We start from the raw sequence: 72,089 nt of genomic DNA, 5'->3' as shown, positions 1-72,089 counted from the left end.
GCGGTGATTGGCTCTCCGAGTGTTGTGCGAGAAAGTAGACGCACGGTTTTTTTTTTGAAGTGTTGGGGGATGGAAAATGTGCCCATGCGGGGCACCTACATGAAATTTATTCTGTAATATCAAATGACCGTCAATGCACTCTACGCAAAAAAAAAAAAAAAAAAAAAAAACGATATTGTTTTAGTTTGTGTCGAGCAGTAGGCTCGAAGCAGTAGGCTTTCTATTCTCGAAGCTAGCATGTCGATATTGAAAGTTTTTGCTTCATGGAATATAACAACATAGGTGGTAAATTTCGGTGCCAGGCTCTCATCAACGTGAGCATGCAGGATGCTATCAAGTGCCGACGAACTGATTGCGACTAACAGTGTTGCATAATATATAGTTTCTTTAAGCTTAACATATTTGTTTAAGAAGAGCCCTGAAATCTACACTTACGCGATTTGCGCAGGTGAGTTACATGGCCAGGGGGACATTGTATAGGGAAATCGTAACGATCAGTCGGCTAATCAAGTAAAATTTGTTAATTAACTTTTTAATAAGTGAAAATCGACATATGGTTTCGATTAAATACTTGCCGAGCGCCATTGAAAGCCATTATATCAGTAATTTTTCAGAAAGACTTTGAACGCGTGAGAAGCGTAGTAGCGCGCACAAGTTACCCCTCGCGCAGCAGGAGCAAAGCTACCGGAGCGATAACGTACCCGCGCGATTTTTCCGTCTCTTAGCGTAGCCCCCAGCCTTGCTAGGCTTCCCACGCGCTTAAAGTATTTTTTTTAATTATTGTTTTAGTGGTTTTCAATAACGCTCACCAAGTTTCTAATTGGAACCATATGTCTATTTTAACTATAGTTAAAAAGTTAATAAACACATTTTAGCTAATCGTTGGACTTATCGTGACGATTAGCCCGCTAGATCGTGTCCCCCTTGGCCATAGAACTCACCTTCACAAACCGCATTAGGGTATCTTTCATGGCTTCGTTTTATATTTTTTAAACAAATATGTTAAGCTTAAAGAGAAACACCATGTACAATACCCAAGCCTTTTTTTCCAGGGTACTGTAAACATTTTTACCGGTTAAACTTATTTTAGAATAGTTGCTCAGAAGTATTTCGTCATTTTGCGCTTTGCAACGGGACGCCTCAATTTTCGCGCAAACCGTCGTCTGAATGATGTCGATTCTTTCTTGTCACGGCGTTGCCGCTTGCTCACCCGACGAGCGTTATCGGCGAGAGCCGCCTGGCAGGTGCACTCCGAGTTGGCGACGTTTGTCAACTCGCATTTATAAAGTCCCACACGTGCGCAAACGGAGACGAAGCGTTCGTACTTTTCGAAAGACTTTAACGACTCAACCGCGGCGCGCATGTGTGTGGGCTTGGGCGCCTTTCGGCGGCGCGTGACAGGCTACGTGCTAGTGGATTAATCACGAGCGAGGAGCTTCGAGCAGGAAAACAGACCTGCCTGGCCAAAGGGCGCCTTCAGACAGCACTAGGAACAGGCGTAGAGGAAAGGAGGCAGTGGCCAAGAAGAACAAAATCAAGTCCTCCCGCGATAATCTTGGATGCAAGAAAACACCTGAAGCTGTCAGGGACGATCCATCACTTCGTTGGCGCGACCTTGGCTGCTGGCTTTCCCTTTCTGTTCCGACCCACTCGTGCTCGCCGCGCGTGTCTCGCATTTTCTTCGCAAGAGCTTGTCTTCGCGCGAACTCGAATCTCGAGATGTTATGTTGGCTGTTCGAAAAGTATACGACTCAAGTTATGTAAGATCCTGAGTTCGGGTAGAGTTCAAGAGCGAGACGTTTCTTTTTTAAGTCGGTGACCATTGTATGTGCATCGTCTTTTCATTTGTCATTTAAGTATAGGTGACCGAGGCGGGGAGCTCCACGCGCTGTAATCATCGACGGCAAGGTTGCGAAAAAGACTAAGCGAATTTGTTGGCGGTCACTTCAAGAAACGATTGTCCCAGGAAATGCAATGGATAGCTTTTCCCGGTCCCTTGGATGAAAGGTGTGACCAAAGCTAACGAAAGTTTGCTTTGGTCACATCTCTCTGAGGTATGGAAAGTGTTTCATTTTCGCACAAACTAGTCTCTCTGAGGTATAAAAAGTGTTTCATTTTCGCACAAACTAGTTTCCAGATTAAAACATAACCTACCCTCATTGTTCAATAAATATTTCATAGATGACGCGAGCATTTACTCTGTAAATCCTAAATCATTGTATCCTCCTTCTCTGTAGTATGATGTGATGTAAACCTGTGAAACCTTTATTCCTATTCTGTATGTATTTATTTTGCTGCTGAAATCTCTGCACTTATTTTTGTATAACCGTCTGCAAAGCGCGCCTCGCACGGACCCCGTCAAGTCAACATTCGTTGACTTTTTGTCCGTAGCTCCGGCGTCTCTGAGCCTTACAGATGCAAAAATGTAATAACTAAATATTATAATCTGGTTGTATAACCAAAAAGCGCGCACACGCACCCACGCACAAACACACACATATATATATAGCTACGTCGAATATGAAATGGAGGAATCTGTATTATAAATAAGTTATAGGGAACAGTAATTGGACTTGAATATCAACACACACACACACAAACCTCAATTTCCGTACGCAATGGTTTAACAAGACTCCCCCCCCCCCCGCAAAGAAGGTGCACTGCGATGAGAGGAACGAGATGCCGTGCGTGGAAGCCCGACTCCAGAAGCACCCCATCGCTCTCAGATGCAACCACTGAAGAGTGAGGGTGAATGGCACGTTCGGAAACGATTTTGAAACGAGGGAGGGTGTCTATGTTCAACTGTAAACTTCACCGTTTACAAACGAGTATAAGTACTGGGTACGAGAAGCCAAATCTACTGCGTGTGCTCTCTTCTCACACTCGTGCTGCTTGGGTGTAAATCGTACTCCAGGGACGATTCAGCGATTATTGTTTTCGCAACTCGACGTGTATCTCTTGTGCTGATGTATTAATTTCATAGATTCATATGAGCTCAGCCCCGCACATGCACCGTGCCCGTGTGGGGCTCGAGGGGAAAACGAAGACTCCTCTCTCTGGATTTCGTTAAAAAAATCCTCAAGATAAAATCCTCTAGATTCCGTCAAAACTTCTTGGCATTATTAGCAGGTTCTTAGATGCATTACTCTGCCCATTCTGTCGGCAAGGCAACTTTGTCTCTGTTGACAAGAGCAAGTTCGATAATGTTGGATATGTGTAACAGAAACTTTATAGCATCTAGTAAAATAAATTCTGTACTGTGGTGACGAGCGTAAATAGCCTCAATAAATTCCCCGAAGACACCCACGCAGAACTTCCTACAAAACCCGGTATAATTCCGCAGCTTCCTTACATTTTATTACAGGGCGCTAGCTCGCCTTGTGAGCATCGAAACGCATCTCCGAGGCGTCCATCGGCGTCCTTTCCTCTCGTCATCGAGAAAAGCCGTCAATCAGGACGCCCCGTGGAAGGTCAAGCATATACGGGATTTATAAATATACGCCAGCTTTTCGGCATTTTTCTCGCTCCGAAGTGGTCCGAACGCATTGAGTCACCCCTAACTTTGGAGACAGGGCGAAGCCTCGGGCCGGGCGTCCATCATGTCCATTTTCGAGACCGGGGCGGCCTGATTTGTGTCCGGCAGGTCCCTTTCCCAGCCTGGATATTTCCACTGCAGAGCCCGAGCGCCGCACCGGTGGGGTGGCCGCCGCACGCAGCATCAAGAAGACGAAAAAGGAAGCCTGATGCGAACGGCGATGCGAGCGAGCGTCATGCGGTAATTTAAAGGCGGGCTACAAATTATACATACGCATGAAATATGTAGGCTTCTCTCTGGACAGCCCGGAGACCGTTAGTCTCTTTTGATGACGGCCATATTTCAGAGAGGCTGGGCCTTGCCCGACGCGGCCTGGGCCCATAATAAAGCGCTCTTCGGGCTCTCGCACTGTATAGGGCCCACGAAGAAGCAATGGGCCCGATCTCGATGTCGAGAAGGCTCCATAAGCATTCTTCATGTCGTGATGGAAGTCTGGAACGCACATATGACGCGACGGACCTGAGTCCCTTTTTTCTTCTTTTCTCCTGTGCGCGTGTGTGTGCGTACTTGCTCCTCTTGCCACTCTCCTTTCTTTTAATGCTCTTTTTTTTGTCGACCCTTTTTATGTCTTGCTTCTTTTTTGGGGAGTTCTCTCTTTTCCTTTCTCTTGTCTTTTCATGTGTTTTGGTTCAGATCTATATCCTTTTAGTGTTTAGAGGGGCTAGGGCTGGGTGAGGAGCCGAGCGGAGGACACCGAAGGGGAGCCGGTGAACGCGGATCTGGGGATTTATACGCGGCCACGGATCGTTCCGCGGTGAACTTTGTATTTATTTACTTTCTTTTTGTTCTTCTTTCGCAGCAAATGTGCTATGAAGAGATTCAAGAAAATGTGTCGCGAACTTTCGTTCGCGTTTGACATATGGTTTTATTGTTAGTAATATGCGCATCGAGAAGAAAGAAAAACAAATCCGACGAAACTGTGATTCCCTCGAAAAGGTGCGATGGAATATCATCTTTTCCTGGCTAGGTCAACTCCGGAAGTAAAGGATACGCTGCTCGCGGTACCCCGTGCAGCGTATCCTTTACTTAGCTTATAAGCATACTGCGTTTAAACAAGTATAAAAGCGAAGCGTACAAAACCTAGCAGAAGTAGATGTACACTCCGAGGCACGGTAAGCGCGATTGGCGCAAAGACGCTATCGGCACTTCCGCAATTTACTCCAACAGATCATTGTTTAAAACTGAATTTCAGCACTTACGTTGATGTCCCACAGGAGCAGATTCCGTCACTGCACTACTTTTCATTACAGCATTTCAGCTCTAAGTGCAGGCCCAAAAAACCCCGAGGATGACGTATTATACATGCTTATCGTGTTGCAGGCTCAAGGGGTGTAAAGGCACTATCGCGGCCAATATGAGCTGAAGCGCCGCTCCGCGTGGCGCGCGTCACTATCAGAGCAGAGCCGCCTGCCGCATTTTCGAGCAAATTGTGATGCACGCTGAGGCCAAGACAACTCCCCTCCGGCGACGTTGCGCCACTGGATTGAGTGCATCAGACCATGCCGTGGTCGTCCGTCATTTTCCCGGAGTTCCTCGTGTAATGGCTCGACAAGAAACTAAGCCATACAGACATTACAACAGAGCAAACGACACCTACATCTTAGATTATCAGGAATTCGCGTTCGACAATTTCTCGACAGTATAACACGAAAACGGCGCATGTTTTGATACCTTATGGTCCTCCTTTAAAAATTTTGTCCGCGAATGCGATAGACTGTTTGTTCCACCGCGTTCAAGGAAAGTAACAAAGTATAACCCTTGAATAACGCGCGAAATCCTTCGCTTGAAACGTAAGATTACCCTAACGAGAAGGAAACACGAAAAGAACGGCGGTACTGGGAGCGCTTTGTAATCATTTGCATACCTTGATAACAAGTACGCGGTTTTACGTTTTCAACGGAATGATGCTCTCTTTTCTGAAAGATAACCCACAAAACGTTTTTAAACGCATCTATACAACAAAAAAAAGTCGGTAAGAACAATTACGCATGACAACTTAGTAGTTGAAGATAGCAAGGATAGAACTAACGTTTTTAATGATTTTTTTCGTCCGTGCACACAAACGATATCCCTCGGTTGCCACTGTATAGCGTGGAACCTATCAAAATGATATCCTAGATATTGTTGTGTCTATAAAGTGGGTTTCTTCAATGTCTTGCTTCGTCTCGCTACCAGGAACTCATGAGGGCCCGACGAGATATCAAACGGCTTCCTCCGTTGAGACGCTGAGTTGTGATCCGAATTTGTATGTGTCGCTTATGGCCAATTTTTTGCTACTGGAATAATTCCCAGTGACTTGAAGAATGCCAAAGCTGTTTCGATTAAAAAATCCGGTATAGCGCTAGGGATGTACAGAATTACAGGCCAGTATTATTGTCACATGCTCAAGGGGAAAGGCACTCGAGCACTCCTCATATAAGCGCACGATGGTCTTTCTAAAAAAGGAACAACAAAAACACAGTTTATTATGCAGAAAGAAACATGGGTTTAGGAGTGTCTTACGAACAGTCTTACTGCTTCTACGCATTGTTCACGAGCTGGCGAAAGTAGTTTTTAATTCTGGTCATGCTCACGTGGCATTTCTAGATTTCACAGAAGCGTCTGACCATGTGTCCCACTCCAAGCTCTTGCACAAGACCAAATTAACCTACACTAACGCCTATCAGCAGTATTATCATGCTGTAGTAATTGGCAAATGGTTCTTAACGCTTCCAAGTGTGCTAAGATGACAGTTGTCAACAAGAAACCACCACTCTCATTTCCTTACGCTATAAACAATGTGCCTTTGAAAACAACCAGTGAATGCAAGTACGTAACTTGTCGTCACACTTATCTCTAACCTTACCTGGACTTTACATATTATTAAAGTAGTCAAAAAAGCATCAAGGAAACTATGGTTTCTTTGCAGGAACCTGCGTCACTGCACCCCACTGACTAAATTAGTGGCATACAAAAGTCTAATTCGTCCCATCCTAGAGTATGCAGACACAGTATGTGATCCATGGTCCCAAAAATGTATTAATGTATATAATATCTAAAAAATAAAGCACTGTAATTCATATATAAACGATACCAAAAGTGGTATTTTAAAACAGAGCTCTATCGGATACCTAATCTGCTACACCACATTAAAAAAAAAAAAAAAAAACGCAAACAACGTTTGGCAATGCGAAGGACAATCAACACACTAAAGTTGTTCTACTTAACCCACGGTAGTAGTGAAATACCTATCAGCGATTACGTTGCACCCGACACTAACCGACCGAGCCGAAAACAAACAAACAATAAAAGCTGGTTCACAGTTGCGTCGACTGCGTTGCGCTGCGTTGCGTCGTGAAGCACAACGCCTCCCCATTCGCTCGTCGTAAGTGTCGCCATGACGACAGCTGGACGCAAGCAGTCTTAACGAGGCGTAAGTGGCTGCAGCCGCACTGGAACGCAACTGTGTGAACGAGCCTTTTAGCAATGATCGAGTTTTTCCACTGCAAAGATGTTCACAAGAACAGCTACTTTCCACGCACTTTCATGCATTGAAACAAACTTCCCGAAGAGCTTGTAAACATAGACTCCCTCGACATGTTTACTTCCTCCGTACAGTCACTTTTCACTGAGGATATGAGTTAAAGGAAATTTTATCTGCATCAACAACACTCTACAAACTCGACGATTAACCCCGGACATTGTTTCCTACTAAACGGCACTCAAGTGTTTTTTTTTTTTTTTTTTGCATTGTCCATATAGAGAGTGTTGTGCTATTAGCCCCGTGCGCGACCGAAAGCGTCGCTGTGGTCGGCCTTCCACGATTGGCCCAAAAGCTGACTGTGACGTCGGAATGGGTATACCATCGACGGAAATAAGATGAATGAAAGAACTTTAATTTCGACGGTGTTGGCAGTGTTGCTCTGAGAGCGCAATGATATCAGGCTTCCACCATGCTATTTACAAACACCATCGAACTTGTTGTTCGCAAGGTAATGACGTCACAAGGGGGAACCAAAGGAGGGCGCCACCAAAACATCTCGCCGCTAATACTCCGTTCCACACTCTGTCCCAGCGCAGTGGACGCCATGAGCTATCCCAGCCGATCCAGCGCCGGGAGAAAATCGCGTGACCTGCCGGTTGGGCACAGCGACACAGGGAGCTCTCTCAACACTGGATTGGCTCGGATGGCTCCTAGCGCCCTCTGCGTTCGGACTGAAGGTGAAACGAAGTATAGTTTGATTTACTGGTATTTTTTCGGGTTAGTATGTTTTGGTTATTGCCATATTTGTTATATTTTATGTTACGCCACTCTGCGTGGTTGTAGTTACCTTATCCTCTGTACAGGCGGCCGGACTCAATAAATAAATAAATATACATAAAAATGCACCCTGTTTTATTCCCTTGTTTCATAATTATTTCCCGTAGCAGAATCATAATTATTTCCCGTGGAAAAATAAGTGTAGCTCATGCAAGCTTTTCATAAGGAGTCGTCACGGTTTCTGTGGTCAATGTTTTCGGCCGTCGAATACTAACGACGTCGAACGTCGTTGTAGTACCCCCCCAAAAAAAATCGTTAATACGACATTCTAATAATGGCGCCTCTTATCACCATCGTTTTATACTAAGCACGTCCTAAATCCATCAGGGGATGGTGCTTCCCGAACCTTTCAAGTTCACCAAATTGAATTCTGGTCGACGTTTGCGACACTGCCAGTCAACCAGCTATTAGTAAAAATGGACAGTTGACCAGTCTGCCGCTCATCTGAGCTTCAACATATTGGCAGGAAAACAGAAGCGAAGTAAGTTTGCCCAGTCTCATCCTGACGTGGACTGCAGCAAAGGCTACGGTAATGAATTGAGGTAACTTTGGTAGTGGCCGCTTATAACACGGGTGGTCGTTCAGTCAGGGCGCATTCTCGAGCAAGAAGTTTGTGCCTCTATACGTTTCGCAGCAATGCGGGAGAGCATCACAATATCTCGCAAAGGACATAATATTAAGTCACTTCTCCGTCAAATGTCAGTCGATCGCGTTCCAGTCACCTACCTGTGTTTGGAGATTTGTGTTTGTTCTTTGTCCCCCTTTTTCCCCTTCTCGAGGGACTATTTTCGTCATTTTTGTCCAGCTCGCTTGCACCTTTCCATTAATTTCATTATCATCATATGTCAAGAGAATGCTTTTCGGTCCCACCCCAAGCCATCCTCGGGACGAATAAAGCAAGACAACTGGAATTTAATTATCAAAATTAGTGCTAAATATTTAAATGTCCACATAAAAACCCTCGAGATTACGCCAGTCGAGAACTAGTCGAGAAAACGCAGAATAGGGACCAATTCTTGAAGGGGTCCCATTTTGTTTTGTACTTTCCCCATTATAGCTACTAGTATAAGGGACAGCAAAAAACAATGCTTCTCTGGGCCATTTTATTGTATCATTTGTTTCCTTATTCACACCAGGAAAGAACATGCACACAAAAAAGCAGGGGACAGAAATATGAAAGTTCTCTGGGCCTCTTTTGACTCCAGGCAACTCTCTGTCCTCGCGTGTCTTCTTCTGTTGTCGCCTATCAGTTAAATTTGTGCGATAGACACTTTGGGAGGGAAAAAAATCAAAACAAAGTAGGATATACAGAAGACGAAAACAAACTCAAATGTCCTCGCCGAAACAAAATTTTGTAAGGCAAGTTTTCTTGACAGAATAATTGCGTCAAGTTACTGCTAATCAACATCGCCGCATTACGTGGCCTTTGATTAGTGGATCTCACTCGACGTCGGCAATCGGGGATATCCGTGTCTTAAAAGCACCTAAGTCGCAAAAACTGGGTTGAAGAAGACTTCTAGAGTTATAGACGCTTTGTAGCAACTGTGCATGGGCGCCGCCATCTCATAACCGACCTTCAGTTTTTGTCAGTCTTGTACGCGTTACTGAAAAAAAGGAAACAAAAACCAACCAATTACAATTACAATTCTTTATTAAAAATGTAACGATTACAATAATCAATTACTACTACACAAAAGTAATTGAAAAATTACCAGAAAGCAATTGATTACTTTTCGCCTACTTTTTAACTATTTATTAGGAAATCAAAATGCATACGTATGTTCAAAGCGGTTACATTTCGTTTATTTTTGCCACGCACGCCAATATCTGACAGAATTCGTCACTTCCTTCAGTAGCAGAGAGACATGTAAAGAGAGAGAGAGAGAGAGAGCGAAAGAAAAGCACAAATGAACAGTCACACGCTGGACTATAACTCCGCTCATCCCTAAGCTGAGACTCCAGTGAGAGCTACGGGTCCGCCGGATTATTCTAAAGCCCCTGTATACGGAGAAGTAGTGACATCCTTTGAAGAATGCCGCCTGCTATCTTGGAGCGATCCAGTCGGCGCTACCGTCGACACGCGAGCCAGAAAGAGCAAAATATAACAATAAAGGGTCTGCATGAGGCACAAGGAGGGAAAAGGAATGTCTATGCTGGGTCGGAGTGCAGTGCATGCTATGAGCTTATTTCGCCTATCAAATAACGCCAACTGTGTAACGTCACGGCTTTCATGGTCTTTCTTCGAGCACGTTCTTCGAGGCTGGTAGACCGTGACAGTGCGTTTTTGAGGCTGTGTGTATGTATTTTGCGTGTCTTTCAGCCTTTGAATGTGCTCTGACTCAAGTATAGCAAGGCCGTCTGATATCTTGGAGCGATCCAGGCGGCGCTACAATCGACGCGTGGGTGTAAAAGAGCAAAACACAAAGATAAAAGGTGTGCGCGTCAGAGGAGGAGGGAGAAGATGTCGCTACCTTTCTTATTCAGGGACATTGGGACTAATCAGCCGCCTCCCTCTTATCAACTGACCCGTCTCTCTGGGCGTGGGTATGGGCGGCAGCGTGATGACGCGGCGATGGAGAGGCGTATGACTGGTCCGACGAGAACGTAGCTTCCACAGCAGTCCTAGGTTAGGGGTGAACGGAGTATGCAATGCAATGCAACGGTGAAATGATACATTGCAAATTGAAAAAAAAAAAAAAAAATCAGAAGAGGTTTATTCGAATCATTTATGATCGTTATTTTAAACGAAGGTGTTTTTATGAATTGCAACAAAATGGTGAGTTGGGCCAGTTGGTTCATAATGGAAAAAGACAAGCGCCGAAAGACCAGGACAAGGTAAGAAGACGACAACACAAGGCGCACTCGCAACTGAAGATTTATTTATGGAAAAACATAGCATTATATACACTTTTAAAAAACACCCACGTCACTTTCCACGTGCCCACTCTTTATCTAAGAATATACACTCTTTTTCTGACAGAGTCACTGAAGGCTCGCTTATGCACTTATCTGCACCCTTCCTTATTGCATACGCCTCATGAATTTCTCTTGTAATCTTATTGCTGTATCGCCCCAGGATTGCCACGTCATTGAAAACTGGTATGCACTCACATCGGTTGCAATGCACAGCCAGGTGCCCCGAAGGTGACTGTTTTAAGGAAGCAGCATGCTCTCTTGCGCGATCATTCACACAACGCCCAGTTTGGCCTACGTAAGACCTACCGCAAGAAAGCGGAATGTCATACACAACACCAGTTTTTATGTGTGTCATACACAACAGTGTTTTTATGACTCCGCGTACGTAGTCGAGACTCTGATTACAAATGCTATCAAGTCGAAGAGTTGGGCGCCACTGACTGCTGTTACACAGAATGATTCATGGCCAGATTGACAGATTGTCTCAACTTTCACGTGCCCCTACGTTCGAGTAGACACGCCTGTTTGGTTTATCCTGGCTCTCAGGAGAAACTTTGTCCGATCTAACGTATTCGAAGGTCCTTTAATGTCATATCATCAAATACTTCTTTGGATGCTTTTACAGACTGTGTCTTTTAAACGTAAACTAGAAACCTTGCTTTTCACCTCATAATCGTATTGTTTTCCTATATATGTGTTCACATTGTACGGACGTATGTGCCCCACATTAAGACTTCCGTCGTTCTGGGGCACGGAATAATAAAGTATGTATGTATGTATCCATGCACGTATGTATGTATGTATGTATGTATGTATGTATGCAGGTATGTATGTATGTATGTGTGCATGTATGTATGTATGTATGTATGTATAGAAACCCCAATCCAGTAACAAAAAAAAAATCCTAGAGGTGATAACCATTTGTTCCTTAGTAGGTTCCATACAAGCACGCGCTGGTGAACTCTTTCGAGCTGGAAAGGGGGGATCTTTGTCATGGCTGTAGATTAGGTCAGTGCAGATCACAGTCGTCTATGTGGCGGTAACCCGGATTGTGACAACCCGCACACAGGAACAAAGCACACAGGAAACAAAAAAAAAAACTAAAAAACTGTCCGACGTTGTTGCAACGCAGACGAGTGACGCACGGGCGGACAGAGTGATTTTTTACGTAAAAAAACTCAACTCAATTAATTTTAGTTCTTTCGGAAACATATTTGATTACAGAAAAATAGTAATTGAATTACGCGAATGTTACCGCAGAAAAAAGTAATTGAAGCGTTAAAAAGTTACAATAAAATGTAGTTGATTACAAGTAATCAGTTACTTACTTATAACTCGTTACGTACAGGCCTCACAAGAGAAGGTCAGAAATGGCGGCTGTAATATGGCGCGTGTGTAAAGTGTCTATACTCCATGTCACTAGCGTGAACATACGTTCCATTTTGGCCGGGACAGTCCCGTTCTAAAGTTTCATACCGGCCGTCCCGTCATTTTGTCTGAATAAAGTAAAATGTCCCGTTTTTGTTGGAACTCGCGAAATCACTACCACGCGAGTGAAAGAAAAACAAAAATGCTTCCTCGTGACAATATATTAGAAGAAATATAGTAGAAAAATGTTAGCTCTAGAAGCGTACTATTTTTAGCTTTTTCTGGGGCTCCACTTGACAAAAAGTTTTGTTCCCACACAAACACGTGCGCACGAGACACTTTATTATTATTATTAAATTTTGCATGCTTAGGTTTTTGCAGAATGGGTAAGAACGATGCTTGTGTACTCAACTACTAAAAGGAAAGCCCCTCAAAAGCGTGCGCTTTCACGGTGAACTGAATAGTAGCGGAGCTTTTTCTTCCCATTCCCATGATGTCGGGTTTTCTGCTCTGAGGAATATGGTCACCCCACATGTCACAGATGTTTACCGTGTGGACAGCCGCGTGAGCCTAGCTGACCGAAATGTTTTGTTTGTACGAGAACTCGCACATTGAAAGTACTTTCCAAGGTCAACGTTTTGGAAAGTGCAATTCAATGCACCAAAGCTCGTTCCTCCATAGATGGTTGTGAGAGCTTGATATGTGCGCGCGCTCGTGATATGCAAGCGCTCGGAGCATCATTCTCGCGCTTGTAGCATCAACTTTACTCGCACATACATAACTTCGACTTCACTCGCACTAATGGGCGAACGGAACTCAGGCAAGTGCGTCTTTACATGACTGCTTTTTCACGGGCCCTTAAAAAAGGCGCTGAAAACGACCTCCCTTCAAACATCGGCGAACCATGCAGCGCACGCCGATGGGCACGCGCAGAGTCGAGGTCTCGAGCTGACTCGCCGATTCTTTAAAGGCGTTCATTCTGAAGGCCCTTGAGGTGCCCCGTGAAACAGGGGTGTAACAAGAAGACATTCATGGTTAGGCTATTCGTTTCATAACAGAGAATTCGCCGTTCTCGGCACATAATGCCACATTTGCTCCGAGCATGATGAAATTTCATTCCGAGAATGCTTTTCAACGCGTGGCGTTCACCACGCGACATAAAAGTGACGTCGTTTCTGGTGCGCTCCACATTCTGTGTCGTCTGTGCAATTAGTAAAGAAAAAAAAAAAAAAAAAGAAGAATCCGTCGTCGCCTTCGACGTGTTTCCGGGCAGATCGCTGCCGAGTCGGCGAGAAAGGAATGACTCGTCCTGGCTCGCCAGGGGAACGCGGGTTTTCGCCAGAATTCAAAGGGAGCCGCCGGTTCGCCACGTAGAACATGAGTAACGGCGACCGCTCCCTTGCGGTCGGTCGAGATCTCGGGCATTTGTGGAAGAGACTTTCTTTGACGCCTTTGACTCGTACCGACGCCCCGCACGTGTTCGAGCACTGTGAAGGGGCCCTTGTGTCGCGCTGAGCCAAGTCAGTCACTCGGTGCCAAGCCCTGCCGGCTTGGCGAGGCGCTGCCGTTTTGGTGGCTGGCTGAAGCCGAAGGGGGAGGGAAGGTGCCCCGGATGGAGACGAGGCCAGGACCGAACGGTGGTCGGACGGCGGCGCGCATTCTCCGCAGCTCGGGTCCTTTTCCGAGGGTCGAAGAGAGCAGTCGAGAGCCACGGAAGGCTTGCCCTGACTGATGACTCTGTCAGCGTGACAGAAGACTCCCGTTGACGGAACAGGAAAAGCAAGTCGCAAATCAGACGCCGGAGGGACGGCTCGCAGACGCACCCGCCAGAAAGCTGCGCTCACTTCCTCTCTAGTTCTTTTTTTAATTCCTCTCGATTGTTTTCCTTTTCTTTTTTTCTTACAGTTCCTTTGGGCGGTTGGTACTTTCCGCGCTTTGCACGATCTCGATCGAAGGTCATCGTCTGTTTTCTTGGCTTCGCCACTGACACGTGCGTTCGTCTTGCACGTTTAGTTTTTATGGGAGTGAGCAGGAAGGATAACTCCTTTCTTTACGTACCGATCCAGGCTTCATTTTCAGAGCTCCGCCATTTTTGGGCAGATAATCGAACGTACCTATCCTTTTCGCTTTTTTTTTTTTTTTTTTTGCTTTTTTTTAATTATATTCTCACCCTTTTTACCTTTTTCTATATCACCACTTACTAATTTCTGCAGTTCTCGACCGCGATTTTCCGGTATTTTATTTGCCAAGAAAACAGAGAAAGAGAAACACACAGAAAAAGTGTCGTAATTTGCCTTGAATTTGTGTTGCTACATGAAACGTTCTTGGTTTAGCGCCAGTGGTTCTAAATTCCTCGCGCTAAACTAAGTGTTTCGTGGAATCAGTAGAGTTGGTGGTGAGTTAGTGTTAGAGTTTGAGTTGATGATGCTAACTCCGATTTTCACGTGTAAATTTTTCCGCTAAATGTAGCGGGTAAATTGAATTTATGTGTAGGTCACGTGACGTCGATTTCCCCGTTAAATCTAGCGGGGAAGCTAAATTTGCACATAGGTCACGTGAGATCATTGCACGTGGCGTCAATTTTCCAGCTAAACCTAGCGGGGAAACTGAATTTCTCTATAGGCCACGTGACCATGCCACGCGACGTCAATTCGTTTGCGAAATTTAGCAAGGAAACTAAATTGGCATATGGGTTACGTGACATGATGCCATGTGACGTCATTTTTCCCGCTAAATTTAGCGGGGGAATTCGCGGTTGCGCTTCTTGAGGCTTGACTTCATATGGAAATCTAGCCTACATTCTTTAAAAAAAGAAAAAGGTATACACCGGGTGTTCCATCTTAATTCGATCCGGTTTATTAGAAAAAAATCCTTAAAAGATGCACTGATACAGTTTAGGCAGGTGAGTTATACGGCCAGGGGGACATGACAATGGTATCTAATCTTTGCGATAAGACGGATAAGGAACTAAACTTCCTTATTTAACTTTTTAATTAGTAAAACTAATTATATGGTTTCAATTAGAAACATGCTGAGCATAATCGAAAACCGCTTTATTAGTGAACTTTAGAACGACGCGCCCCACTTTGAAGGCAGTTTCTTCAAGAACCGTAACATATTTAAACAACAAAATATAGAATAGCTATTTTTGTCAAGTTTACAACCACCCCCCGCTAAATTCGAAACTGTAAATATACGTACTTTCCGTCATATTTCAAAACTGTTCAGTCTTTCCCCCAGAGCGCAGTCGCTCTCGGGGAGGGTACAAGACATCGCCGACGACTGACACATCACTCTACAAGAAGCCCGTGCGTCTACTTTCCCGCACAACACTCGGAGAGCCAATCACCGCAACCTACGGAGGGATCTCAGCGAATGACGATGCCAGAACATGTTTAGACCAAAAAACGCAGTCTGAGTTGCGACATTAAGCAATGCAAGCCTGACGTTTTGCATTGCTTCATGTCACAACTCAGTCTGCATGTTTTGGTCTAAACATATGTTCCGGCATCGTCATTTGCTGAGCCGCTTCCGTAAGTTGCGATGAGTGGCTCTCCGAGTGTTGTGCGGGAAAGTAGACGCACGGGCTTTTTTTTTAGAGTGATGGCACTCGGCATCAGGAAGCAGAGCCGAACGCAGCACAGAGGATGCGCAGGCACACGGCAGCGAAACCTGCCTTGGACGTAGTTTCCGCAATTTCCATGACGTCGTCAACGTCGCCACGTCGTTCCGGATGGTTCCGCAAACCGGAGACGGCTATCTTAGCCCAGTGTACGTAGCGCAGCCGGCATTGCTCCGGAACTTCGCCGTTTGTAACCGCTGCGTTTGCTCGTTAGACAAAATTAGCGTTAAAAACGTCAATGCAACCGAGTTGTTCTGCATGTTTCAATTTGGAGACGGAATTACAGGTGGCCTTCGCTGTTGCTGAAGCTCAATCAATTCAACAACATTTATTAAACAACGTGCGCGACGTGCTCAAAAAATGAAACCGAAAAAAGATGAGGCGGGAGGGCAGAACCTTTCTCCCGTCTGCCTGAAGAAGGAGAAAAACGTCTCGTTCCTGCCTTCGTCTCGTGTTCGCTCGGGGCCACCTCAATAGAAGGAAGGAAAACGCACCGTTTCTACCTTTTTCCTCTTTTTTTTTTTTTTTTTAGAGTGTATAAACGTTTTACGTTAAAATGAGAACATCTGAAGCAGAGGCCTTATTGAGCAAACTGACCTTGTCAGGTTTTTTTCTGCGCCAGCTCAACCACACGTTGCACATAGACTAACCGTGGAAAGAGTTCACTCACCGAGATCAGAACACGCCAAAGAGAACCGGAAGAAAAACAAAAAATGTGAAGCGAAAAAAAAAAAAAAAGAACGAAGAAAAAGAGCGCGGGACGGATAAACGGCGGAGACGCGGCATTGGCATTCAGAGGATGGAGGGCCATTTTGCGAAATAAACATTCGGATACAAACCTCTTTCCCGAGAAGGTATCAGGCTACAAAGTGATTCCGGTCCCGGCTTGAGTTCCTACCCGGTAGACGTATACACAGTAATATATTGTCGTGTAGTCCCCTGTATAAACTTGTTGCGTATCGCTGGGCGGCAGCTTAGAAGCGCCGGACCTATCTCCAAGCCGCGTTGTCGGCCATGACGGTTCCAAGGGCCCTCGGACGGAGCACTTCCGAATATGCCGCTCGTAAAAAGATACATCACCGCGCGATGATAAACTTGGAAACATTAAATGCAACTCTCGAGCCCGGCCCCAGCCCTACCGGACGGCCGACACTTTGAATGCACAATTTGACTGCGCGGCGCACGTCACGTGGTATGGGGCCCATTCCCAGCTTCAGTGTTGATAGGCCGGAATTTGATAGGGGATGACGAGGTTGCCATACCAATGCCAGACCCTAATGGAAAGCCACGACGTCAGATACCACAGTTCGCAGAAACCTCGGGCGCAGCATATCCAACGCCGAACCGGAGATGATGGGATTTGCTATTTATTCACCATTTCTTTCTGCTTGCTCTAAGTTTCCCTTTGTTTCATTAGTTTCGTACAAAAAAAAAAAAAAACTTCCTTCGCGCATCACCTTAAAGTTATGACGACGATAACTGGAGTCGTAAAGTAACATTTGTGTTTAAATAAAATAGTAACCGGTGAATAAACTTGGCATTCACTTTACAGTCGAACAATCGCGAAAGAGGGAGGGAGAGCGCCCAGGGAAGCGGAATGCAATAATACATTCAGAACCGAGTTAACATAAGCCCAACAATTAATTTATAATAATTCGGACTGCAAGGGGTGGTCTAAGAAGAATTCGACAATGAGCCCTCAACACAAGCCCCGAGACAAGAGTCTGGTTGTGCCACTAATATTGTTTTGCTAATTTTCGCAGTCTTTCTGGCTTGGAGACTTATAAAAAATGTATTACGTCGTTGAAAGAAAAAAAAAAGAAAGAAAACAAAAGGTGCTAAGCTAATAAGTATAAAAAAATAAAGAAGGAAGTGCTAAATGTTCAGAACGCAAAGATGCAGTCACTCTGCAAAGGGCGTAGGTTGCTTACCAACCAGTTTTGAGGGGTTTCAAAACGAACCAACTAAAGAAACAATCATAATATTGGTTAAGCTGCCTCTGCCGATAACCTTCAAAAGCGTTGCACGCCATACCTTGAACATTTTCTTTTTTCCAGCTTCTTTGTTTTGACTCTTAGACTTTCTGTTTCCAAAATGATGTTTTTTTCTTTTTTTTTCTTTTTAATGTTTAATTCTTGAAATGTTCTTTTTCTTCGGATAGCAGGCTCGGCGGCTCGCCTGCGGCGCTGCTGCTAAGTGGGTGACACGTCCCCGCACAGCCGCCCGCAACGTCGGAGTCGACAGGCCGTGCCAGACGGAGCACCGGAGCCAAAAGGTTCATCTGTCCGTGCCCTCCTCCGAGAAATATTTAATCGATGACCATCTCGCGCATGTTGGCGAGAGCCCGCGGTGCATAATGTATCAAAGTCGATGCAAGATTTGTTACGCGGCATCAGGCGAGTCGACCCTGCCGAGCGGCATAAAACGCGCATAAATCCCGCGGCAGTACGGAAAGGGCATAATCCGGCGGAATACCAATCCGCGACAGCGGACAAGCGGAGACAAATGCCTGGCAACCCTGTCCCGGTCGTGTCGCTTTGTCTTGCAAGGCAGTCCGATTTCGCAAGTCGCTGGATCCAGAACCGGCGTGACCCTCCGGAATTCCTCTTGTCCAAGTCCAGTGCGCTTATAAATCTGCGCCGACGTCGCGTCAAGCCGAGAGCGCGCGGCCATTTTGAAACGTCACCGGCGCGGCTCTTGGGGAGTCCGGGCACGTCTCTCATTAGTTTTTGGTTGTGACTGGCTCGACGGCGAAGCGTTGTTGGAACGGGGATCGCCCCTTATCGGACAAATCTACACGACCCGGGATGACCGGCAGCAGCTGACACGGCAAAAACAAGATGGCCCCTGTCGGATACACACCTGAGTCGGGCCAGCTGCGCCGCGGGCCTCGCTGGCGGCCGGTCGCCCGCTCGAAGGAGTCGCCGACCGCGCCGCGTGCATACTAATCCGGCCGGATATCGGGGCCGTGACGACAGTTTCGTCAGTTGCGGACCGTTTGGGCCCTCTTGGCGGTGTCGCCCACGGGCAAGTCACGTCAAGTTTGCGTCGGGACTTCACGAAAACGGTCCTTGCCCTTTTCAATTTTTTTTTTCGTTTTTATTTTTCCTGGTTTATAAGAAATCTATGATTAAGTCTCGAGTTATGCGTCTCTATTTCCGGGACAGACTGATATCAGCACTTAATGGGGCTTAGCGAAAATAATCCAGTTAGGGTAGCGTGTTGGTGCCTTGATCAAAGAATAAATTAAACGAGTCTTCTGAAAAAACAAAAAAAGAAAGAAAGAAAAAAGTCCTAAATTGCAGCGTGACCCTGGTCTGCCGGGGTTCGGTGACACTGTTACACACTGTGGATAAAAAAAATTTAGCAAGTGCAATACGACTGCTATTTTGGGGTCCTTAACGTGCACCACACAGAAGTGATACACGACATCGCGCTGCTACGATACTTATTCAGATTGAAACGGCATGGACGGCGACTGAACCCGGTATTTCTGGCTTTTGTGGCGTGAACTATCGTTCTAAGTGGTCCGAGCTGGAGTGTGTTAAAACACTCCCCAGGTCCTCTGATACGCACTATACGTTGTTCTAAGGAGGGGAGCTCGATCATGAAAAACAATGAAGGTCGTCTTCAGCAGTCCGTCGGATTCTAAGACACTAAAGTGACAGCAAATATAAAAATACGAGAGGCTATATCAACCTTTGTATTTGGGAGGTGTTTCTCCAACAGAAGAGACGAACAGGGGCATTCGTAACCCTGCCAGAAGCGAGATTTGCAAGGGGCCTCTCTTGTTGTGGCAGCTGGGTGCGCGTAATCAGGATTGGGCCTTAACGACGGCCCATTGTGAGCACGCACTTCCTGAGAACGGACTGCGAGATTGGGAGCCAGGCACAAGGGTCGCCTCGCAGATCGGGCGCGTCTGTCTTCCTCGTGGTGCTGTCTCTCCTGGCACTTGTATCTTCCCTTTCGCCTTACGAGGGACGCTCCTGGGGCGGCGCAGAGATTCCCGGCGAGACTTGTCGTGCGAGGCGGGCAGGCGCAGTGCGGTGACAAATCACCGTCGCGCCTAATGACGGGTGAATGAGCGATGGCCGTCGCAGCGACACTGACGAAGAAGGGCCTCGCTTGCCTCCCGAGAAAACCACAAGGCGCCGCCAAAGGAAACACAGATGGAATAGCGGCCGCCGTGCGCCGTTCCTGTGTCCCCTTCCAGTCGTCGGTGTCGGCTTCGGCGTCGTCGACTGACGCTCTGACTTCCAACCGCTGGCGGTTTATTTTTTCTTGCAGACTTCCTTGAGAAGGCGTCACTCCACGGGTTGCGTGCTTCCGATCCCAGGCCACGTTTTTGGTTTAAGTTTTTGTTCTCTTGTATTTGCTTGGTGCACGCTATTCGCGAGGGTCGTCGCCTTCTGACCGCCAACGAAGTTTTTAATATCTTTGTAACGTTGTATACGCAGTGTCATTACATGTCATTACCAGCTATACCTCCTATAAGCTGAAAAAGGAGTCATGATATTCAAAAAATTAATTGTTTATAGTTTTTTATTACCTCAAGCGAGCTCAAATGTTGATGCCTAGACAGAACCTTCAAAATTATAAGTTTAAAAACTGTACTTAAGACAAAATAAAAAAAAAAAAGCAGAATTTGGAGTTTTGATACTGAAAGCGTGCGTCTCTTGTATTTTCCCTTCCTTCGATCATACGGGCGCCTCTTGTGCTTCGCAGAAAGTCTTCGTGAACAGACGATACATTACATTTCAGTTTGGAAATATTTGTACCATGATATGTAACACCTGGTATGCTTAGGTGGTCGAAAACACCTTTGGAAGAGGGGTAAAGTGCACGGCTAAATGCAGTAGACGTTGCTGAGTGAGTGGAGGGGTGTATCTCAAAACGTCCCATTCGCATTTCGCCCGTTCTCGTTTCGCTCCATTCTCGTTTAGACCTTCTCGTTTGAGCCTTCTCAAAACATCCGAACCGGCCTTTTCGCATTTGGGCCTAATCGCATTTGGTCCCGTTCGCACTAGGACCGTGTAGCGCGTGGTACGTTTTCAGCCTTGGATTGGCCCGATAGTTCGTAGAGTATGCTGCGGTCCAGTTTAAGGAATAATAGAGTACAAAGTGCGTTTGTCTGTCTGTTTGGGGGGGGGGGGGGGGGACCACTCCGAGTGTACCTTCCCGCGACCCGGGTAAAGAGAGACCTATCGAAGCCGTGCTTTGACACAAAAGAACAGTAGGGTATTTTATTGCCCAGCGCCTGCCACTTCTGCACAATCCAACGAGCGGGTCATGACCTTCACTGCATGTTTCAAGAGCAGAAGAGACGTATTCCAGGAACTGGGAGCCAAACCGCGGGACTAATTAGCACGTGCACGTGTGTGTGTGTGAGCGCGTGCGTATAGGCAAGTTGGGAGGAGGAAGGGGCGGACTTCTTCGGCGATATGCAGTGACCCAGTCACAGCACCGACACCTCGAAGTGCCCCCATTGGATATTTTTTCTCTGTGGATGAAACGCGAAGGATGTAACAAGAACGGATCAAATGCGGCCGGCCCAACCGAGAAGGACGTTTTGAGAATGGTCCTTTTGAGAAAGTCCAAACGAGAAGGTCGAAACGAGAACGGGCCCAAATGATAACCACCCGAGTGGAGGGGGGGGGGGGGGGGGGGGGGGTTCGGAGGTGCCGCGTGACTTGTTAGGGTGTTCCCCAGCGCTTTCTTTCATATGTGAATATCAATGGAGAGGTTGGAACTGACCTCCCAATGCCGGGTGGTCCATAAAAATTGTAACTGTCAGCTCTAACATTGTTGCATTACAGAAATATCCACTGGATGAACGTAAGAAGAACTCGTCGTGGACTCCGGAAGAGAAACTGATGGGGTTGGGTGGCATGATTTGTTCGGCGAACTTCGTCAACGACAACAATCAGAATGATTACGCTTCTCGAGAAGCGTTAGGGGTGCAAATGAAATATCGACTGAAGCGTCCCGTCGTTCTGACGCACTTCCCGTCACAAGAGGACAATGTTCACGAAGCGCAACGGCCAAGGTCAAAGTTACGTCCATCAAACATGCGGTTATTGATAGGAGGCTATTGGGGCTCCAACGTAACGTCGAAGAACGCAGGCTTACATTGGTTCAGGGTATGATCGCCGGTATAGTTTGTGCATGCTTTCACTCGGCGTTCGGACGTTGGCACGTAAAAGCCAATGCCCGTCGTCGTTGGAGGGTGAGAAACCAGCCACCGACGCTCGATCGTGACCGGTGGTAGCATTAAGCCGGGGTCACACTGCTCATACATCATTACAAAAAGCTGTCTGCAGACATCAGTCACCGCAGTATCCGTGGTTCGAATGCCACTTGCGAAGTCTTCTCACTGAACTCGTTGCCATGCGGCATTCGAAGCACGGATTGCATGTAGCACGGATTGTATGGTCGCTGGCGTTCGAATCTGTTTGCGGACTGTCTTTTGTATGTTGTATAAGCAGTGTGCCCCCGCCTTTAGGCTCTTTGCTGCTTGGAGTGAAACACCCATAGATTTTTTTTCTAAAATCGAAATAAACTTGGCCTAATAAGCGGCATAAAATAAGGGCACGCGCATCATATGTGTGAGCTCTGACTGCTCTATGTATGCATGACCAATGTGTTTTATCTAAGTTCCCGATCCGGTGTGGGCAAACGAAGCGACGGCGGCGGCGTCTTCGTTGAGATCATCATGGTTGTCGAGAAGGGGTCTCGTAAGGTACCCAACCCAACCTCTTCTAACGCGCGATAATTTATTTCTTCGATTTTCAGAGGTAATCTGATTTCCCGTTGGGCGTCGCTATATTGAGGGCAAGCGTAATGCAAGGAGACGTCTCAGTCTCTGTTACTTCCGGTATCTGATGAGATTTATAGATCAGAAATATAGTTGGTTCACGAAAGCTATCGAAATATGTTTTATGAATGACTGTAATACTAGTAACAAAAGTACGTTGCGAAACCTCTAGAATTCTAAATATCAGTTCTCCATATATGCCACCATATGTGATCGAAAAAAAAAACAAAAAAAAAACAAGATGACGAAGACCAAGATGAGGGCAAAGAGGATGTAGATTCGAGATGCGCGATCGTAGATATTCTGTTTTTTTTTTTTTTTTTAAGATTTACAGATTTGTTTAAAGAAAGCCGTGAAAGTTACACTTATGCGGCTAGTGGAGGTGAGTTATACGGCCCGGGGGACATTATGTCGGCGGCTAATCTATTCGAAAAGTAGACTAATTAATTAAAATTTGTTATTAACTTTTTAATGAATAAAAATCGACATATGGTTCCATTTAGAAATTTGCTGAGCGTCATCGAAAACAACTAAATCAGTCATTTTCAGAAAGACTTTGAGCGCGTGAGAAGCGTAGTAGTGCACTAAAGTTACCACTCGTGCAGCAGGTACAAGGCTAGCGGTTGAGGAACGCGGATGATTACATTATCATCTCGTTCCGCAACCGCTAGCCTTGTACCTGCTTTTCGAGTGGTAACATTAGTGCACTACTACGCTTCTCACGCGCTCGAAGTCTTTCTGAAAATGACTGGTTTAGTTGTTTCCGATAACGCTCAGCAACTTTCTAATTGGAACCATATGTCTATTTCCCCTAACTAAAAAGTTAATTAACAAGTTTTAATTAATTATCTGGCTAATTAGTAGGTTTTTGGCAATTCCTGACGTCCGCCGTGGCTGGTAGTTCGTTCCCGAAGAGAGTTTCTCCTTTTTTCAATCGCCCTAACTTTTAGGATTTTTGAAAGTCTTCGCAAAAACACCCGGTATATATATATATATATATATGCAGGGTATTCTACGTGACTTGAGCCAAGTTTTAAAAATATTTTGATGCATTTCAGGAAGACAAAACCAAACAAATAAGTTTATTCATTGTTTGGAGCAAGTCAGGATATTTTTGTATTTTTTCCAATTAATTAATAAGTAAGATTAATGAAATAACTTTTGAAATATTTAATTTAGAGCAACAGTTCCAGTGACAAAGTTGTAGAGCGTCCTCAGAAAGATCCAATTCAGTGTTTTTTTATCAAGAAAACTTAACACTTTTTTTTTTATGGGCAACAAAAAAAGTTTGCGAATTATGAAAAAAAAAATTGGCTTTACACATGTGCACCTTGTATTGCAGCGCTCTCAGCCGTGCATTGAATAAACTAGGCCTGCATGCTGAATAGATCACTGTTGACTGGGCACTGTTGACAAATTCGCGTTTTGTTTTGTGGTTCTTTTTTTTTTATCAGAATTCAAGCACATTTTTTGAAGCCCGTAAAAAATAACGCGTTAAGGTTTCTTAATAAAAAGCACTGAATTGGATGTTGCTGAGGACACTCTACAACTTTGTCATTGGAACTTTTGCTCTAAATTGAACATTCCAGAGGTTAATTAATAAACCCTAATTAATTAGGTAATTTGGAAATATACAAATATTAGCCTGACTCTCCCCAAACACTGAACAACCTTATTCGTTTGGTTTCGTCTTCCTAAAATGCACCAAAATATTTTTAAACCTTGAACCAATTTACGTGGATTACCCTGTAAATATATGGGTGTTTCTTTTTTTTTTTTTTAATTTACAGATTTGTTTAAAAAAGCCATGAAAGTTACACTTAAGCGGTTTGTGCAGGTGTTTTGTGGCCAGGGGGACATTATGCGGGTGGCTAATCTTTGCGATAAGTAGGCTTACTAATTACATTTCGCTAATTAAGTTTTCATTAGTGAAAATAGACATAAGGTTCCTATTAGAAATTTACTGAGCGTCGTCGAAAACCACTAAATCAACTCTTTCGAAACCGACTTGAAGCTCGTGGGAAACTCGGAGGCGCGCCGAAGTTACCACTCGCGAAGCAGGCGCAAAGCTAGCAGTGGTGGAACGCGGAAGCAGGCGCAAAGCTAGCATAGGCGGAACGCGGAAGCAGTCGCAAAGCTAGCAGAGGCTGAACGCGGAAACAGGCGCAAAGCTAGCATAGGCGGAACGCGGAAGCAGGCGCAAAGCTAGCAGAGGCGGAACGCGGAAACAGGCGCAAAGCTAACAGAGGCGGAACGCGCAACGCCGTGCATTGAGAAGACGCTAATCCACGCCGCTAGGCACCTATGCCCGGGAATCGTACCATAGACCCAGTCTTGTACACATTGCTTGAGAAAAGTAACCGATTACAATAACAATCTCTGTTGGTTAAGGAGTTTTTCAATTAGATTACTTCATTACTGGACAAGAAAAGTAATTGGCCGTTACTTGATAAAGCAACCGTCACCCTACTGATTACTTAAGTTTTTTATTTCCTTCCTCCTTAGCTCTAAACCTCAACTCAAAAGCGAAGGGAGAAATCACGTGGTCGTGGCGTTTTTTTTAGCACCGGATGCGATGACTCCAAGCTAACACCGTGATCTTAAAGCACACCGTGGAACTTATTGTGATTCGCAAGTGATGGTAAGTTCCGTCGTGGCACTTGTTGGCCGCGAACGTGAATCATAATATTCGTCGATGAATTGATTGTTGACGAGCGTATACTTCCGAGTGACGCAGTGCTCGTGTCCAATGCGCGAGTGTTGGGTTCGGCTGACGTGCTCAGGCACCCCGGATGCATCACAGTGAAAAGGCGGAGGAGAGCTATTGAAGGACAGGATATAAGAAATAGTTGACTATACTTTCAAAGCGTCTTACCTAAAAGCAGGAGTTTTAGCTTTCTACCCACGTGTACTAGTTTTCTTTTTGGCGCACTATACGCGATATGAGAATTGTAAAATCCCAATTTATCCCATTCCCGAATTCATTTCGTGATCCCTTAAACTATACTGATCCTCTTAATCCATCAATTTTAGGACACCAGACCCCGGTCGGAGTCTCGAACCCTGACTCGAAGATTCCTTGGTTGGAAACTTGTACAAACTAAGGATGCCATTCGAAAAGAGTAAGGAAAAGAAGGGCAAGGGTTGCAAGTAATCGAAGTACTTCCAAAAGTAATCAGATTACTGCCGTGGTTACTTCCAAATAAATCTAATCAAACGATTACAAAATTACTCCAAAAAGTAATCGATTACAAGTAATGTGTTGACCTGTGATCAGTTCCGTTCAATTCTGCACAGACCACATATCGTGACGCTGTTGACGTCACCTCTCGTGGTGGTGCGGCCCAGCTCGGGACGGTGTTGCTCTTTCTGGCACGGAAACTGCAATAAACGAGTCAATTCCACTCTCCTCGCTGCGCTTCGGCCTGTAAAATTTCGCCATCTCCACCACTACAAAGAAGTGGAATGATTTGGGAGAAGCTGTTGAACGCACACCCACGGGAGTAGGGGATGTGTAAAAAGCCTCGCGACGTCATATTAAGCGACGAGGTATTTCGGGAGGATGCCCAAATCAGATATGCAAATGACCAAAATGTGAGAAAGAAAGAAACTCAAATCCTAAAGTACCAACAAAACGATAAAACTGGCATGAAGTGGTAGGCCCCGACCCACGACTCCTCAAATACTAACTCAACCATATAAAAAAAGAAAAAAAGTTTTTTGCGCAACACGCTCTATTCATCTCACTCTTCCGCTCCCGTTGCTCGTGTGAAGTGAAATTCCGTACGCGTGTGCTTGCGCTTGCCCTCAACACTTGCGAGCAAGGGAGCGGGGAGAGGGGTTGGGCCAAGTGTGGTAGCGCATCACGGTACCTGGAGGGAAAGGCGCATTGCCGACTGGAGATCGTACGGTCAAATTCCCCTTCCTCCCGGTTTCGGCTCCGACAGGCGTTTTACTGACCTCTGTTCTTGTAATAACTATTGCGCGAAGCACACTAGAGGTTTCAGGTTATTATTTGTCATACTGCCACCGGCCAGACTCCCCTCTCCAGTTTAGACACAAGTCGCCGTATTTCCTGGCAGCCGATCTTCCCGCTCTATGACTATGGTGCCTGGAGCGCGTCTCCGACTGGTGTGTTTACCGCGTCCAAAAAAGTGGTCCCTCAATTTCCGCCTTATGACGTCATACAAGTCTCGTTCTGTCGCCGGTCGCGACCCTGGTGATGTTCCTGCAGCTGTGGTGGATGTGGCAGACGCTTTTTCCGCTGCAGGTCGCTCTTCAGCTTGTTAGTCCACGGAAGCTTCGGCAGTCAGGAGTTGTGACGCTGTAACAACAGCAACACTCGCGTTCGCGCGTGCTTTTCGCCAGCATTCCTACGACCAACCACCAGGATCGCAACATCCGACAACATGACACACCGGCTTCTGTGACGTCACTTGTTGCACCTTCGGGACCGCTTTTGATGTATGGGTGGAATAGGATGCTGCAGAATAGGATCGCCGCCTGGTGGATCTTGTTCACAACCTATAGTTAGGATACTTCAACTTCCTCTACTGGTGCGAACACGTGCAATGCCAAGCTTCTGTGCACAAAAAATAAATTAAAACATAACCGCGTGGATAGCGCGTGCACTACCCATAGTGAAAAAAAACAGAGGCGCCCCTAGCGAGCTTCTCACCGCAAATAAGCATCGATACGGCCATTTTGATTTCCACAAAAAGTTACGCTAAAAGGAAGCATTTTACTTGCGGTAGCGTAGCGATGACAGCATGCCGTGCCACTGCCTCGTACATTGGGCTTCCTTTCGCAAACCCACCTGTACCTCGTGTGGGCGTTAGGTAAACCTCCCCGCGGGCCACCGAGTGTCGCTGGCCCGATTCGGGCCCCAGCGCGCTGCCCGGCCGAGCCCTCGGCGAGGGGGGCCAGGAGGCCGAGGGGCGGCGCCCGGGGTGTCCCCCTGCCCCGTGCAGCCCCCGACGAAGACGAGCCCCGGCGGGTCAAAGATCTCGTTACGACGGCGCCTGGCAATCTTTATGCGCGCCTGGCTTTTTCCCGTTGCAGCAGAAGCAGCCATTGCTTTATCACCGAAACGGAGCGCGCGCAGGGCGAGATTTATTAGACGTTGTAATCATTTTCCGGAGGCAGCAGTTATTGCCCCCTGGTCGTTCGAGGCGCATGCGCGCATCCTGTTCTTCAAAATTAGTAGAGGAGATAATGGTAATAACGTCAAGCACGCACAACAAAAGCGAGCCCTCAAGATAATTCCGTCGCCCGAAGGAGAAGAAGAAGGGGACGCTTCAAAGGAACCACGGCAGCCGCGTTTATTTTAACGCGCCGTGATTTATTGGCTCTCATTACCGGTAACGTAGTCTGCGTTCCCCCTCCTCGCGTCTTCCCGGGTTCCTCAGCGTGCTCGGCGAGTTGCGTCACCGCCGCCCCGAGATTAATAGCTTTGTTTATGGGCTACCCATCCGCAGCGATAAATCTGTGAGGGGCAGTTACGCTGACGCTCGGCCGATGGGATTCCATCACGCCATCGACGTCCGAGGTCTTGCCGCTGCCAGGGGCCCGCGTCCTGAAACTGGCCCGGTGTGCCCGAGCTGCGTGCACAACAATGCTCCTGTAAAGGAACCGGCAAGATGCAGTGCCCTTTTTTCCGGCGTCGAAGGGGCATGTCCCGACAGCAGATATAGCCGGTCTCGGCGAACATGCTCCCGCCCCGTTTGCGACTCAACTGCTGTGTGGTGCAAGAGGGCGTCCATCCCTAAAAAGAAAACGATACGACGCCAAATGTCTATTCTATACATTTTCTTAGCGCTTATCATCCAAGAAAATAGTACTGGGTCATTGGGTTGTGAACGCATGCTCCGCTTCTGATATTCGCCGGAAGAGAGCAACTGCGCATGTTCAATACGCATTCCAGAGCTCAGTATAGACAAAAATGGCAGCGCGCAAGAGGCGATTATTGGAAAAGTCTACGTTCCGTTCAGCATAACTTGGCTAAGAGCGACAGAGCGAACAACTTATAAGTTCGAAACTAGGGTATACGTTGGCGTGTACCTCATTACGACGCTCTGATTGGCTCGTTGGGTTGGCAGCTAGCTTTCTTCCTTTGCCAAGTTAAGGTTCATTCACACTGCCCTATTTTCTTACGTTAAGTTACGTTACGTATAAGTCACCGAAACATTCGTGTCTTGAATGTCGCGTGTCATGCTTTCTCCTGGAACTGGTAGCCTTGCTTAATATGAAGCACAGAGGTCCCGATGACTTCAACGAAATATTTCGTAACGTAACTTAACGTAAGAAAATGGGGCAGTGTGAACCAGCCTTTATGCTGAAACGGAGTATAGTCCACCGCTCGTGCCACAAAACCATTACCAAGTGCTTCAAGGACAAAGATAAGTATATCCGTATACGTATAAAATTTAGTGAAACAAAATGGCCCTATAACAAAAATTGTCTGCATCAAGGTATCCCTTTCTATGGCATATACTTTAGTGCTTTATTCTTATAGTACAGAGTGATGAAATTGGGATGGAACATCCTCCAAGTGAACCATATACCCGTGTTAAACGGGTACCCTTAACCGTAGCCAGAGGTCCTCTCCAGCCTAAAGTGGGGGTCGATAGTTTTATATAAACACTTTGTGGCAGGTACGAGGACCTCCTCGTGAAATTGTCTCAGGAAATTTCAGATCGCCATTTGAAGGATAAAGCATATAAAGCGCGTCTGAAAATTCCCGTATTGCAACTCGCTCGATAAGCGAGTCATACCGTAACAGAATCGGGAGTCCTTCTCGGTCCCGCCTGATCTCATCGAGTCCGTCGCGTCTCGTCGCTCAACCCATCTCCCGTTCATATGCACCGAGAAAGTGAGGGAGATGAGGAGACGGAGAGGGACGTGAGAACGCCGAGCGCTGATTGGAATGATTAGTGGGTAGACCGAAAGCTAGCTGTCTTTCTCTTCACTGCACTCATCGAACGCGTTCCAATGCGATATCCAAAAGCCACACGCCTGCGTTCTGCGTACTAACGGGTTCGACGACTGCAGTGGAGACAAAGGCAACTTTAGGTCGACTCGCTAATCATTCGAATCAGAGATCGGCGTACTGACGTCCCTCTCGCCTCCTCCTGTCCCTCAGTTTCTCAACGTACTAGCAAAAAAAAATAAAAAAAAATAGCGCGTTACGAGCAAGGATTAAAATGGAGGTTACATAGAAGGACAAACACGGCAATGACTGACAACTCACGTTTCTTCTCTTCTTTGTAAGAAACAAAACTATGGTACAAAGAAAACGAAAAAAAAAAACACGAAAAAGCTCCCTGGAAATTAGTGCTGATCACATCGACTACTTCGCCAAGTATAGCACAATTCTTTGTCGTACAAAGAAACGGAGAGGGCGCTGATATACTTGTGATCGAGTCGCGCCATCTTCTCTGCCTCAATAATTTCTCTAATTGGACACTAGCCACCATTTGTGAACTCGGCATCATAACCGCAGTCTCGGCAGGGAATTCCTAGATGGTCATAGACAGTCTTCTTTTTGTTGTTTTGGTGCTCTCGCAGCCGATCGCTGAGACATCTGCCAGTTTGTCCGACCATATAAGCTCATAGAGACGCTTTCAGGCAGCTCGGCATGGGCGCCGCCATAACCGACTTTCAGTTTTTGTTTCCTCTGATTTCGTTCGCTTCACTACATCATCGCCACGGCAGGACAGGTTATTGCCACCACCACTGCCCCAGCATAGGTCTTCGTGGAGGCTCGTCCACGCGCGCTTCAGTGGCTCGGCATCTCGGTAAGACAAGAGACGGTCGGCAATGGCAGCTCATATTGGTGCGTGTTTAAAGCGTCTAAGAAGGCTCTAGTGCCACTAAATAAGCTACGCTGCAGAGTAACGACACTTATTTATCTTGTGACTTAAAATCATGGTTGCCACTTAACTGACGCTTTATCTGAAATCACAGAAAACTCTTTTCCGTCACCCGCAATGCTTCAATAGTTGGCGACAGAGCAAAACAAAATTACATGAGCTTCCTAACACCAAATCTAATGCCCAGGAAGTCGCACCTTTCAATTATTATGATCGGCAGTTGCGTCTGCTTTCCACTAGGCTCTAATATGGCGGCGCCCACAGCAACGTTGAGGAACAGAGTGCCGATAATTTAAGCGCAGCTCGTTTAGTGGCTCTAGGAGGCTCTGGTCCGACGTATGTACATCTCGGGTGTCTCTGGAAAGCGGCTCGATGTTGGTAAGGAAGGGAACCGAAAAAGGCGTGACGTCACGATTAGTGGCTTTAGTATCCTGTTACGTCCCAGGCTTCGTCGAGTGACGAAACAAAAATGTGTGTATCAAAATCTCAGCTTCTTGAATTAATTTCCGGATGAAACCTCGGTTAATTTGGTTTAATAATTTAGTTGCGTGATTAAAGGTACGTAAAATTGCGCGAGGCGTGAAGACCAACCATGGCTAGTTTTAAGTTTGTGAGGCCCTTTAAGTCACCTTTAACTGTTGCCACGCGTCACCACAGTTACCACACTATACTCTTGGACAGCTATTTCAAGAGGAGTGAAGAGTGCGCGCGCGCAGCTTTGATAGCCGCTCAAGATGCTTTAGCGCAGGTGCGCCCATAGCTTTGATTGCGTAGCCTCAGAATGTTGTGCGCAAGTATAGGCAGCCGGCAACGGCCAGGCGGCGCCAGCAGGGTGAGAGCGCACGGTTACAAACTATCTCGTTGTAACTTGGCAAACGGCGAACGATAAGCCCCACATTGCGTGCCGAAGGCTTTGAAATGCGCGACGTATACGAGCGCAACGCACACATATTGGAGCATGACGCAGCGAAAAGCCTGATACTTCTTCAGAGTTGAGGCGCGCTCCGGTTATACGCAGTCACGTTCCGATTGGCCCGCCAGGGCCGTAGCTTCCGCTCTACTGGCAAGTTACGCGATCACGGCTTCCTAGGATACCCAGTATTTCTTGCTTCAGACACTAGGCTCAGCGGCGCCACCAGAGTAATAGCTCACGTTTGAACAATGCAGCCGCCACTCCCAGGGGTACCAAATATTTCTTGCTTCAGTCGCTAGATGGCGCCAAACAAAACAGCCTTGCAGGTTGCCTATAGTGGGGTAACTGTGGGTAGGCGTGACTGCAGGTAAGCATGCCCGTGTACCAATGGTATACTAGTCGGTTGTAAACGCAAGGATCGATAGCAACAAAGTACACGGACTTCTCATACAAGGTTTGATTACTCAAGTTCAGGTAAAATATCCCCCCCTTTCTTTTTTTGTCACCAATGAGGACGTAAAGCAGCCGGCAGAATGCCACACAGTGCCTGCGATAAGCATGGCAAGTAAGGTGAACGACTGGCCCTTGAGCTCCAAAAGGAAAATAAACGCAGCACTCTGCAACGTTCTTGAGCTCCTCTATGCCAACTACTGTAACTATCGTTGTTCACACAAGAGCTTTGATTGAAATGGCCGTTCTCTTCGCAGTCGTTCTCATCACGCAAGCTCACAAAGCACGGAAATCGGAAAAGCAGGAAGTAGCAAGAGTTCACATCCATTGTCCGTGCATCGCACGCCATGTTGCTTTCGGCCGCGCTTCACGCAGAATCCTAAGTAGAAGTTCTTCCGTCTCTCCGAGATTAAAAGAGGGGCAATTGTTGCCTTTTAATTTTGGCCTAGAAAGTGGGCGTTTCGAACGCCGCATGAGGCAGATCGTTGAGGGGCCCGACGTTTTACGTACACGGCCGTTTGTCTTACGGCCCGCGCGAGTCCTTAGAAGAATGCTTGTTAGCACGCAGAACACGCCCCTAGCCGCTCTAGGATGACGAGGCTCGAAAGCGTTACACGTAATTTTATCGTCGCTTGCGAATGAATGCGAATTTTTTTTGTTTTTTTTTCACAGGCAGCAAAAAGCGTCGTCTTTTTTTGCTGTAGTAGGCGTATAGCATGGACTGCACACAAATTGAATGATATCAGACGAACTTTTCTGCGCGCCTGAGAGTTGTTGTTGCTCGGGGGCCCGACAGTCTCTTTGGCGAAGCCCTCCTCCGGCACACGCTCATTTGAGTTTCTCATTAGAATATAGTCCCTCTGGTGGATGTAATTAGACAAACCGTGAGCGTGGCGTCCAGCCTCGCCGGGCTGCCTGCAAAAGCAAGAAAGGGACTGCATGCGTCAGGCGGGTGCGCAGGGGGGCCCCTTCTTCGTCTCTCAGCGGCGGGGCCAATCTCGCGCGCTCGCCCATTTCGAGCGACTTGAGTTATCGTCAGTCGTCTATCTGGGAACTCAGCCGTGGACGGATGTAAACACAGCGGCCGCATTACGGGGGCCCGAGCTCAGCGAGGCACATTAAAGCAAGACGTGAAACCCGGCGGTCTACGTGAGCTATCCTCAAAAACGGCTTTCTCTCTCCATGCGCGCGCGCTCTCTCGGAGCCGCCAAAGGTGTTCCTCCGCTCTGGGACCCCATAAATATCGCTGACGCACGGTCGAGGGGGCGTCCACCGCGCATCCTTTTGTTCTTTCCGGAGGCCCCGCTCGAGCCGTGAGGGGCCGACCTAGCCCCGAGTCGTGATTATCTTAAAAAGAGCGCTACAGCGTATATATGCGCTTCCCCGACGTGATCACCTTTTTCCTCTTCCCGCTGAACAATGTTTATACGATGCCTTTCCACCCCCCCCCCCCCCCCCCCCCCCAAACACACACACACACACTCACTTTCCCCCTCCCCCACCCACTTTGATCCTCGTCGCTGCAGTACGCCCTGTGTTTTGGAGGGGGCTGCATGCTATGGGGGGCTTTGTTTTGGCGCTTCTTTGTTTTGTTCAGGGCGCTGGTTCTCGGCTTAATTAAGACATTCATCCTAAGCGTCATTTCTAAAGGCGTGTAGGCCATAAATTCCGGAACGCTGTTTGGCGTGGAGGTTCAATTGTTTCGCTTTGTTACTAGTACTTTATTTATTATTATTTTTTTCTCTCCTTGGGTAAGTTTTTGTATTGGAGCTATTCGCGCATTTGTGTTTTAGTTTCGTGAAACTGTCGAGGCACCAATACGGTTATGCGTGTCACGTCACTCGAATGTTATTTTTTGTTATTTTTTTTAGCAAAGATCTAGAGTAGTTTTTTTTTTTTCGCTTTTCAAAACGGTGTTAAGTTTTGTAAACATAGCGGCCATTTGTTGCTGTCCATTCACCACGAAGCACTGCCCACGGACGAGGTATTAGGGGAATTTTATGCAAACATTGCCTACTCAAGGTTAATAAAACATAAGTTACTGCGAATAATATACAGCGAAAGCTCTATCTGGAGATTCCACCAGATAAAACTAATAATGATAATTTTAGATACAGGCTCAGACGACCTGGAAAAATGCGCACAAATTATGGTAAGCAAACAAAACAATTTTAAGTCACAAATATCATTAACAATATTGAAGGTCTAATCAACTTCAACATGCTCTTTAATCCAGTCTAAAAATGAACTCAAGGCGCGTCTGGCGGGCAGTGATATTGCTTACTGATTTTCCTTTTGACATGAGTCATGTCTATGCTTCATATACAGGGTGTTTCACGAAAGGTGTACAAATTCGATATTTCGAAAACTACGCGTCGCAACAAAAAAAGGCTTGAGTCGTTCTGGTCCTCGGCCAGCGGCCTATTTAGGAAAATGATTAAACTCCAGGATAATTAGATTGTTAATTATTTTTGTGTAATTGACTTTTTAATATTGTGTTTCAGGGCATGGTTTCAATTAGAAAATTGCTCAGGATCACCGAAAAACACTAAATGAACAAATTGCAGAACGATAGAAGGCACGCAAAGCATTTTACGGCTTTCTGGAAAACCGCGAAAATTCGACGGGTTTTTGAGTTTCGGTTTGCAATCGGAGCGCATCTCGGCCCCGACGGCATCACACCCCGTGGAGAAATAGTGCAACCACCTCTGCTGCGTTGCGCGAGGACAGCGCATCAGAGGCTGGTTGCACTATTTCTCTACGGGGTGCGGTGCCGTCGGGGCTCATGTGCGCTCCGATTGCAAACCGAAACTTACAAAACCTGTCGAATTTGCACGGTGTTCAGAAAGCCGTAAAATGCTTCGCGTGCCTTCTATCGTTCTGCAATTTGTTGACTTAGTGTTTTTCGATGGTGCTGAGCAATTTTCTAATTGAAACTATCCCCTTAAAGGCAATATTAAAAAGTTAATTACGTACGGAAAAAAATAATTAACAATCTAATTATCCCAGACTTAAATAATTTTCTTATATAGGCCCCTGGCCCACGACCAAAACGATACAAGCCCCCCTTTTATTTTTTTTTTGTTGCGAAGCGTAGTTTTCGCAATATCGAATTTGTCCACCTTTCGTGAAACACTCTGTATATCATATGTTTCCAAGTGCTCTTTAAAGCCCTTCCATGCGGCGAGCAAATGTTCTAAAATTTGGCTTTGGCGCATAGGAATGCAAAGAGGGGCCCACCAATCGAAAGGCAATGTGGATAACGCATAGAGAACGTGCAATGGGGAAACAGCTAAGCTCACGGCGTCATTGGTTGAAGTCGGGGGGAAACAGACGCACGTGGGCGCATTTCGGATGTAAACAAATACACGAGGTAAATAAGGAGCAGATGAACTTGCATCTGCCCCTTGCTATATATATATATGTAACTGAGAAGAAAAAAAACCTTGGTGAGTTATATATCCACGCCTTCGGCCTCCCGCCACCATGCCCGTTGTATATATATATATATAGCAGAAAAACGTACCTGAGTCGGTTGTTTAAAGTTTTATAACATATTATTCGTAAAGTTCGTCAACGTTTCGGCCTGAGACAGACCTATATATATACATATTTGGCTATATCAATCTATTGTTAAAAACAAATGTTATTTTCTCCGTTATTTTTTTTATTACGTAGCCGATGTACATCATTTTATACTTTTTCGGGTGTGTAAGAGTTATTTTTTGTATAGAAACGATATGAAGTGCCTTTTGCTGAAACTGTAAAGGGGGCAGAGACCATGATAGGCATCACGCCTTAGTGTCTGCGGAACGGGAACCAAATAAAGAAATAAAATGAAATATAGAATAGACCGCGCACGAGATATTCTTAAATGTTGAAATTAGTGGCAACAGCTCGTTTAGACAGCAACCTTGCGCAAGCGTTTCATATATCGCCATGGTGACAATGAAAAAAGTATAAATTCATACGTTTGACGAGACTTCGTGGTGAGGGCTATATTTTGGGGTTCCACGAGAAAGTTGTGGGGTGATCCGCATGTAGGCGTTTTTTTTTTCCTCTGCGGGTTATAGACACTTTTCGAAAGTCACGTGCTTATTATTAGAAGGGAGGAACCACTGCATAATGGCGGAACAACAGACATCATGGTGAAACGCGCAAGTCATTCCATCAGATAACGAACGTCGGAGCGCGGTCAACGCTAGGAGTCAACGAGCCAATCAAACAGCGTCGAAAGTGCAACGTCACTGTGCTCATATCACCTTTTTCTGTGGGTATGTTTTTGCCTTCTAATCCAGCCGAACGCATTAAGTTTGCCGTGACGTTGCGGTTTTAGTCCGTCATTGTACAGGAATTCCACAGCATCCAACAGAAGATCTTTCGAAAGGGGTCAATATTGTGACGCTCCGCTTGTCTTCGTGAGTAGTGAGCTGTAGTGTAAACGGTTTGAATGTTCACATAATAGCAGCCCTGCAAACAAAACATCAAGGTCAAGAAGGCGGGTGATAATTAATTTTTCCAGAATCCAGTCAGTGCCCAAACGAACGAAAGCTGCCCTTGACAACGATCAGAGACCCTTGATTCATATTCATCAACTTATGCTTTTAGTATGAGCATAGGCAACCTGCAATGCTGTTTGGTTTTGCGCCATCTAGCGACTGAAGCAAGAAATATTGGGTACCCATGGGAGTGGCGGCTGCATTGTTCAAACGTGAGCTATTACTCTGCTGGCGCCGCTTAGCCTAGTGTCTGAAGCAAGAAATACTGGGTATTTCAGGAAGCTGTGATCGCGTAACGTGCCAGTAGAGCGGAAGCTACGGCCCTGGCGGGCCAATCAGAACGTGACTGCGTATCACCGGAGCGCGCCTCAACTCCGAAGAAGTATCAGGCTTTTCGCTGCTTCATGCTCCAATATGTGTGCGTTGCGCTCATATACGTCGCGCATTTCGAAGCCTTCGGCACACAATGTGGGGCATATCGCTCACCCTTTGCCAAGTTACAAGGAGACAGGGTATAGGCAGCCGGCAACGACCAGGCGGCGCCAGCAGGGTGAGAGTGAACGGTTATACCCTATCTCGTTGTAACTTGGAAAGTGGCGAACGATAAGCCCCACATTGCGTGCCGAATGCTTCGAAATGCGCAACGTATACGACCGCAACGCACACATATTGGAGCATGACGCAGCGAAAAACCTGATACTTCTTCGGAGTTGAGGAGCGCTCCGGTGATACGCAGTCACGTTCCGATTGGCCCGCCAGGGCCGTAGCTTTCGTTCTACTGGCACGTTACGCGATCACGGCTTCCTGGGATACCCAGTATTTCTTGCTTCGGACACTGGGCTCAGCGGCGCCACCAGAGTAATAGCTTACGTTTGAACAATGCAACCGCCACTCCCAGGGGTACCCAATATTTCTTGCTTCAGTCGCTAGAGGGAGCCAAACCAAACAGCATTGCAGGTTGCCTGTAAGGCTTATAACCGTGCGCTCTCACCGTGCTGGCGCCGCCTGGCCGTTGCCGGCTGGCTATAGGCGTGCTCGCCACGCGAGCATATACGAGATCAAACTTCAGCGCATCTGTGATACTGCTGCCATATGACACTAGAGAAATAGATTTGCATATTCTGTCACTTCACGGAATCGAACATTTTCTTCCCACTGTAACTACTAATGCTTGGTATGGTACACTTGTTATTGGCCTGTAGAAGGTTATGCACTTGGGCAAGTTGGTCATCCATGTTTGTGAGGGTAAAAGCGCTAAAAACAACGGACAAGTAAACGAAACGAACAACACAGAGCGCTCTGTGTTCGTTTCTTTTACTTGTCCGATATTTTTAGCAATTTTACCCTCACAAACTTGCTATTGGCGTATGCTTGCGCACATATCAACATGATTTTTGCTCTTATCCCTAATGCACATAAAGTTGTGAATTTTCCACAATTTAGGCTTTGTTCGATCTTCGGTTTGCAATGCTGATTACTGTAAAATGCGTTAATGTCAACTGTAAGAGATATAAAAAGAGGGGGGGGGGGGGTGAGGGTATGCTAAGCTAGAAGAACAAAGCCCGAGTCGAAGAGTCCTGCGCAATTCGTGACCAGTAGCAAAAAGCTGAACAAGATCCGACTGTCTCAAGGATCGTGTTGTCTCCTTCAGTGAACCCGCGCGGCGGCTATAAATGACACATCGCTATCCGACGCCCGGCTGTTATTTGCACACTCCTCTTGCACACACGCAACCTGTCACCGTGGCTCCCAACTTCATAAGTCCTCCGTCGAGACGGGAGCAGCTTCGTCAATCTGCATTCCTGCCGATGGTCGACAGCCATCGCGAAGGTCGTCCTGTCGGATTACGCACAATTTGTCTTTCGGTATCTTCGGAGCAGATCTAAGAAATGCCCGACGTCAGCCAGCGCCACGCAGTGCAGCAGCGACGCGGCCGCACCCCCTGCCATGACAGTCGGGGGCCGACCATTATTTTTGGCGAGTTGCTTTTAATCCGCCAGGTGTCGCTGTCTACCGACCCTGCAATTTGCACTGGACGGCGGTAATGAGCAGCCGCCTAATTTAGCTCACGCGGCGCGCTCGGTTTCAAGGCTGCCGCTGCTGCCGGCCTGCGTCCAATCGCGTCAAGCGCGGCGCTTTCATTTCCTATCAAGTCGGCGACCATGGCCTCTCCGTACTGAGGCCCGCCATTTAACAACGCTCGACAACGCAGCCCGTCCCACGTTCGGACGTAGTTCTAAGTACACAGCAGCTCGACGCTCAACCTCTCAAACGTGACTGATAGTCTTACAAGCTATCAGGTACCAGACAACAGGTTACGTGCTTTAGAACCATAAACCCTGAACGGCGTCTCGTATATCCTCTGCTGGGCGCAGGTAGTACGTTCTCAATCGCCCCTTGGATTTCGTAACTTACACAGCTAGCGGCACCGCCTTTATACGATCAGCGAAGTTAAGGCTGCAAAAACGTACGTATGTAAGCTTTATATTTTTTTAATCTTCGTTTTTAACAATACGGCTATATCTGGCTTTTTCGAGCATATTGGGAGGAATTAATTAATTTATTTTTTGTGATTAGACCTAACCTGAAGAATATTTCGTCCTTGACCCTCTGAGGGGGTCTGGGCTTACTACGTCAACCTGTTGGCCGATGAGGTTCTGCGAACGAAAGTTTGTAGAGACTAATTTGCGTCTTAGTAATACAAACACGTTCCTGAAACCGGGGGCACACACCACGTAATGATGATATTAAACCTTTGACTTTTTTAAGTTTCGTATTAAGACTAAGAGTGACAAGTTTCACACATTATACTATATTTACCACATTGTTTTTCTAACATGTTGTAATAAAGGCCCTACATGAATCGTAGGTGTCTAATATAACACTGCGTAGCATGGGCAGATTTTTACATTTTATTGAAGAAATTTACATTTGTATAGTTTTTCTCCTGAGTGTTTATGGGCCTCGTAGAGAACGGAGGATGAAGCGAAGTATGGCGCAAACATACGTGCGCCATACTTCCCTCCATCCTTCGAGGGAGGCGAGGCGACGTGGCTTCGCGCCTCGGCCACTGGGGAGTAGGACCGCTGACGTAAAGATGCACTCTGACAAGAAATCTAAACCTAAAATTAAAAGGTCCAAAAAGCGCTAGCAAAACGAGGACAAAGACACGAAGACAACAAACTCAAACTCTTTATTTCTCTTCGTTTGGAGAGGGGAGACAGAGGAAAAAGTAACTCAGTTGTTGCTGGACGAGCCTCTGCCTCTCCACAGCAGCGAAAGAGGACAGCATGTACAGTACATACACATAATGTTTTTTTTACCATCACACTTACAGCACAAAAAAAAAAAAAAAAAAAAAAAAAAAAACATTAAATGGGGGAGGGGAAAGGGGGAAAAGTAATAGATTTAGCGAAGTTTACAAATTCGAGGGGCATTCTCTCACAAATATAGAACGTACATTTTTTATGGTTTCATTCAAAACTTCTACATCAACTAACTCACTCACGTGATTTAAAAAACGAGGTACTATATATTTCAACGTCGGATTTCCGTGGTTCGTTCTGGAGTGCGGCACTAACCATGTGTCTACAGACCTAGTTTCATAAGCAACCTCTTTCATCCTAAGGTTGGAAATAGACATGAATATATTTTCTTTTTGGCAAAAAGATATTTTCAATGCAAGAAAAAGTTTATAATAATACTGATTAGAAATACGTTCAAAATTCAATTTACTAAATAATGGAGTAGTATTACTATTATAGTCAGTATTAGATATAATACGAACAGTTTTTTTTTGTGGGGTATGTATCATTTTTATATTTGTAGCGGTCGTATTCCCCCCCCCCCCTCCCCCCCCCCCCCCCCTACCAAGAAACAATAATTATATTTGAGTAGAAGAGGGAATTATATTTATTTATTTATTTATTTATTTCAGATACCCTCAGGGCCAAAGGCATTAGAGAGGGGAGTGGGTACAATGTATAAGTATAAAGTTAAAAAATGCAGTGGTTATTAGTACAGTAAATTGACTCTTATTTATACAATGTTAGCTATGGCGTTCTTGAACTGCTGGGGATCTTTGATTGTTGCTGTCGGGGCGGGAAGGCCATTCCACTCCACTGATGTGCGAGGAAAGAATGACTGAAAAAAAGCATTAGTTCTACACGATGGAATCCCGACTTTATGAACATGATCTAATCTAGATGAGATGTATTGGGGGGGTAAAATATGTTCGGCGCGCAAGGAGGGATGAAGAAACAGTTTGTGAAAGAGACAAAGACGAGAGATTTTGCGGCGGGATGTTAGGGATGGCAGATCAAGGTTAGATTTCATTGTACTGATGCTTGCAGTTCTATTATAGTTAGACAATATGAAACGAACAGAATTATTTTGAACCATTTCAAGTGAGTGTATCAAGTTTTCGTGGCTTGGATCCCAAACCGAAACGGAATATTCGAGTTTAGAGCGAATGAGGACCTTGTAGAGTAGTAGTTTTAGGGATGAAGGTGCTTTAGCAAAGTTACGTCGAAGATAACCCAGCATGCGGTTAGCGTTATTAATGACGTACGATGTGTGAACGCTCCAAGTTAGGTTAGATGAAATGTGGACACCAAGGTATTTATAAGAAGATACGGCGTCCAAAGGCACATTATTAAGAGAGTAGACGGGCGAGTTAATATTTTTTCTAGAGACACGCATAAGTTTACATTTGTTAATGTTTAGTTCCATGCACCATGTTTTGCACCATACAGAGATGGCGTTAAGGTCAGATTGAAGAGTGGTTATATCGTTATCACATAAAATTTCCCGGAAAATTACACAGTCATCTGCAAACAAATGAATATGGGAAGAAACACAAGAAGAGAGGTCATTAATGTAGATAAGAAAAAGGAGAGGGCCAAGCACAGAGCCTTGGGGCACGCCGGAGTGGACGCCACTTGGGGGAGATGTGAGGCTGTTAGCTGAAACGAACTGAGAACGGTTAATGAGGAAGTATTCGAGCCATATAAGAAGTTTGGGATAGAGATTAAGCTGACTTAATTTAAGAAGTAAAAGCTTATGACACACCTTATCAAATGCTTTCGAAAAGTCTAAAAATATGCAGTCGGCGAGTGATGATCGGTCAAGAATGGCGTTTAGTTTATGAGTGAAAGATACCAATTAAGTTTCGCACGAATAAGTTTTACGGAAGCCGTGTTGTGAAGGTGTGAAAAATGAGTTCGATTCAAGAAAGTTAGCGAGGTTAGAAAACAGAATGTGCTCAAAAATTTTACACGGGATGCTTGTGAGCGAAATGGGTCGATAATTAAGGGGAGAATTCTTGTTACCTGATTTGTGGAGTGGAACAACCTTTCCCACCTTCCACTCAGCAGGGAGATAACCATCGTCAAGGGATTGTTGGAAAACTTTTGATAAAATGATAGAAGAATAAACACTGGTACTTTTTAAAAATTTTGGGTCAATTAAATCGCAACCAGGGGCAGAAGATTGTTTGAGTGATCTAATTACGCTTTCAACACCACTGGGATCAATAATAACAGGAAACATTGCAAGGTAATCACATGAGTTTACATTAGGCAAAGGGACGTCTGTAGTTACGGAAAAATTGCGTGAAAATATATCATTAAGAACGATGGCACATTGATTAGAGGGAATGACATTACCATCACTGTTGACGAGGGTGATATCGTTATTATCTTTTGGGTTAATAACACGCCAAAACTTTTTTGTGTCAGTTGTTAGCATGACTGGCAAAGTATTTTGAAGATACCCTGCTTTAGCTTCTCTTATCGCCGTTACGTATTCCTCGGAAGCAAGCTGATATGCGGCCCAGCGCGCATCGTTTGAAGAAAGTTTAGCTGACCTGAACAGTCGTTTTTTTTTGTTAGATAGACGTTTAGTGCGAACGTTAAACCACGGTGCGTTACTGTTAGAGATAATAGTGCGAGTAGGGATGTACTTATTCGTTAGAGCATTAACCTTGGTTACAAACATATCCCAGTTATTTTGTACGCTACGTTTATCAAAATCCTTCAAAAAAATATCAAGAAACACGGATAATTCAGAATTAATGGCTTCAAAGTTCGCATTCCTGTAGTTTCGAATAGTTTTCACTTTTTTAATGGTTTTAGGTCGCGACAGGTTTATGTGTAGTGATAGCAGGGAATGATCGCTCAGGCCGGGTAAATAACTGATGTCAGATACAAGATCGGGCTGAGGTGTTAGTATGAGATCTAAGACGTTTGCGACAGATGAGGTCGTTCTGGTAGGTTGTTTCACGAGTTGTGTGAATGAAAAGACAGAGCACATTTCTAAAAATTCATTAGCTAAGGTGGAAAAGGGGGCCATACTGGGTGTCTCGCCATCCCATGTTATATTTGGAATATTGAAATCCCCAAACAAAATAAAGGTAACGTGGGATAGCGAGTTCTGACAAGGTTGATTACATCGTGTAGATCGTTTACAAAACTAGACGAAATAGTGGGGGGGCGATAGCAAACACCGATGACAATTCTTTTGTGGCCCACTTCCATGATAGCCCACACAATCTCTAAGTCACTGGGGACATACATACACAGAGATGGAAATTCTTTAGATATCGCCAAAAGAACACCGCCTCCCTGACGGGTTATGCGGTCACAGCGATAAACAGAAAAACGATGTGCGTCTGGGAAAATTTCATGATCACGGAACTGAGAGTGCAGCCAGGTTTCAGTTAGCACTATTACGTCAGCACTACAGCTATCTACTGCAGAAGTTAAGGAATCACGCTTGTTAATAACGCTCCGAATGTTAGAAAAAAGTACCGAAACATTAGATAAAATTCGTCCACTGCCCCTCGCGTTTTCTTATCTCAGACCACGTGTCGGCAGACTGGGCTGTTGGTTATCAGGGGTATGATCTGACGCAAATCGTATCACGCTTTCAGTTGCAGTGTCATACGTGTACTGTCTCCTATTTATGACTAGTTTGTTATAGCGAAGCTGAAACGGTGGTGCTTCTGGCTGATTTTTAGCAAACTCAATTAGTTTTTTCCGAACGTAACGCGTAGCAGGAGAGAAATCCTCGCTAACATTGATGTTCTTTTCTTTCAATTTGGAGCGTGCGGAAAGTATGCTGTCTTTTATTTTGTAGCTTGAAAATTTAACTATGAGGGGGCGACATTTATTTTCCGAGTAGAACCCTAAACGATGAGCACGCTCAATTGCACCGCCCGAAAGGGTGTCAACAGTTCCCGCAAGAAATTTCCGCAATTGTTCTTCCGATTGTTGCCATGATTCACGAGAATCAGGAATTCCGTGAAATATAAGGTTGTCGCGCCGTGACCTGTCCTCCAGTTCGTCTAGCCGCGACTGTAAAGAGTCATGCTGGGTGGTCAAGACTTTCACGGAACCCAACACACCGGCCAAATCTTGATCTAAACTGTCAAGTTTTTTTGTTTTTTCTTCTAAGGTATCCAACCTTTGCTGGATGTGACCGATTTTAGTTTCTATGTTTTTCTGACCAGCCTTTATTGACTTTACGTCGGCGACCAATTCAGCCTGACTTTTTGCCGAATGAATAGAGCGGGCCTGAAGGTCTTTCAGAAGGTTAAAAATAACAGGCATCTGCTCGGAGGGCTCATCAGGTAGAGATTCAACCTCAAGAGCAGCCTCCGAACGAGTAAGAGGGCCCGGATTCGTCTCGACGTCGCCGGAGCGCAACAACAATAACACCATCGAAAAACAATCACAAGCAATATCACTCAGCTCTCCTGGGCTCGGGAGCAAAAGAAGGCAACGATTGTCGCATTTTTTAGCGTGGAGTGAAAATTGTTTACACACCTGCGAAATGCAGAAACGCGGCATGAGAGCCATGTCGTCGTCACTGCTCCCGAGCCCACTGGAGTAGTGTTCGCGTGGCATGCTGTTTAAGTAGGGGAGGGGAACTGATGTCGCTGTTGCTGACGCCGTTGTGCCGAAGGTTGGGAGTATCCGAGGGGGCCGATCCAAGGTGATGCTGCTGAAGAGGCACACGTGGCTGCTGATCTCAGACGATGACATCAGCGGAACCGAGATCCCGGTCGAAGCAGAAGCCAAGGGTAAAAACCAGAGCAAGAAAAACGCCAGGATTTCCTGCGAAATGCAGAAACGCGGCATGAGAGCCATGTCGTCGTCACTGCTCCCGAGCCCACTGGAGTAGTGTTCGCGTGGCATGCTGTTTAAGTAGGGGAGGGGAACTGATGTCGCTGTTGCTGACGCCGTTGTGCCGAAGGTTGGGAGTATCCGAGGGGGCCGATCCAAGGTGATGCTGCTGAAGAGGCACACGTGGCTGCTGATCTCAGACGATGACATCAGCGGAACCGAGATCCCGGTCGAAGCAGAAGCCAAGGGTAAAAACCAGAGCAGGAAAAACGCCAGGATTTCCTGCGAAATGCAGAAACGCGGCATGAGAGCCATGTCGTCGTCACTGCTCCCGAGCCCACTCATAGAAGCATAACCAAAATTGTGATGATGTGGCGATATTTGTTCATAATACCTACAACTCTTGATCATTTTTGACATGTCTGTTGTACAGTCTCGTCCCATGACATGTATTGATTAAATATAATTTCAAGAACTTTTACACTTTCAACTATATCTATACAGTGTGTTCCAAGAGGAAGAATTGACGTGTAAAAGCAGTTTGTATTTCGTGATCTAAATAATATGGCTTCTGCCATTTATTTTTAATGAATTTTTCCTGGCATTTAGATTTTCCAAAAAAGATATTTGCGGCACTTATAATCTGATCAGTATCATCACCCGAAAAGAATATACTAGTAACGTCAGCGTAAATAATGACACTTACATTTTTATCAATATTTACGATGTCATTGATGCATTGATTAAAAAGAAGTGGTCCCAGAATGCTCCCTTGCGGTACGCCGGTAGTCTGCTTCCTAGGATCCCCCCCCCCACCCCCCCCCCCCCCCCCCCGATTTTTTTAAAATTTATTTCAACACACTGGTATCGATAAATAAGATAATTTCTAATCATATGTAGAGCAACGTCACGAATGTCATAAATATGCAACTTTTAAAGTAATGTGTCATGATTTATCTGGTCAAACGCCTTTGAAAAATCTATGAATCACTGAATTAATTTTAAAGAAAATTGAAAAAAGTTATTAACACTCGCAGTGAGTGTTAATAACTTTTTTCAATATTCTTTCAAATTAATTCCTTTTGTTTTAACAAGGCAAGTTCGGTAGAGAAACCCCTTTAAATTCGTATTGACACGGCGTTAAGATAGAAAACTTTTCGCAGAAACTATACAGCCTGTGGTGTATTATTTTTCCTAGACCTTTTGCAAATATTGGTAAAACAGAAATCGGTCTATAAGTTTCGAGGTTGTTTTTATTTCCAGCTTTATATAGCACAGACACTTTTGCTACCTGCATTCTTTGGGGGAAAGTTCCGTTCTCAATTGCTAGATTAAAAATATGTTAAGCGAGGAACAATCGACCGCAAAACATGCTTGATAGGTTTTATTTGAAAACAATAGATATCGGAGCTCTTACTATTTTTTAAGCTTTGGAAAACAGAAAATACTTCATGCTCGTCAGTTGGAAACAGAAACATACGATGTGAAACCTTCTGGGCATACCTAACGGCATCCGCACAGTGTACACTCTGGACAAGTGTAGCCAAATGATCACTAAACTTTTTGGCCAAAGCAACTCCTTTTACGATGATACCTTCGATTTTTATTTCTGTTATTTTATCCGCATGCCACCCTTGTTTAATTAACTCGTTTACTTTTTTCCACACTACCTTCAATCCCTTGTCATGTTTAAATAAATTATTGAAATACACGCGTTTAGCCTGCCTTAAAGTTTTGGTTAATTGATTTCTAAGTTTTTTAAATGCAACCAAGATGTTACCATCTTTAGTGTGTAGAGATGATTTTTTTTATTTATCTTTATTTATTTCGGCTGTAACCCAAAGTTTACGAGACTTTCGAGGAACCCTATGCAATTCATAAGGAAAGCAGCGATCATATATCATTTGAAACCTTTCAAGGAAACAATTAAATGGTTCGTCAGCACACACGCTAGACAGCACCGCACTCCAGACTTCCGAACTTATCTGTTGTTCAAAGAGATCAAGGTTTCTAGCGCTTATATTTTTAAAATAAATCTGATCATCGCATATTTTTTGGAGCTGTAGTCTACATTTGCAAGCATACATACTGGAAGGTAGTAACTAATAGTTTCCCCAACCACTCCAGCAATTTCGTCAGTTTCTGAAATATTTGTTAATACACCCCGCATTTCGGGGTGTATTGTGAGTAGGCCGGGAAATAACATTGAAGAGTCCGTATGACTGATATAAACTGAACAATTCAATTTTATGCGAGGAAGACGCAAGCATGTCTATGTTAAAATCACATCCAAAAGAGACAATTTGTTTTCACCAAGAAATTTAAAATACTCGTCGAGAAACTCAATAAAGGAGGAGATATTACCACATTAAATGGCATGTTGTAAAGTTAGTATTTCATAATCGCTTGTAATAGCTGTAAAGTCACTTATAAGTGTGCACTCAAGACCTCTTTTTACATGTATACTTACTCCACCTCCTACTTGATTGGTTCTGTTTGCTCTAAATATTTCGTAATTCTCAAGTCTGTCTACCTCTTTGGTATTTTTATACAATGTTTCACCGAGCATAATAACATCAAAAAGAAAATTAAAACCGTCCAAAAATATGTTTAAGTCATCACATTTATACCGTATTAATTGCACAATTAGGTGAAAGAAAGAAAGTGGCACCTTTGGTTGGTTCTTGAAAACAATTTCGATTTCACTTGTTACCGAAAGAGTCTTGTCATTCAAACCAAAAGAAAAAAACAAAAAACTACCAGCAGCGAAAAACCACACAAGTGTCTGCAAGTTATCCACAGTTTTCACTACATGTGCTTGTGCCCCATCCTTTTCCCTTACCAGTACTTTTCCATGTTTGTACCCGACGTGTTGGTACCGCCTTGCCTTTGCCCATTCTCTCGTTTCCCAACGAAGTGTTTTATCTTGGTTTGTCAAGTTTTCCAACATGTATACTTTGCTACGAACTCGCTTAAAGTTCACTCGTTTCTGGAGCCACAGATCCCGAGTTGCTTCATTTGAAAAACGAACCAAAATTCCGGGTATCTTATCAGGGCACGAGGGAAGCCGATGCATCGGCGCCATCGCCATGATTTGATCTGCTGTCAAGTCGGGCACTTCCAGTTGCTTTGCTAGGTCATTTATATTAGCCAAAAGGTTTTCCTGATCGCTCATGGGGATCCCGTGTATTTCAAGGTTTTGTCTGCGGCTCTTCCATTGAAGGTCGTGAAATTTTTGTTTTAACCTGTCGATCTCCGCTGTTGGTTCCGTTTTTTCCAAGTGAGTCACCCTCTTCTTCAAGCTTTTTTTATTTCCCCGTCGTGTTCATCCATTTGCTTCAGCACTGCATCGTATTTGTGCTTACTCTGAACTGATTTATTAGAAGTGATCACCACACACACACACACACCTCTGCCAGATCCCTGCTGTGTGCGCAACAGCGCAACTTAAATCTCTGTGTGCGCAACAGTGCGGGAGGGGCATCTTGCTGATCACTGTAGGCAATGTGGCTGTAAACCTGCCTTGGGATCGCCGGAGTTTTTTTTTTTTCTTTTTTAATTAAAAAAATAAAATTGCGAAAGAGATTATTGAAGCATTTTATCTCACATGACAGATGCCAATTGCGTTAGCGCACCATCGCTTTATTTAATTAAAAAAATGACGTTTCTGGATGGCTGTTTGTAGGTGTGGTGATTGGTTGTGATGTTGATCGGGCAGTGGAGTGAGTGTATGCATGTAATAGCACCTGTCCTGTTGGCTGCGTGTCTTCTTCGTCCTTGTTTCGTTCGAGCTTTTTAAACCTTTTATTTAGTATGGACCAGCTAGCCCAAACCCCATTGCAAATTTTAACGAAACCTAAAAACGCGTCCAAATTAGACGTCTGTTGTTCTTTTTTTAACACCGTAGTTGTTGTTTTTGCTTTATATTTTTTTAAAAGGAATTGATTTAGTAGTTTTCGAAGATTCTTAGCGAGTTTCTCATTTTAACTGACTTCTTCCCGCTTCGATATTGATAAGCATCGTACCGGCGTGCGGTCGTATATCACTTCTGCGTGATTCACGCTAAAGACCCCAGGCCAGCGGTTGCAATGCACTGGCTGAATCTCTCATCTACAGCTGGGACACCATGACGCCCATTGGCGCTAAGTTTCGACTGTATAAACATACACACCACACACTTATTACTGTTTTAAACCATCTGTTTATTTTCACTAATGAGAAAGTTAATTAGTAAATATTAGTTAATTATCTAGCTAACTAGTACCTTTTTGCAATCCTTGATGTTCGCCGTGGCTGGCAGTTAGTGTTGGTCCCCGGAAAAGTTTTTTTAACCACTCTATATTTAGAGATTTTTAACGCCCTCGCTGAAACACCCGGTATATCTTGAGGTACTCTTCCTTATAAAAACATATCTTCTTTGCAGAGCATATATCACAAGTGCCATCAATTTCCTAATTTGATGTAGCCGGTCACAGACTGTGTGAAAATTCTTCACTTCATCAAATATATATTCAATAGAATTGATTTATATAACCTGACAAAGCCAGAGTGGAAATGTGGAAATAATTGTGAGCGGGACCTGAAATTTAGCAGGCCATTGGAGAAACAAGAACTTGTAAGAACTAAGCCCACCAGACACGATTAATATTTGTGTTTGTTTTCTTACTAAAGCGTTTTTTTTTTTTTCGCGGGGGGGGGGGGGGGGGGGGGGGGGGGACACAAATACACTGCTCTGCATAATTTCCTCAAGCGAGACACAAGTGTGTCCTGTCGCATTGCAAAATTCTCGTCTCTTTCTAAAAAAAAAAAAGCATATTTCCGCTCAGTGTCAAACACGAGCGTTCAGTGACGACAGTGGTCTAGAGCGTCGGATAATGACGACATAAAATTCTAGAGGTAGGACTGGCTGAGTATAGGCGCACGTAGCCCCTTCTGATCTTTTCAAGCGCGTGATTCTTTGCTTGGAACTCCCGTAAATCAGTGGGGCGTTCACACTTTCATAACTGGATGTTAATTCCAAGAACAGAGCGATCTCACTGAGGATTTGGCGCATTCGTGACGCTGCCATAACTTTAGTTCACAGGAGGCAGACGACCCTGCAAGCGAGGGCTCGTGCCGTCTGGTGCTCCACGTGTAGAAATACTCAAGTTCCCTCGATGCATTGCGGCATCGCTGGCGTGTGGTCGAACTGCCTGGTGAGATCGGTCTGTTAGGAAGGTCGCGATTGGTTGTTGCACACCCTTGTCATTCCGGTTCTCTATTGGTTAAGACCAATAACATCATCAAAAATAGCAAATCTGCCAAAATCCTGAACTTCTTTTATCTATTATGTTCAAAATACATCAAATTACTTCTTTTGTTATTTTTACTGTGTTGGTAGAGTCCCACTCACTAGTTCGAGCGAACGCAATGAAAATTAAAAAGTGGTCAGAAACGCTTTGCAGGGCCCCTTTAAAGGGATGCTGAACCGAAATTTGAGTTTCGCAAAACAATGCCGCAGAAGCGTTGAACGGGACGCTATGAACTCTAAAACATCACTGATACATCGATATCCCAAACGGATGGCCGTATTTTTGGAAAGAAAGGGCGCGACCAAGCGAGGAGTGTGACGTCACGATTCTCTTCGAACAGTTGAAAATGAGGGGAAGCGGCCTCAATTCTCTCTTCCTCGCTTCGGTTCACCTACTCGTGGGGACGAAGCGAAGAGGAGAGGAAATGAGAATTGCGACGTCACACGTCTTGTCAGTCTCGTCAGCCGTGTTTTCAATAGCGCACCTCTTTTCCAAAAATACGGCCATCCGTCAGAGATATCGCTGTATCAGTGATGTTTTTTTGGGTTTTGCAGCGTCCCGCCTATCGCTCCAGCCTTGTTTTGTGAGCTCCAAATTTTGGTGCAGCATCCCTTTAAGCCCGTGCTCCTGTGCCTTTGACAGCAGTGCAGATAACTTGGTATATGAGACAGGCACGTAGCCAGGATTTAAATTTTTTTTTTTTTTGGGGGGGGGGGGGGGGGGGGGGCGTCTATGGCAAAATGCTGTATGCAGACTTGTACACGTTACTGAAAAATAGTAAGGAATTACATTTACAATTACTCGAGGCTAAATTGTAATTTATTACAATTACAATTACCCTCCCATGAAAGTAACTGACCGCTACCCCAAAAAGTAATCCGTTACTTTCGTGGCGTTACTTTTAACATTATTGTCCTCAAGTAAGAAACGGAAGAGGGTTATTGAATTTCTTATTCTTGCCACCTGTTCCATTTAATGACCTTGAGTATTTTGAGCAACAGCTGGCTCTCGAAAGTCTCGTCAGACATTTTGCTTTATTTCTTACTCAATATGTCGACTGCTACGCTGAACACCATTTGAGCTGAGGCACTGGATGGGAGTGCCATATTGTTCCTCACGAATGCTTCATGCTCTGCATTGAGCTTTTTCAGCGAAGCAAGGGAAGTACTATTTACCTCGAATGTAGAGCAAAGCTTCGTCGTTGCAGCCGTTCCTGCTATTCGAGAGATTTAGTAGATCATTCCGATACCTCCGATATTCGCAATAACGGTACCCGATAACGATATGACGCATACGCAAAGACGGCGGCGAAGTATCGGATATCGTTATCGGAGTCATCGGACCGATCTACTAAAATTCTCCATTGTCTAAATGGCGAAGTTGTAGAAGTCATCAATAGCAAAACATAGTTGTAACAGTAAGGTGATAATTAAATAATAAATAAGGTTTGGCTCGATATTCTTCTTCCTTTGGTTCTGAACAGTTCGAGCCTCACTTGAGACGTTGGTCAATAAAAAAAAAGTTTCCAGTATATAAATATAAGTAATGAAAGAAAAAGAAGGACACTCATAACAACAATTAATTAGAACGTCAGTTAAAACAAGGAAATGTAGACGCACGTTTGCGTGTGTACCTTTCTTGGTGCCGTTCAAAAACTCACGGAGCACGGGCCGACTGCAGTTTACTCCGGTGTTCTCCAGATAGACGTCCGCTGATGCCACGGGCAGCGAAGGGCAGAGAACCAAGTAAGCCGCGCTATGGCCCCACTCACGAATTTCACTCTCTCCTCAAGCCCAGAATATCAAGTCTACGTCAGCCACCATTATGTTTTATTTGTAAAAATATCTGCTTGAGTTAAGATGCGTCCTGCTGGGGCAAAACAGGAAGAAGAAGAAAGGAAGACTGTTACCATTTTCTAAGTGCTCGCAAAAAGCTGACTCACAAAAAGGGTAGGGTAGAGGGAGCGTTGTCTCGTGTTGTGACTTTATGAAAATGGTCGTAGTCACTATATCCGAGAAGGACATTGTTAATTCTTTTCGGCGCACTTACCGCCTCGAGCTTCTCGAAGAGGCGCACAATCACTTGGGTGCCCTCCTCTCCCCGTCTTCGACCACAAAGAAAAAAACAAAGGGACTAAAAAAGAAGCGGAAATACCTTGCCCTCCCCCCCCCCCCCCCTTTTTTTTTGTAGAATTGTTTATTTGGATTTTTTTACATTGATGTTAGGGTCTAAAAAAAAGATACTCAGGGGCTTGGTGTTGCAAAAAAAGGCTTTGCGGAACTGAAGAGTGCCAAGCCTCCCTTTGCGGTGGTCGATTCCCGTGACAGTGTCACTGCGCTCGATTTTACGAAAAAAAAAAAAAAAAAAAACTTTGTTTAGAATGAGGGGGGGGGGGTTGTTTTGACAAAAAAAAAATGTAACGGATTACAAGGAATCCGTTACGTCAAAAATGTAAGGGAATTACTTTAAAATTACTCTAGAAAATATGTAATTATTCCGTTACTAAATTACCGATAAATGTAAGGGATTACAAGTAATTCCGTTACTTGTAACGGATTACGTACAAGTCTGGCTGTATGGGAGGGAGGGGGACAGGAGGTCTCAACAAAATGGCAGATTTCGGGGGGGGGGGGGGGGGGGGGCCGGGCGCCATGGCCCCCCATCCTGGCTACATGCCTGATATGGGAGCATGGGGCTGTTGCCTAGCTGTAACCTTTACGTTAAACTGTTAATGAAACATTCATTCAAAATAAAATGAAGAGCCTCAATATTCACATGGCTGCCTAATGGAAGGGTTGATTTTTGCAGGAATGTTCAATTGAATAATTGTTATCGAGAAATCAAGTAATTTAATAAAATGTTTGGTTGCAGGAAGGTTTTGTAATTCCAACCCATTATTGTAACTAACGTGTACAATACTGTTAATGCCCAAATAAAAAAAATAAAAAACGTTCATCTGGACGAGGCAATTTGAATGCTATGCGCTTATAGTATGTAGCACGCACTGATGGCCATATCCCAACATGCCGTAAACATGCGTAAGGCATTATATAGAGCAAATAATAATCTATAAATATGTTATAAGTCGGAATCACAAAAAAAACGTACCCTAGTAAAAAAAATATTATGCATGATTTGTTGAAGAAACATATCAGACCTTCTATCAATTATATAAGGCAGATATGAGTTTTTATGAGATCATATATGTTTTCAAATGTTTATCGGACACATTCATGTACTTATTTTCACTGCAGTAAGTAACATTAAAGATTGAATTGTTGCTATATACCAGGGGTGGCCAGGCTGACCCGGCCTAAGAGCCGCAAACAAAACCACAAAACTTCCAAGAGCCGCAGGGGGGGGGGGGGGGGGGGGGGGGGGACTTACGTTCAGAACGATAAACGAAACTCGAACTACTTTCAAACTATCTGAGTCAAAAGCAGTCCAACTGTACGTAAGGTAGCAATAGCACAAGATTACCAAACCTCAATCGGTCTTTCGATTTAAAACGCGTTCCGTTTCTCTTTTTGGGGAAGTGTTCGTGTGGCCGCGAGCGAGGCGGGGGGGGGGGGGGGGGGGGGGGGGAGGCGAGGGAGCTGCGAGCCGCACTTTAACACACGAAGAGCCGCATGCGGCTCGCGAGCCGCAGCTTGGCCACCCCTGCTATATACGACTGTAAACGAGAAAAAAAAATACCGCAATACAGAAATAGTAGAGAGAGAGAGAGAGACAACGATCATCCCTTCGAAACCAAGGCTGCAAATGCGTGCGAAACGTGCCCGCTCAAGATTGCAGCTAGGTTTCATAGTCTCTGCAATTCTTCGTTTACTTCCACCGTCAATACCAGAAGAATAGAAATAATAACAATAAAAAGAAACCGTGTGGTTTATGGTAGATGTCATTGTCACCCCACTGGCGTGACCAGATGAAATCTCTTGCGTGGTGCCTGCGAAACGAAGGATGGGCTTCTTCCTCGTCACCGCTGCTCTGGGGTGAGGTCAACGTCTCCCTTCTTGTGGAGACGAAGCGAAGGTCCGCTTTACGTCACGAAGCGACAGGGGAGGACGGCAATGTAGGCTTGCCTGAGTTGACACGAGTAGTCTCAAGTTACCTGGAAGACGCGGATGACATAAAGAAAACAAAACACCGAACGACGTAGGGGCGCAAGTAAGCGAGCTTGCGACTGTCATAAGTGCATCGATCACCTATTATGGGGAGTCGAGAGCTTGTTTACGAACAAATATGAGCAAATATCCTGGCTACCCCTCTGGTCAAAGAAGTGAGAGTGGTATACGACTGAGCGGGAGTAAGAAAACCGTTGTCATACAAGTTGACCTGAAAAAGTTAGGCACATATCCCTTCATAAGGCTTAATTCCAATCCAGAATCAAGATGAACGCGAAAGCCACTACTAACAATGAAAAGTTAATTAAGAACATCTTGGAAATAAGAACATCTTGAAATAGTATGCTGCTTGGTTGGCACGTTTGTGCGTGTCTATATATTTTTATCTGATTAAGATGCTTCTTGTTTTCTTCCCTCCAATTTTGTGTAATATACAACAGTTGTTAGTTCAGCGCCGTCCTGTCATGTTTGTTCCTTTACTCTTGTCCAAGTTTCTTTGCCGCTGTTTATTTCCAAGATGTACACCTCGAACCAACTAGCCCAACACGTCACATTGTTTTAATTAAGAACGGTTTTACCATATTTAAAATAATATATATATATATATTATTCTGTTTTCTGTGGCTACTTTGATTGTCCTTGAGACCCCCGATTAAGAAAGAGGAAAAAGTAAAGCTCAAAGGGGCTTCGAGCATGTCCGCGTCAACTCTGCAGGCAGCGCGTGGGCGGCCCCTCTGGAGGCGCTACCTGGGCGCTTAATCCCCGGCCGCTGCGCAATCGACTGGCGCGACCCCCGAGTTCCGGAGTGCCGGGGCCCGCAGCTGCCATCGCGGCGCGAGAGCGGCGGCGGGGCGGCTCCGTCAGCCACGACGGCGCTTGATGGACTGGAATGGGTTTCCGGGGGTGACAAATGCCGAGCCCCGGGCCCTGTGGACGGAGTAAAATAAAAGGGGAAGCCGGCGGCGACGGCGGCAGGAGCAGCAGTCGTGGCCGCCCAAGCGCCGGGCGCGTTGAGCTATGGGCCTCATTACAGCCGTGTCCGAGCGAGCCATACATTACGGGGCCCTACTATCGGAGCGCGCGCAGACGTTCTATCAACGACACTGGTTAAGTAATGACATTTCATCCGGTGACCCGTTAGGAGCGGGGGACAGTTATGGATCCCGTGGGGACGAGCCGACGCTGCGCCGGCCCCGCTGTCTTGCTTCACGGTCCGGGGAACGCGGGCTCGCCGCGCTGATGGCCCGGACCCCGGCCCGCCGATAAGGCCGCCGGGCTCACCCCGATCGTCGCACCTGGGGCCCGGGTCGCCGGCTCCTGGTCCGGATACGACGGGCGGAGGGGGCCCCGGGCGCCGCTGGAGTTGTCAAGCTCTCGGGAGCGCCACTGGCCGGTTGCACGGGCTCACAGGATGGGACGGGGGCGGAGCCGGTGGAGACTCGGTGGCCGACTGGGAAAGCGCCGTTGCAAGGGCACCAGGTGTCCCAAAAGACGACGCTGAAGTTGGTTTCCTCCGCTCCTCCGTTGAAGGTCGCCGTCGGTGCAAAAGTCTTGCAATTGAGTTGTAACTATCTTGACGTAGATTCTCTAATGGGTATAACTTTTTTTTGTTTGCTGTTGTTGCTTGGGACTAATTCAGCGCACATGCTTTTTTTTTTTCTTCGGTTACTGTACCAACTCAATTTCGAAAGGAAACACAAACTATTTTTTTAAACAAAACAAAACAAAAATTAATCTCTTTTTTTTTTTTTTTTTTTTTTTTATACAGGTGCGAGGTTTTTACGTTTATCAATATTTTCCCAGAAGACACCAGAAGAGTTTGGAATAAAGCAACAGAGCGGAAGACTCAGGGGGTCACGTTTATGTGTTACATTTTTCAGATGAAATGTTTTATTGCCTTTCCCAGTCACTAGAATTGAATCTTGCTTTGTTGTTTAGGATGAAAAAGCTTAGATATCAAAACAGATTAATGACAATGGAGAAGTCAGACCACGATGCTCACCAATATAGGTGTTAAGATTTCTGAATTATTACTCTCTCTCTCTCTCTCTCTTTTTTTGTATCTGGTTATTTCGGAATCTCTTCACTTGGACGCAGGAAATATAGTAAAAGTATGTTCGAGAACGTTCAATCCTGTTACCCTAACGCGTTCTTATGGGGATGACTTTTTATTTTCTTACTTTATCACCGCTTCCTACATGAGATTCACAGAATCTATAGCATCAAATATCTCTCGGAATTCAAGGAAATAAAAATGGCTCGGGAAATTTAACGGCCGCTGAAAAACCTGATTGGAAACCCCAGACCAAATCAGTTCATCAGATCGGATAGTCTGGCCGCGGAACCGCGCCAAACTGGGCCGTGTCAAACCCGACTGCGTGCAGCGGTACCTCCGCAGCGCGGTAAACAAGCCCCCACTCCTCCAAGTGCCTGTCCTGCCCTTCACTCGGGGGAGTCCCGAAGGCGCCCTGCCCTCGAGCAGCTGATGCATGTCGGTGCGGGAAGAGCGCGGCTCTGGGAGACGCGCGCACGCGGTGCCGGGGCTCCAGCGGGCCGTTATCAAGACGTACGGGGGAAACCAGCGGTCCGCGAAAAGAGGCTGTCGTTAGGACGACCCTTTTTGGAGCGGACGCGAGAGGCGAGGGGGGGCTACTCTGGCGATTGACGAATGCTGATTGGCAAGCGGAGAACGAGGGCGCCGGGTTGACGTGAATCGCGAACGGCTCGAATAGAGGCGCCCGGGAAAAATGAGCGGAAAGCGCCGCAGAGAGACGAAATGACTGGGAAGCCAACCGAAGGGAGGAGTGGCCGCCTCGGAGACGGCTCGGACCCCAACACTGGGCTCCACGGCACCGCTCCAGGGAAGAGGAGGAGGGACTAAGAACTGGAGGAGGGAAGGAGGGATAAAGTGAGCCTCCTTTTATTTTATTTTTTTTTTTTTAGTGAGGGGGCGGAGGGGATGGTGAGAGAGGGGGGGTTCGGCGTGTAGTACCTACCGCCTGATTTATGGGAGGCGATTTAACTCTTTCATGAGCTCGCTTCCCCGAGATATACGCCCGTCTCTAATCAAATACTTCGGGATGAAGCAATTTCGCCCGGCTTGAGTAATAGACACGGACTCGAAGCCTGATCGCTGCGATACTCCGTGCCCCCTCTGCGTTTTCTGGGGGCCCTCCGGTTCCCTCCTGCCCGTCGCCTCGATGTGCGTCCTTTCCATCTTGCTTTGCTTCGGCTAACTCCTTTTGCTTGCCTGTTTTCGCTGTTTTTCGTTTCTTTCGCTGCCCTCGCTATTCCGGTGGTTGCTCGCTTTGTTATTTCACCTCTCGCGCTTAGGGCGAGTTGAGGGGGTATTGTACGTTTCGGCCTGCTTTGTTTTGATGGCCGGGGGAGAGAGAGAGGTCGCTCATATGACTGCTTTAGCTTTTGTTTGGCTGGCTCGAGATCGCGAGTGACTGCTTGTTTGAGCGTGTATACTTGACTGGGAGCTCACCCCCCCTGTTTTGTGTGTGAACGCTTGTAGCCGGTCGATTGAGCGAGAGAGCAAAGGTGTTTTATGCTCGCGGGTCTATTGGCCCTTTCCGCGGAGGGTAATCCGGGTCGCCTTTTGGGACTGTGATTTCTCGACTTCTGGCTCCTTTCGGCGGCGCGCATCATCCGGAATGACTAGCGGGCGCACTCGGGACGTTTCCGGCTTTTAACCGAAATCGGCGAGCAATGCATGGAAATCGCCGCCTTGAATATATAACTATGTACAGGGTGTTTCGCAAAATGCAGTCCAAAATGCCCCTACAAAAAAATTTAAAAAAAAAAGAACGAAACCGAGTGCATTGCACGAAAAATAAAAGATGGATGATGTATTGGTCGCAGCCAAATTGTCCATTTGGGTAGCATAGCCTTTGGGATCGTTAGCTGCTTAAGGGTTTCGGTATAATGAGCTTTTTAACTAGTAAAAATAAAGGTATTGATTTTATTAGATATTTGATGGGGATAAGAAAATCCACTAAATGTCCTAGTTTTATAAATATTTGCGGCACAAAGAGCACTTTACCGTGTCCCGTAAACAAACACATTTTGGAAGCACCACCCAGGCTGCACCCTTTAAACACCGACTAAAAACACACAAAAAACAGAAATTTGGGGCAACTTTATGCGATCACTATAGACATCGAACCACAACTGCGCGTTATTTTTTTTTTTTTTTTTTATATGTAGGCTTGACTTACTGCACAAGCTTTGAATGCTTCTAAAAGTGACATAGTAGTGATTCTTGACGTTGCCCAGCAAGTTTACAATCGCAACCATACCTTTATCTTATTTAACTAGAGAGGTCATTACTTAGAAATAATACAGGGGGACACTAAAGACTGCTTACTTGAAGGAATGCGAAAGCATTCCTATACGCAGCGCATTCTTACGATGCATCTGCGTTGCTGCGCTTTTCTTTGTGTTTGATTTCCGAGGCGTGTCCGCTTTGACCTTGAGCGCCCCGCCGACTTCCGGGACGAAACATCTGATATGACGCGTCGCAGTTATTTTAACTTTTTTTTTTTTTTTTTTTTTCGATGCCTGTTTTTCGCGCTCAGAGCCAACGCCGGATGCGGTCCATGGGACAGTAAATGCTTTCGCATTAATAAATCTCTTAATAGTACCAACCTCATAAAATCGGTCACTGGAAGTGACAAATACGGCTTTGTTAAGCTTTTGGTGGTGTGTTGTTCTTCGGAACACTGCATTTCCAAACTGCTTGGTGGCGGTAGTAGCAGTAGTGTGCCATCAAGAGTAGGTACCTAATTGGCCTACAGGCTAGATGTCGGTCAAAGCTAGAGTCCTTTCTAATAAACCATTTACTCCGCTGTCCTGGGAAGTTTCGTGAGTTTTCAGTTCATGTCTTACATCTGAAAGCAGGTTTTTATTGTATATGCCACGCATCTCCATCCACTGAATTCTCCCCCAGAGAAAGCGGGTCACTTCCCTTTTGACGTTTCCATGGATCAACCTTTTCTTTTCTGTCTTTCAGGATATTCGCTTTGACTAAGCAGTACGTACTAAATTATTAAAGCTAGCTCTCCGACCTGGCGTGAGAAACCCAGCATTTCTCACTCGCATAGTCATTTAACGCATCAAAAGCGGCATGGTGCGATTGGCAAAATCAGAAGTCGTTGATTTGTAACGCTGTCCAATCTCCGCGCCAAAACGCAAAATATATTCGTTTCTTAACGGTATAACATAGGCCACAGCCAAAAACAAATAATAAGGCAAGGCGTTAGACATAGGTGACCGTGTTTAAAAAGTTCGCGATCCTGACTGATTTTGTAAATTTTCGAGCTTGCCCGTCTAATCATAAAATGAATACTGGTATCTCGAGTTTTTTTTATATGCCCGGGTACTTTAAGATTTAATATATTTGTACAATTTTTAAACCTGTTGTTTTGTGGCAATTTATTGCATCTTATTTTCGACGATTTATCTTAATATTTGCGACCTGGTCGACTATATATGATGTGAAAGAACTCAGTGTCCAATTTTATAAATAGTATATATATATATATATATATATATATATATATATATATATATATATATATATATATATATATATGGGTGGTTTCATCTCAAATCGTGCAGGCAAAAAGGGTCGAATTTTTAATTTCGATGAAAAAAATATATGTTATGGCGCCGTTTCTAAAACCGCAGTCGACGCAAACCGCAAGTTCGTCGGATTTTTTGTTCTCGACTTATGCATTTTTAAAGAGGCCGCGGCGAAAAGCAGTGTTTTTCACACCCGTCGTGGGTCGGATGTTTCGCTTGATCTCCCGCCATGAATTTTCAGTCCACATTATATTATCTTTTTTGAAGCACTCTGTGGACACATTTAAAAGGCTCCAATACCATGAAATAATTTTAGGCCTTTTGCTTTTTTTCTGTAAAAATGTCAAAAACGCCTCCTCGGTCAATTGTTGACGAACTTTGACAATTAATTACTGGCGATCTACTTGGGTTACACTGATATTTTTTATGTCCACAGATAGCCCAAAACACGCTCTTTATATTTATTATAAAATTCCTTGGCTGTTTAAATTATCCTTTGCGGTACGTTTACGTTAATATTATGCAAAAACCAAAAAGTACCATTTTTGAAATCGATTTTCTCAAAAAACCCATTTTTTATTTTTTTCATTTTTTGTTCAAATGTAGATATGACAGTTGTCTACACGAAAATGAAGCCTAGAAAGTGTATATTTTGTTTGCATGTTTTATATTTAGGCCTCAATATCGGAAAAAGACGTCTTTGTTTTGCAAGACCTAAGTCAGACATAGCGACCCATGCGACTCTATGAATTGTGAAAAAGTTTTCTTGATTTTTCTTCTGCATTTTGTAATCAATTATAAACGGATTTTGTGGTATTGAATATTTATGTATGTTTTGATAAGAGCGGAAACCATGAGATACATATCTAACCAAATCAGCAGGCCTAGTACACTTTCAATAACCAAAAGGCACAGACGTTGTATTGTTTCGATTTATAAACCTTTCAAAGTAAACTAGCACGACTAGATATTAGCTGTCATATTACTAAGACAAAGAAAGTCACCACATCGTCGATATATTATATACAATTCTTTACGAAACCAAACACTGGGGCTTGTTCACCGCACATCGCACAGGTCACCAGGGAATGTCCTTTCACTTCCGTAATACACAAAAGTGGTGACACAGAAACGGTCCGAAACACACGGAGAGTGTGTCATGGAGAGGGGTAGGAAATAAAATTAAATAAATAGGAATTAAATTGCCCAACTCCGATCTTAACGAAAATTGCGTTAAAAAAAAAGAAAATAAAGTATTTAGGTTCGAGCGGTGGCAAGGCGATAGGTCCACGCCTGGTGGAGAGTCAGACAAAGAAGTCGACGGCACGTAAAGGTAAAACAAAAAAATCAATAATTTAATAAAGACGGGAAAACTCAGCCGCACATGGCAAGAACAAAAACCAACTCCCGCAGGCATTCCCTAAACGGGACGCAACCAAATGCGTGCGAACACGCTCTCTACATCACCGCCAGGCCGCTACGCCATGGCGAAATAAACCCTACAACTGAACAGTGCTAACAAACAGTTAGTAAGAAAACATAAAAAAAAAACGTTCAGAAAAAACCGCACCCGAGAGACAAAGTTCAGCGGGGCGAAGAAACACACACGAGTCGGCCCCACGACATTGAAGTCTGGCAGGATGACGGCGTCCAGATGATGCTCGAATCTGTTCCTCTCTCTATTACGCACATCCACGACGGCTGTGCGGAACAGTGGCTGAATGAGAGGAAGTGAAGAATAGATTCGAGCAGGCGATGCGCGAGAAGGTAACCGAGACTATGCTTCAAGCTTCATATCGGGAGAGGAGCTTTCGAGGTAGTTTCTGCAGTTACTCAAACTTTCTCTTTCTTCTTCCCTTTTTCAAAAGAACACGTCAGCCGGCGCTAACGTTTCATCTCGGGAAAAGCCCACTCTTCAAAAACGGTTATAGTTGACAAGGAGGCTGACTTCGACCCAACTAGTCTCCGGGCAGATTACAAACACAAGTATATTTACCAACACGCTCGTTTTAATGTCAGTCTCCGGGCTTTGCTGTTTCCAAAAGAGATAACCCTTTATAAGGACAGAACGAGCGGGTTGGTGGGGATAATTAAACTTAAACACTCCCTTCTCGTTTTCTTCCTCAAGTTTAATAGATAACCCTTCGGTGCTATCGGATCTCCCCGGAGAGAGAGAGAGAGCACGGCCGTTTCAAGGTAAGGATATGGCGCTCAAAGCTAGGGCAAACAGGCGGTATTGTTTCACGCATGCACGGATGGCTGGTATCAAATTTCCCCGCATCCCTAACGAAACCGGCCCATCTTCGTGTGTGCGTCTGCGGGATTTCTGTCCCGCGCCGCCGGTTTTAGCGCGCACGCGGCGTTGTTTTGGCTGGCAGAACAGTTGTTGACCGTCGACATTGTAAGGCCGTGGTGTCCTCATCCTTTCAGGCAACGATTCCTTTGCTTTCCCTTGTGCAATACTCTGACAGACTCCTCCTGGGTGGCTGTCACTGTTCGCCGCGTTAACGACACAATCGTACAATTTCACTCCTCGGGACACAGGGTGCGCTGCTCGCTTTACTGTCACGGGCCGTCCCATCTCACACAACGAGCGCGAAAGGTCGTGGTCATCTGCTGGCTCTGAAAGGGCGGGACGTTCATGCAGGCCAATGAGGGCCCCGAATCAATAAGACGTCTGCCGACTCCTACACGTTAAAAATTTGCGACACCTGCTGGTCTGTTAAGAAGTGTTGCTTTCTCTTTTTGGAACTCCTCCGATGTAGCTTGCCGCCTATAATAAAATTTAAATAATCAATAAATATATCAGGGTGGAAATACTGTATTTCATTTTTATGTGGGAACGTTGAAAAAAAGAAAAAAACTCTTTCCAAGCTTGTGAAGACGCGCAATTCGCAAGTCCATTTCGAGCCGTAAAAACACGTTTTTGTACGATATTGATGCTTAAATGTAGAACATACAAACAAAATATACACTTTCTAGGCTTGATTTTCGTGTAGACAACTATCATATCTACATTTGAACAAAAAATAAAAAAAATAAAAAATGGGTTTTTTGAGAAAATCAATTTCAAAAATGGTACTTTTTGGTTTTTGCATAATATTAACGTAAACATACCTCAAAGGATATTTTATACACCCAAAACATTTTATAATAAATATAAAGAGCGTGTTTTGGGCTCTCCGTGGACATAAAACATATCGGTGTAACCCAAGTAGATTGCCAGTAATTAATTGTCAAAGTTCGTCAACAATTGACCGAGGAGGCGTTTTTGACATTTTTACAGAAAAAAAGCAAAAGGCCTAAAATTATTTCATGGTATTGGAGCCTTTTAAATGTGTCCACAGAGTGCTTCAAAAAAGATAATATAATGTGGACTGAAAATCCATGGCGGGAGATCAAGCGAAACATCCGACCCACGACGGGTGTGAAAAACACTGCTTTTCGCCGCGGCCTCTTTAAAAATTTATAAGTCGAGAACTAAAAATCCGACGAACTTGCGGTTTGCGTCGACTGCGGTTTTAGAAACGGCGCCATAACATATATTTTTTTCATCGAAATTAAAATTTCGACCCTTTTTGCCTGCACGATTTGAGATGAAACCACCCATATATATAAAGGCTATGCAACAGGATACATGAACTATCAGATTGACGAAGATATGTTGACTTGGATTGAATGAGGCTTGCATAAAAATGAAAGGAGGGGATCGTGATCACTGAGTTAAACGTATTTCTCAGCACTTGGCCGTGCTCCTCCTCCAACGTGTCCCACAATCTGGCTTATTGTTTTCGTTACTTGCTTTGCTTCGTTCCCCTCCTACCTTCATTCAAGAAAAAGAGTGTCGTCCATTTATTTCTCATACGGAGCATCAAAAGAGCGTATGCAGGGCGATTTGCAGAAGGAGCACAATAAATGGCGAGCCCTCCAACGCCCCCTGGCAGTTCACCTCCCCCAAATTAAACGGATAGACTTAAAAGCGTGATTTGTGCTAGCGCATCGAGTAAGTAAAATACAATTCGGAGCATCCTAGCGCATACGCCATATTCCACACCATGTAGGTAATGCACAGCCTGTTCACCTCTCGTTGCTTGCCGCAAGAAAATTACTTCGCTTTGTCAGACTTCATACAAGTGTTGCTTCGCCATTCGCTTGCGTCCAATCAGAGCGTTACTTTCGTGCGGCGTCTTGCAACGTGCGCCGACGTGTAGTAGAGGTCGAAAAGGATTTAGCGAATCTTGCGTTCTGGAAGATGTTGACACATTCGCGCAGCGATTCATTTTTGACCCCCCCCCCCCCCCCCCCCCCAGTGTGGTATGGAAACCTGCCATGAACTCGATTCCTTCTGGCTGCTGCCGTCCTTTCCGGAGCAGAATAGCTGCAGGAATGTCTTCAATAGAGTGTACTACGGGTTGTTTGTTAAGCTGTACAGACTGTCTTTTTTCTTTTTTAAGCCATAGAAAGTACATTAATGATGTCTATTCGGGTGAGTTTTGTGGCCAGGGGGAGATAACATGAGAGGCTAATCATCGCAATAGCTCTAATAATTAACCAAGATCTGTTCATTAAGTTCTTAACGAGTGAAGATAACATATGATTCCAATTTCAAACTTGCTGGGCGTCATAAAAAAATATAACAACAATTGAGTAATTGTACAAAGTCTTGGAGGGCGTGGGAAGCGCGGTGGTGCTCTCAAAATTCCCTGATTTAGTGGTGTTTCATGAAGCTGAGCAAGTTCCCAATTGGATCCATATATTTATTTTCACTCATTAAAAAGTTAAATGACAAATCTTGGTTAATTACCCGACCTATCGTGACGATTTTTTCCTTATATTTCTCGAGTATGTCTGTCATAAAAGCTCAACATACCATTCGCGATCTTTCTCTTCGTCATATATATTTCCCGCCTTTCTCTACTGCACACAATTTATTCGGCACCCAACCCTTCATCACTCTCTTCTTCACCTGCCTGATTACGTTTCTCCAAGGTTTGAGGATTCTGCAAAGTAGCCCGGTTCGAATGTGGCTCAACGGCCTACGTCTGTTCTGCCCTTTTCAATTCCGTTGTGAATTGGAACGACCTTCCGGAGAATACTGTCACCAGAAGCGACGGCACCTTGTTTTGGAGCGTTATTACTAATCGCCCTACTAACGCCCTCTGTAAGGCCTCTGGTCCAAAGGGTACTTGAAATAAATGAATAAATATCATGGCCACTTGTCCGTATAACTCACCTGCACAGACTTCATTTGAGTTTTCACGGCTTTTGAACAACAAATCTGCGATTCATATTAGAAATTACCCTAGTATAGGCACAAAGCAATTGGAGAATAGGCGAGCCCATACGCAACTCACGCAGAGTGCGAAGTAACGTGCTTGCTAGCTAAATCACTGATTTATTACCGTCTTTGAGCCGTAACTTGTTGAAATGCCAGTCTAATGCTTGCATGCAGTCGACGCAAAGCAAAGAAACGTATAGTCCGGTAAATGTTCTACCAATGACTCCGTGTTGTTGGATCTCGACGAATATCGGCGCAGACAAATGGCGTTGCGTATCGGTACTGAATTAATACAAAGTGGAACAGCAAGGTCCCCCTCTTTCTCAAAATGCCGGCAGCTAACGACCTACGAGGGGTGCATCCATTTTCTCACACTACCTCTACCATTTTTTTTTTAGCTATTTGCGGTTTAAAGGAAAGCACCGAAGCCGAGTTTTGAAGATTTTGCAGGACGCGAGGGCGGCTTATCTCGCCTGAGCGACGTAATGTTGGCTGTCTGGGTCCACGTTGCCTGTTTACGTTGAGGCCGCGTCCATTTAGACTGCCTTTAAGCCAACCTTAACAATGTCACCTGCGAGGAACGTCCCACCGGTGATGGCACCGCGACTCCAGATGGTTCTGGCTGGGGCCCAGTTGACGTCCAATCACGGCGGATTAGCGGACCGTACGAGCCTTGTGCCCCTGCGGCAGCAGCAGGGACTTCGGACGCAGGGAACCCGAGAACCGTCACGTCTCGTGTCTCGAGACAGGGTGCCAGTCTTCGACGAACGGTCGAGGATTCCCGGGGAGCGAGTTTTAAGTCGCAGCGCTCGTCCGCCGCTTGCAGCCGCCCCCGGCTGCCTTGGAGGTGTGGATTAGGTCGAATATTGCTGAGTGTGCTCCATTCATTTGCGCTTGACGTGGGCAAAAGACGAAATTTCTTTCGAAAGGTGCGAAAAGCTGAGAGACAGCCGTACTGTTTTGTTTCCCGTTTGGCACGTCGTGTAGCGACTTGCTGCCCCGCAGTAAAGATTCAGATCGCTCCCGGTTAGCCCTTTCTTTTTCTTCTGAACAACAACAAAGCGAGCGAACACATATACGTACTGTTCTTGAGATGTTAAAACAAACAAAAAATGATGTCCGTTTATTTTATGTCAAAGTGATTTAATGATGGAAAATAGTTGTCACGATTGGCTAAGCCTCAGCATTCTATAGCAACATTTAAACAAAATGAAAGCATGGTACCTTTAAAACAAAAATAAGTCGAATATAGTCAGCCTTGATAATGGGCAATATTGTCTCGTGCTGAATATTGAGTAAATAAAAGCAATAAAAAAAACGAGAAAGCCAACAAAAATAGAAATGGATTGGTAGCAAAAAGTGAGGAACAAGAACGAGATAGGATATATGCGTACACTATAGGCAATCACTGGTCACTTGCGTGGGCTGTCCCTACACAATTTTTCTTCTTAATGTTTGTTTTACAGTTTACCATGTAGTCCCGTGATTCATATGAAATTCAGAAGTACCCTTTCAAGTGACTATCTCAGGGAGCGTGTACCAGGACGCAATATGATATCTCCAGCATTTTATGCGCCGAAGTGGGGTTTGCCGAGCTCTACGACCATGCCTTTCTCGTTCACTGAAGGAACCTTTCGAAAATGTCTAGAGGGCGCTCAAGATGTTCTCTACTACAGGAGTTGCCAGTCATCTCTTTCTTGTTCCAGTAGCTTATTGATTTGCTCACTGCGTGTGAGCGGACTGAAAAAAGAGTGCGTGTGCGTGAGAGAGTTTAAAACTTTATACAAAAAAAAACGTTTTTTTTTTTTAGGTTCTTGTTATCATAAAACACGTTAACTAAAAGTTGTGGATTTGTTTTTTAGTATTTTTTTTAATGTGACGCGAACGTGCCAAACGGTTTGTGACCGGCACCTCTGCTTGTACCTGCTCGGTTGAGTCGCTTCTGTTCGGCAAGTTAAGTGTGTCAACGCAATGAATGATCACTCACAAGCGACGAGGTTCTAGCTAAAGAAAATGGGCCGCTAAATTAGTCCTTACGAAAGTATCCATTTATGTAGCGATAACCTTTTCCCGAAACAAACTAGCGTGTTTCACAAAGTAATAATTCCGTCTAGTACTTACTGATGACACATTCTATTTCTAGTGTAATTTAGCTTCTTTCCTAATTTCCCTCCAACTTGGCCAACGCCGGGCAAAAAAAAAAAAAAAAAAATCGAATAAAACAGAGGAGAGTAAGGAAGTAGTGGCAGTTTTCCAGAAGGTCCGGCCGAGGGTGTCAGCGCATGCGTGCGTGGAGCTGACAACCGTCCTCCCCTAAGTGCTGCACCACCGACGCTATCGCTTTGTGTTTTCGATGGCTTTGATTGGGTTGAATGCAGCAGCGTACCAGTCGAGGCCTGAACTCGGAGAGCGCTGGGGGGGAAATCGGGAATTGGTCCTGTCTCCGGCACCTGAAGAGGATATCTGGAGGGTGTGAGTCTCTGCTATATATACATTCCGGCCGTTTTGCTTGCTCGAAACGTAGCATCACCCCGACGGGGCTCAGCCGACGCGTCAAAGCCAGCTGAAGACCCACCGGGAAGGAAACGAAAGAAAGTGCAAGTTCGTAACAAGAAAAAAAAAAAAAGTATGAAGGAAGGCAGACCGCTATTGCTCTGCAGTGGGGTAGGCGAAATCGTTCTCTGCTGTAGACATAAGACGGTATCCCCCTTCCATTTGAGGTGGAGTGACGGAACGTATTATATTGCGTAATGAACAGACCCTAGAGTCGGCGGGGATAAAATGCATAACTCGTACATCCAAAGTCTCCATCCTGTTGAGACTGTGTGTGTCTGTGTTGTCCATTGCATATTCCTGATTTTTAGAGCGCAGCTCTTAGGGGCCCGTTTCCAGCCTGAGCGGCGTCGCCGTTGGCGTCGCCGTCGGCGTCGCCGTCGCCGTCGCCGTCGGCGTCGGCGTCGGCGTAACCGCGCCCCTCCCTCTCCTCCTCCTCCCCTTCCTCCTCCCCTCCTCCTCCTCCCCCTCCTCCCCCTCCTTCTCCTCCTCCCCTCATTGTGTAGTATGGTCCGGGCGGGTCACGTGACCTCGGGGGGAGGGGGTCACGTGACCCGTTTCCAGCCTGTGCGGCGTCGGCGTCGGCGTCGCCCCTCCCCCTCCTCCTCCTCCTCCCCCCTCCTCCCCCGCCAAGGTCACGTGACCCCGGGGGGTGACTCCCCTCCCCCCGCCGAAGTCACGTGACGGCCCGCCCAAGGTCATGTGATCCCGTCCCCTCGAGGTCATGTGACCCCCCGGACCTCTGCCCTCCTCCTCCTCCCCCTCCTCCCCTCATCGTCTAGTATGGTTCGGGGGGGGGATTGAGCGGCAAGGAGGAAAGCAGTACGAAGGTGGAGGAGGGGGGGGAGGAGAGACGAGCAGGCGGAGGCGAGGGGAGGGGAGGAGCTTGAAGGACGAGGAGGTGGTAAAGGAGAGGGAGGGGGAGCAGGAGGGTTGGAGGACTAGCAGGCATGATCACGAGGGAGGAGGAGGAATATACCCTTCACTCCTCCTCCTCAAGAGCTGCGCTCCAATTCGGCGTTACAGGAAGTTGTAAACGGCTTTCACTTTTTTTATTTGGTTTTTATTTTTCATTACGTCTGAACTACGCTAGCTCGTTTGTCCCCATAGATTTTGTGTATATTGCAAATTCTATATAAATCTCGCTCCACAGTGGAAACGAACATGCCATTCCGATAAACAGGCTTAAATTTAAGAAACATTTATACGTAGGGTTCAAGGTCTAGCTCCAGCCATTGATTTAAAGGGGTCATGAAACGCTTTTCCAACTTTTTCCTGTTTAGCTTTCCTCCTCAACTCATAAATCGCGCATTCCACCAAACAGTTAAAGAAGACGAAAAGGGGGTGTCCCCTCTTGCTCGCACTCGCGTTTATGTAATCCCGGACACATCTATTCTCCCCCTAGAAGATTAGCCCGTCGCTCAAAATTCAGACAAAAATTGCTTTCCCCACCCCGTTCATTCCGAAGCTGACAGTGCTGTTGAAGCTACGTGCTCTTTGGGCCAGCCACACTTGCCACGTGAGCGCAGACTTGTACCGTACGCATTACAAGTAATCAAATTACTTGTAATCGATTACTTTTTGGAGTAATTTTGTAATCAGTTGATTACTTTTATTAGGCAGTAATCAGAAGAGTAATCTGATTACTTTTTGAAGTAATAAAATTACTTGTAACCGTTACAATTTGTCCACCGGACACCCCCCCCCCCCCCCCCCCGGCACGCGCCTTTTTTTCTATAAAATGACAAAAATAAAATTTGCTTTTTTTTTTCGAACGGAAAAAAGAAAGATTTTTGCGGAGCTGTAGAACACCAGATCAATCTCTTTCTATGTACAGTTTCTGTGGAATGTCCGTTATTTTTTTTTAATTTTTGATCTAAAAGTGGGAAGCCCCAGGAAAGCCACAGTACGTGACAAAGGCCATTCAGGGCGAAGTTTGAGGAAGCAGAATGTAGCTTTGTGAGTCCTTCGTTCAAACTATCCCCCTCACGCACACACACACAGAAATAAAAAAATTAAAAAAATCCTGCTTAGGGTGCCTACTCGCAGCCCGTAGGAGAACCAGAACCGAAGAATGCCTAAAGTGGATGCAAAATATAACAAAGGCAGTTGAAATATTTCCTCATTTCCCCTACTTTGTGACAAGCAATGTTTCGAGTTGAGAAGTGGTCAGGGCGATCTCTTCCGCTAATGGATACTACACATGATCCGTTTCAAATCCTGGAGTTGCTGCTCTTTTGTATAACATGCGAGCTCATCCACATGTGAATAATAAAATGAGCGACGCAAACTTTGAGCGACAACCCTTGCTCAAGCTTAACAAGATCTAGAACCCCCTCCGCTTCCCTTCCTCCCCCCCCCCCCCCCCCACACACACACACACACACTGGCGAACGCCCAAATCATTAAACGTCTTCAAACGAATTCTATGCTTGTGTCCGCATTGTGAAGGTGCAACGACCACGAAGAGGGAGCCAGTTTCTCTTCTTCAATACTTGTGCAAATGTGAAATATAGGTTGGAAGTAGTTCATTGTTATGAGCGCTAAAGATGTGTCTTCACACAATAAAGTAATCGGAAAAGTAACGATTACTTTTTGAAGTAATGTCCAATTACTTTTGCCGTCGAGTAATCAAGTAATCTAATCGAATACTTTTTAGCCAAGAGTAATAGTAATTGTAATCGATTACTTTTTTTTAGTAACGTGTACAAGACTGCGTGAGCGTGGCAAATGTGGCTGCAGAGAATGAAGTCAGGTGATGAAAGGGAGGCGGCTGATTGGTCCGGCAAGCGCGTAGCTTCCACCACAATGTCAGCTTAGGGGTGAAGGGAATAAGTGAGGTCCGGTTGCGTGTGACATCAGTTTGGACCCGATGACACGCTTTAGGGACCGCGGATGTATCACAGTGAAAAGGCAGAGAGGTTGCGAAGGGGAGGAGGTACGAAATAGTCCGCTCTGTTTTCAAATTTTCGCACTGAAAGTCAGGCTTTTGACTTTCGACCTTTTTTCTTTTGGTCCACTGAACGATCTGCTATTAGTAAAATCCCAATCTAAAATGATTTATCCAAACCCAAAAATCGTTTCATGGGCCCTTTAAGAGACGTTGCCACCGGTGAAAAAAAAGTTTTTTTTTTTTTTCTAGGGATAATAATTGCGATTAGAGACAGAACCTATGGGTAACGTAATGAACGATATCTCAACAGGCTTCTTAGTTTCGAGACCTGAAAATATTTGCACAAACAAAATAACAAAAACGAATTGCGTTTGTTTAGTTTTCTATTTAACGCAGCAATATAAAAACAGGTTGAATGACGCATGCTGTACTACTTGCAAACACGACAGTGACCCCCACCGTAACAGGTGTAGGGTGACCATATGCCCCGTTTTGGTCGGGACAGTCTCGTTTTAGAGCTTCGTACCGGCCGTCCCGTCATTTTTGTCTGAATAAAGTAAAATGTCCCGTTTTTGTTGGAACTTGTGAAATCACTACCACGCGAGCGAAAGAAAAACAAAAGTTCTTACTCGTGGCAATGTATTAGAAGAAATATAGGATAAAATGTAATCTCTAGGAGCGTACGATGTTTAGCTTTTTATGTGGCTCCACTTGCCAATAAGTTTTGTTCACACACAAACACGTGCGCACGGGACACTTTTTTATATGATTAAATTTTGCACGCTTAGGTTTTGCAGAATGGGTAAGAACGGTGCTTGTGTACTCACGTACTCAATGAAAAGTTCCAGAAAAGTGTGCCTTTTCACGGTGAACTGAATAGTGGCATGGTTTTTTCTTCCTGTATCGCTTCGCACTCCCCCTTCCTTCCACGTCCCCATTCCTTTGATGTACGGTTTTCTACTGTGAGGAATTTGGTCACCCTAAACAGGTGTGTGGTGTTGCCAGGACAATGGTTGTGTGCACGTCAGTGTTTATTAATCCGCTAAGCCCATATCACACGCAGAGAGCTTTGCGATCCCGGCGTTGTACCGGCTTGTATTTGTACATCGAGTCGCGCAGAAATTGGCAGTATTTCAAATACAAGTGTTTCAAAATCATGTTTAAAATACTTTAAAAAATTTAAATTTTGTATTTAATTACATACAAGAAAATGTATTTGTCAATTTCATTGAAATACAAAAACTTAGTATTTCAAATAATTGTATTTCAAATACTGCCCAAATACAGTTTTAGGCACTTTCCTTCAAAAATCTCTTCGCGATGAGAGACATGCAAAAAGCAGGAAACTTGCCGTGGTTCGCTCACAAATAATCATAAAAAAGTTGGAAAAAAGAACAATGAATGAACCTAATAGGTGATGGGCACATTTATAGACTTTTGGGTTATGTGAATATATTTTTTAAAGACGACACATTAACGACATGTTTGAAAATGTATGGTTGTTTCAACGGACCTTTTGAAATTAAAGGTCGACCCACAGAATCGCCTTCTGCCGGGCAGAAAACCGGTTCCCAGTCATTTTCTTCTCTCCATTCCCTCTCGCACCCTTCTCCCCCCTCCCCCCACATGAGCGGGTCTCTGAGCAACTTTGGCAGAAAGGAGGAGGGTCTCCTTATTTCTGTAATAAAAAAGAACTGAGCGAAAGTTTCCTGCTTTCTGCTTGTGGGTCGACCTTTAAACTCACACCGAATGCATTGTTTTTCCTGACGTTATACCCGCCTACTTAACAAATATTTTACTATTGGAGCTGCAACTTTCTTCTTAAAGGGCCCCTAAAAAGAATAAAAAATGTTTGTTTTTTAAGCCTGGTTGGGACGCGCGTGTCAA

The 72,089-nt window shown here is 45.3% G+C and overlaps 1 pseudogene; it reads right to left on the bottom strand.

The window, feature by feature from the left end:
- Window positions 1-46,711: 46,711 nt before the first annotated feature.
- Window positions 46,712-47,214, bottom strand: LOC115330992 (annotated as a pseudogene).
- Window positions 47,215-72,089: the final 24,875 nt, after the last annotated feature.

The sequence above is a fragment of the Ixodes scapularis genome, unplaced genomic scaffold (genome assembly GCF_016920785.2).
Source record: "Ixodes scapularis isolate PalLabHiFi unplaced genomic scaffold, ASM1692078v2 PGA_scaffold9__187_contigs__length_104089568, whole genome shotgun sequence".
In the NCBI taxonomy this organism is placed as follows: Eukaryota; Metazoa; Arthropoda; class Arachnida; order Ixodida; family Ixodidae; genus Ixodes; species Ixodes scapularis.
The sequence above is the reverse complement of the archived record's forward strand: the minus strand, read 5'-3'. Positions and strand labels throughout refer to the sequence as shown.